This window comes from Lactuca sativa, chromosome 1 (assembly GCF_002870075.4).
Source record: "Lactuca sativa cultivar Salinas chromosome 1, Lsat_Salinas_v11, whole genome shotgun sequence".
Taxonomy (NCBI): Eukaryota; Viridiplantae; Streptophyta; class Magnoliopsida; order Asterales; family Asteraceae; genus Lactuca; species Lactuca sativa.
Window position 1 is genome coordinate 4,147,919 of NC_056623.2, and position 72,089 is coordinate 4,220,007.

Consider the following 72,089-nt stretch of genomic DNA (forward strand, 5'->3'; position numbering starts at 1 on the left):
TTAGAGGTATACTACTTACTACTTTCTAGTACAATGAAACATACAAAGAGTCAATTCATACATGAGTCAATACATACTATACAATATACAGAGAGAACTTACACTATTACATACAATACATACACACTATACACTATACAAAAGAACATACTAGGATGAGAATCAGAGAGAACATATAATACTCTAGTACATACAATACATATACAAGTATACTATAGCATAAACGTGAACCATTGTTTTAGGGCATGGCATCACCTGACATGGCTCGATTTGTATCCAGAATCTCCTGGAGGGAAATCGTGAATTTGTGTATAGATCTATACTGGATTGACCATCCTACACCTTGCTGCTGGCTACAGTGGGATCTGTAAGTCTTCGGGTGACAAATGGCATCACTGTTCGACGTATTACAACGTCGTGATTATACTAGTCAATAAGTACGGTTACAGTTATATCACATTATACCTTAATTAACAATTGGTTTAAGGTAGTTAGTACAGCGGTAGTTAGTATAATATAATACTACAGTACATCATTATTTTCCCTACTACATCTACTTTGTGATCATTTCACATAAACAGTAATGTAAAAACTATATTTTACTAATGATAGTCACCTTTGGGAGGAATACTCACTTTTACAATGAACAAACATACAACACATTTGATGCCTTGGTAAAAGGCTACTTTTAGTAGAAAATATAGGATTTTCTAGGAGATACAAACATTTACTACAAACATTTACAAACTTATACATTTCAACACTTACAAACATTTTTATATAAACAATGACACTAAAATACTTATGAACTCACCAGCTTTAAAGCTGATCAACTCTTTCAAAATAACTTGTATTCTCAGGTCATCAGTAGACATGTATCGAGACCAGCTTTTGAGAAGATGAAGCACTTTCAAGAATCATCTTTTATTTTGATTCATATTTTAGGTGTCTTATAAACTGTACAGAACTCACTTGTATTAAAATACATTATTAATGCAATCGATGATGTTGTTTGCCTATTTACTATTATTTTGTGTTGTGATACTGTACATGACGTCCTCCGCCCCAAAACGTTTCCGCCATTTCGGTTTTGGGGTGTGACATGCCATTATGCCACGAGCTGCCTCGTGGTCTTCCTTGTCAAGCTGGGGGCCACAACCCTGGGTCTTACAGACAAGTGCAAGGAGCCACCTCCTGGTCTTCCATGCAAGTATCACAAAGACAACTAGCAAACAATCTACATCTACTTAACTAACAATTGCTAGAGTTCAGACTTTGGGCTTGCATACAAATTATCAAGAGCCGCCCCCTGGTATTTCATACAGAATGCCAAGGGTCACCCCTGGGTTTTGCTACAATACATAAACCAAATGGGCCGGCATTGGTGCCTTCAACCCATAGAACAGTGAGGAGACTCACCTCGAATGCAAAAGCTCACTGATATAAATCCATAGTTGCTGCCCTGACGACTTCCTAAGCTATCAATACGAAAAATAACAGCCAATCAGCAACTGGGTTCCAAACTATGATCCATAATCCATACTTGGGGTAAAATGACCCTGACCCAACATGAGCCAGAACTGAGGCCCAAGCCCAAAACCAAAAAGATCCACAAAAGCCCACTAATGGCCCAGTTTTTCAAATTGGGCCCAACCCCCATATGGGCCTTATTCCAAATCCCTTCTCGTTTCAAGCTTCTAAATCTCCAAGTCTCTTCAAGAAATGCACCAAACACACACTTTTAGCATCATACACACACTCATAATAGGTTAGCTTGATTAGGGTTTGCTTTTGGACATGAAAAGGTGGTAAGGAGGCTGGAAGGAGGACTTAAGGTCCTTTAAATAGGGTGTAAACTCTAAAAAAATAGGGTTTTCATGCACAGCCTCTACTCGTCGAGTTAGGGTCCACCAACTCGTCGAGTAGGTTCCATAAACCACGCGACCTGATCAGTCTCTACACGATGAGTTAGGGCAGCCAACTCGTCGAGTAGGTCTATAATTATGAATAATAAGCTTTAAAATTTATACTTGGGAGTCATGATGTTACCACAACACTTTTCATGTCTCCTAGCTGCGGAAGTGCTTAGTGGATGATTCCGCATATGTGCCTTTAGAGGATATCCAGGTGGATGACATCCTGAACTACATTGAGAGGCCAGTGACGATTCTGGATCGCAAGACGAAAACCTTAAGGAACAAGGTTGTACAGTTAGTGGAGGTGTAGTGGATGCATCGGGCTCCCAAGTCCACTTTACAGAGAAACTATACGAGTTGGAAGCCCCAAACTCGTTGAGTAGAGATTATCAGGACCACATGATTTAAGTAACATACTCGACGAGTTGAGAGGCCTCAACTCGATGAGTAGACCGGCCGGTAGGAAACCCTAATTTCCAGGGTTTTGCACCCTATTTAAAGGACTTAATCTCTTCCTACTAGCCCTCATCAGCCTCCTTAAAACCCTAAATCGTATTGTGAGCTCCTTGTTGAGAAACTTGAGGTTTTGAGTCGATTTTTGTATGCTCTTGTTGTAACAACGTAAATTTTCAAAACAAAATTTTCATTTTCACAACCATCATTTTTCACAAAATAACATAAACACATTGTTTTAAATGTATTTATTACAAAACATCTCCCCAGAATCCATAACATAAACTCCACAAGTGTGTACGGATCATGTCGGCGCCTTCCCGCACTCATCACTGGTACGTGAAACACATCACACAACAACTGTAAGCATAAATGCTTAGTGAGTTCCCCAAAATACCACATACAACACATACGCCACTCAAGGCTATAATATGACCCTCCGGTCGATGTGTCTCAGCGGGACCCTCCAGTCCCGTAGCTCGTTGGACCCTCTGGTCCGGTTATAGCTCGTTGGGCCCTCCGGCCCGGTCTGTATCGTTGGACCGTTCGGTCCGGTTTATATCAACATACAACATACACATAGCACATAGCACATAATCTCATACATAACGCATAAGACCCTCCGGTCTACACAATATACCACTCTAGGTAAGTATAGTGAGAAGACTCACATCGATGTCTCGGCAAATATCCGTCTCGGAATAAATGTGATCTAGCCTCCGCCTAATCACAAAAGGTAATACACTCATAAATACAACTACACTCAACCCTAAAGGTCAACGGTCTACTTTGACTGGACTCGGCGAGTGCACTAGGGCGACTCGGCGAGTCTATACGTGTCCACTGACTCTCTTGGATCCTCTCTTGACACACCGAGTACTTCTCTGACTCGACGAGTTCCACCTGGCATGAATCACGGGACCACCTCGACTCAACTCGCCGAGTCTCAAGAACAACTCGGCGAGTTCCGGATTGACTCAGTCCCCCCTGACTCTCCCTGACTCACTGAGTCGACCCCTCAACTCGATAAGACCACTCGCTGAGTGGTTACGGGCAAACTTCATGCTACTCGCTGAGTCTGTTCTTCAGACTCGGCGAGTCCATGCCATGCATAAACTCAAACTCACTTCTGAGGCCAGATCTGTTCCATACAATCATAGATATGGCCTCCCCAAGCATGATAATCACGTAAAGTCCAAACCTTGGTGCTCAAACAACAACTGTTTGCTCATAAATGTTGTTTTAGCCCCATATCTCATAACCCTTGGTCAAAACTCCCATGAATCCTAGTAAAGCTTAAGGAATAAAGCTTCTATGGACCTCTATGGATCCCATTTCAAGCCTCGTCACAAATAGGGACGAAATGGACATCAAATCTAACCAACAAAGGGGGCAAGAAACCCTAAACCCCTATGATCATCATAATAACAGAAAAGGGAGCCAAAATATACCTCCAAATTGCTCTCGACTCCAAAATCGAAGGATGTCCACTTCTCTTGCATCCTCTTGGCTAGAAACTCCTTTTCCTTGCAAAACAAAGCTTCAAAGGTCAACAATGGCCTCCTCTCTATCCCAAAACGCTCAAAATCTCCTTAGGGTTTCTCTCTGGGGTTGGTGGCCGCAAATGATGTAAGCCCCTTTAAATAGGTCTCAAACCCTGGAAATTAGGGTTTCATTAAACCAAGTGGACTCGCCGAGTCCAGACACGAACCTGCGTGCCAAACCGCGATCCTACTCGGTGAGTTTAGACTTCAACTCGCCGAGTCTCCTCACATCATTCAAAAATTAAAAGAATAAAAATAATACCTGGGAATCCGAGTGTTACAATTCTCCCCCACTAGAATCAGACTTCGCCCTCGAAGTCTCACTCTGCAAATAACTCCGGATGCTGCTCACGCATCTCACGCTCCGGCTCCCAAGTTAACTCTGACCCTTTCCGATGCTGCCACTGGACCTGCACCAGTGGCACCTCTTTATTCCTCAGGACCTTGATCTTCCGATCTCTGATCGCCACTGGTCTCTCCGCGTAATTCAGGCTCGCATCCACCTGAATATCTTCTAGTGGTACTACTGCCGACTCGTCGGCCACGCACTTTCGCAACTGCGACACGTGGAAAGTGTCGTGAATCTGACCCAACTCTGCAGGCAACTCCAATCGATAGGCTACCCTGCCTACCCTCGCGACCACTCTGAAAGGACCAATATATCGGGGCCCCAACTTGCCCCTCTTCCTGAATCGAATCACTCCTTTCTAAGGAGAGACCTTCAGGAGCACAAAATCGCCGACCTGAAACTCAAGCTCGGACTGGCGTCTGTCCGCATAACTTTTCTGACGACTCTGAGCGGCCAACAACCTCTGTCTGACCTGCTGGATCTGCTCTGTCGTCTGAAGTACGATCTCGGTACTACCCATCACGTGCTGCCCTACTTATCCCCAACAGATAGGGGTCCGACACCTCCTCCCATACAACAACTCAAAGGGCAGCATACCAATGCTCGAATGATGGCTGTTGTTGTAAGAGAACTCTGCCAAGGTCAAATACGTGTCCCAACTTCCGTTGAAATACAACACACATGCTCGGAGCATGTCCTCGAGCGTCTGAATCGTCCGCTCACTCTGCCCGTCGGTCTGGGGGTGGTACGCAGTACTAAAATGCAGTTTCGTTCCCAATTCCTCATGAAACTTCTTCCAGAATCTGGAAGTGAAACGTACATCTCGATCTGAGACAATCTAAATCGGCACTCCATGCCGCGATACCACCTCTCTCACATACATCTCCGCCAACTTCTCCGCAGAAGAGCTCTCACTGATGGCAAGGAAGTGAGCACTCTTTGTCAACCTATCCACAATCACCCAAATTGCATCGACACCCCTCACGGTTCTTGGCAATTTGGTGATGAAGTCCATGGTAATCTGTTCCCATTTCCACTCGGGAATCTCTAATGGCTGCAACTTACCATGTGGACGCTGATGCTCGGCCTTAACCCTGCGACAGGTCAAGCATCTCTCTATGAACCATGCGACATCCTTCTTCATACAGGACCACCAATAATCCTTTTTCATGTCCAAAAACATCTTAGTGGCCTCGGGATGGATCGAGAATTTCGATCGATGAGCCTCCTCCATCAAAATGGTACGCATCCCGCCCACGGACGGTACCCAAATCCGACCCTGAAATGTCATAAGTCCCCGGCTATCGGTAACAAACTCCGATACCAGCCCGACAAATCGTTCCCTCTTCTGGATCTCAGGCTGCACAGCCTCAGCCTGGGCCCCTCGAATAGCATCCAAAACTGGGGTCATCACCGTCAATCTCAAACATACATCTCGCAATGGGGCGCTCTCCGCCCTACGGATCAGTGCATCAGCTACAACATTAGCTTTGCCCGGGTGGTACAGGATTTCACAATCATAATCCTTGACCACGTCCAACCACCTCCTCTGACGCATATTTAGGTTGGGCTGATCCATAAAATACTTCAAGCCCTTGTGGTCCGTGTATATCGTACATCGAACCCCGTACAAGTAGTGTCGCCAGATCTTGAGAGCGAACACTACCGTTCCCAGCTCCAAATCGTGCGTGGGATATCTCGACTTGTGAGGCTTGAGCTGCCACGAAGCATATGCTATCACATGCCCCCTCTGCATAAGCACCGCTCCCAATCCAGATATCGATGCGTCACAATAAAGCACAAAATCCTCCATCCCTTCCGGAAGGGCTAACACTGGGGCTTCACATAACTTCGTGCGAAGTGTCTCGAACGAGGTCTGCTGCTCCGGACCACAAGAAAATGCAACACCCTTCCAGGTCAACTTGGTGAGGGGCACAGCGATCTTGGAGAAATCCTTGATAAATCTCCGATAATAGCCGGCCAATCCCAGAAAACTCCTGATCTCGGTGGGTGATCTCGGCACCTCCCACCTCATAACTGCCTCAATCTTGGTCGGGTCGGCTAAAATCCCCTTCTGGTTAACAAGATGCCCCAAGAACCGAACCTCTCGTAACCAGAACTCACATTTGGAGAACTTGGCGTAAAGCCTCTCCGATCTCAAAACTCCGAGGATCTCCCTCAAATGCTCCTCATGCTGCTCTCTGGATCTCGAATACACCAGAATGTCGTTGATGAACACGATCACCGAGCGATCCAACATTGGTCTGCACACCCTGTTCATGAGATCCATGAACACCGTTGGTGCGTTGGTGAGTCCGAAAGGCATCACCACGAATTCGTAATGCCCATAACAAGTCCGGAAGGCTGTCTTCTGCATGTCCTCCTCCCGCACCCTCACCTGATGATACCCAGACCTCAAATCGATCTTGGAAAACCAAGATGCTCCCTGCAGCTGATCAAACAAATCATCGATCCTTGACAACGGGTAACGGTTCTTGACCGTTAGCTTATTCAGCTCACGATAATCGATGCACATCCGAAGCGAGCCATCCTTCTTCTTGACAAAAAGGATAGGCGCTCCCCAAGGCGAACTGCTCGGTCTGATAAACCCCTTCCCCAGCAGTTCTTGAAGTTGCGAGGACAACTCCTGCATCTTCGGAGGCGCAAGGCGATTCGGCGCCTTAGCGATAGGCGCATCTCCTGGAACCAACTCAATACCGAACTCTACCTGCCTCTCCGGAGGCACACCCGACAAGTCCTCTGGAAACACATCCGGAAACTCACACACTATCGGAACCTCATCAACTGACCTCGGTCTCTCAATATCAGCCCTCACATCTATCACATATGCCACAAAACCCCTACAACCCTGCTGTAGACTCTGTCTCGCTCTGGCGGCCGAACAAAATGCTGACCCTGAATGTGTACCCTCGCCGTACACCGAAAGAACTCCCCCACTAGGGTCTCAAATCGACACCAATTAACGCTTACAGTCTATCACAGCTCCATAACGGCTCAGCCAATCCATACCCACTATACACACACGTCCCCCATCGCGATCGGGACCAGATCTATCGGAAACTCCATACCGAAGATCTCAAGGACACATCCCCTAATCACATTCGAAGCATACACAGCTCGCTCATCAGCTATGGAAACTCGCAGAGGCCAATCCAATGCCTCTCGATGGGTACTAATATGCTGACTAAATGCTATGGAAACAAACGACCGACTCACACCCGAGTCAAATAACACCAATGCAGGCACAAAATTCACAAGAAAAGTACCTACGCATATGATCATATAAGCATAAAATCTCAACTTAAATAAAAGATGAAAAGAAAATACATACCGGCCACAACATCAGGCGCTGCGCGGACCTCCTCCGCGGTTAACTGAAACGCTCTCCCATGAGCCCTCGGGGCCTCGGCCTTCACTTGAATATTTGTTTTGTCAAGGAATGGTTCTTGACCAGTGAAACTTATATGTTAAGGGGACAGTGGGAGCCTTAAAGATCCTGAAAGAGTTTCAAGATTTAATTAAGAGTAAAACCTGTAATTTATCACTAGCACACGACTTAAGGTTTGCAACCTATCGTGTTGACATAATTCTTATTTCTATACCTACTTCAAATAAGTTGAATTTGCATGTGAGTTATCAGAGTTCAACTTGGAAGCATTGGTGGGCCTTGTGCTACCAAGGTGACAAGAAACTAAGACTGAACAAGTTTAATCCATGTAAGGCTGAATTTGTCACTAACCTTATCTTGTGATTATGGTTTTGACAAATTCACATGGATAGGAACTCATACACTATAAAATCTAAGTGTCATAAGGTTTCTCTCCGATTCATGAAAATGATGGTGAGGAAACGCTTTCACTAAGTAGATTTTACGTAGATATCAATTGTTGCATTTTAAAAAGTCGTTAGTGGAGCGTGTGTGGTTAACCGGCACACTAACATGGACTTGTGAGAAATGGCAAATGCCTAAGCAATTGAGACTATGATTACGGTATCCCTTTTCATAGTTCTGAAAACTGTTTAGACACAAATGTGAGCTATCTAAGAAAGGGTGTATGAATCTAAATTTCAGAAGTCCAACAGATTTCTGGAAATATGTCAGAGCTAGTGGGAGCATAAGTGTTATGCTGATAATCATCATGTTAGTAGGAGCATGATTATTACGTTTAGTGTTGCAAGTTAGCAATGTTAATTATAGAAAACAAAGTTTCAATTCGTTAAGTTGCAGGGGTTGAAAAGTTGTTTTTCTATTATTAAGGGAGAGGAAATTATACTTCGTTTCAATTCTAAAGCTTAGATTGAGATTTTAATCATCTTTAGTCAAGAATATATATATATATATATATATATATATATATATATATATATATATATATATATATATATATATATATATATGAATTTTATGTTGGAATGGTTCAACTTGAAGAAATTCTATATATATTGCGTTTTCAAAATTCGATTATGATTACGGCATCCCTCTTCATAGTTAAATTTTGAAAACATGGCAAATAAAAAATATTGTACCAAAAGACTAGTCTAGTATCATGTCTTTATGTCAAACATCATGAATCGTGTCCCATATGCTTCGGATATAGGATCGATTGCATGTGCTATAATATTCATCTTTTCTAAATTTTCCAAATGCTTAAGGCATTGAGAAGGGAAAAGTCTAGAATTGGATATGACTAAAGTGATTAAACAATTGTCGAGGACAATCTGAGGTTCGCCAAAGATTGGTTGCTCAGGGAAAGTTGGAAGTATGATGTAAGTTGTCGGAAAGGACCATATTGACATATTCTGAAAAGAAGTAACTCTTGTTCGGAAGTGATAGTCAAAATGGGACTATGGAAATGTCTCCATAGGTGGAAGTTATTCAATCTATGTAAGATTAGAAAACCTTAATGCAAGAAGGATGTTCAAAGCAATGTACTTTGAATATGAGACTTCCGTTCCATAGAAGTTGACCTTCTTTGGAATACTCTGTAATGACTGGTGACAAGGTTTTGGTGACTTTGTGCATAATCATTACAAGAGGAACATTGCATAAAAGTTTAAAATCTAACAGATTTTTGGTAAATGATAGGAATCGGGGATTCTCACATTTACAATAAGGATTTGGGATTGTGAAATGAGTATCATTGGAATCATGTTCAATTGATCTATATCACAATGTAAGGATCATAGACAAACATAGTGTGCATACTTGGAGTATGGCATAACTACTGTTTAGAAAAACAAAGTGTACATGCTAGGAGCATGGGACGAATGTTGTTTTTATTCAAGTCTTAAGTTGATTGTTTGAAACATTATACAATGAATAATGTGTAATCAATATGGTGATAAATAAAAGGTGGTTCTATTTATATTCAAAAGGGTTCTGAGACCATATTGGATTCGATTATTATTGTGTTTCACTTTGCATGTTTTGACTTCCAAAATAGCTAGGTTATTCTTTCCGAATGACTAAGTTATTTAAACACTCCACAGTCGTTCATATGTTGGAAGTAGGTATGAATCAAGATTGTCATGAATCGAGTTTGTAGATGGCTAAATGGGTTTAGTCATAGCAATGGTTGCTACAACATTCATGAGTGCTCATAAGTTATGAGTATTGGAATAAACCCACGCTCACTTGTATCACTTCATGGAATTTATCTCGAGTGATCGTGAGACGGTAATATCATATAAATCTTCAAACCTAGAGATATGAGTTGTTACCTATGAGTTGGTTGTGCATTGATTGCACGTAAACGCATCAGTAACTTGATGTTATAACACGTGCCTTTGTGTACAATTCAACAAGTAGTAGAACAAGCATATGAGTCGAAGTTTATCTGTTCCTTCTAGAAATAGAAGCGATATCTGGGCCCCTCGATGATTTTGTTGTGACCTATGTACTGGCCGGTCAGAACTAAATTGATGTGTTCGATTAAGTTCTTTGTCAAACAAATCGAAAATCGGGAAACAAACTGCTGGACAATAAGTACGACGTTGTTCCATGTATTTGTCCGGCTGATATCATGAGAACAGAGGATTATATGATCACTTATCTAAAATGGCGCTTCATAGTTCAACAGAGTTTTCGAGAGCTATAATTGCTGGTTGGTTCCTGAAGTAACATACGCAAATATAGTTATTAGACTTATCCAAGTGGGAGTCTGTTGGATAAGGTGTCTAAGTCCATAACTTATTTGGTACATACTTGACCCGAACCGGCATGGTCCATTTGGGTTGCACTTCACCCGAACTATTTATGGATAATTTTATGAGAGTTATACACATATGTTTATTAATATATTGTAAGTTATAATATATTAATATGAAGTTATTTAATTAGTCTTAGTCTTAAATTAATTATGAATTAATTTAGAGATTAAAAGGAAGACTAATTAAATTGTAGGCTATTGTTTTATATGGTGTGGGCTAACACTCATTTGTTAATGGGCTAGGCTTATATGGAAGTCCATGGATGATCCATGGAGCTTTTAACCCATGGATCCTTGGAAAAGGAAAGGTCATGGGTTATTAGGGTTTCACCCTAACCATGCACACTATATAAGCATGCTTATGTTGCATGAAATAGCCACTAGTGTGGTTTTGTGTGTGTGGCCGATTTTCTATGTGTGTATACACTCTCTCAAAGTTTTCCAAGTGTTTGTGGTGATTTGTGATTCCATTTGAGGCATTCACTCTATTGGTGCTTGGCTCTCAAACTCCAAACAATCAACCATCATCAAAAGGTATGTATTTCTACTAGTAGTTTTATGATTCATAATCCTTATGCTATGCTAGTTAGGAAGAAACCTTGGAAATTATTATTTGCATGTATTTTAGAAGAAAACATAGATCCAAGATTTATTAGGGTTGCATGCACACTTAGGAAGTGTTAGATTGCTCAAAACCCAATAGATGTCTCTGAAATACAACAAAAATTTTCAGAGATTCAATCGAACATGCTCATACTCGATAACGCAACCCTACTTGTCCTCCGTCGTCCAAAAGATTCTTACTTGAAATGTCCACTGCTCCGGTGTCTTCAGTAGTACGAGCCCAATACTACTGACCACACCGCACCAGCATTCACTTCAAGTCCTCTTCCTTGGATCTTGGATTACAAGTACTCTATTCTCATGAGCTCCTAACTGCTATCACTCGCTCTCAAAGCATCCCAGCAGCAAAAAACTCCTAGGCTAAGGCATCACAAATTAGGTCACTCTAGTCCTAATATGTATACTTAGCCTACTCTAGCATTCATAATATAACATATCTCATAACATATAAAGTAAGGGTACTTTTGGGGAATTCGTCGCTTGGGCGCTGGCTGATCGTACACACGGCTCTGCTCTGTTTGTCTCAAAACTCCGATACTCTTTTCAACAATTTTATTTTATTATAAAAATTCTCCTCTTCCTCAGTTTGAGTTCAGATACGCCCGAAGATGCATCCGAATCCCTCAAACCAAGGCTCTGATACCAACTTGTAACAACGTAAGTTTTCAAAACAAAATTTTCATTTTCAAAACCATCATTTTTCACAAAATAACATCAACACATTGTTTTAAATGTATTTATTACAAAACATCTCCCCATAATCCATAACATAAACTCCACAAGTGTGTACAGATCATGCCGGCGCCTTCCCGTGCTCATCATTGGTACCTGAAACACATCACACAACAACTGTAAGCATAAATGCTTAGTGAGTTCCCCAAAATACCACATACAACACATACGCCACTCAAGGCTATAATATGACCCTCCGGTCAATGTGTCTCAGCGGGACCCTCCATTCCCGTAGCTCGTAGGACCCTCTGGTCCGGTCATAGCTCGTTGGGCCCTCCGGCCCGGTCTGTATCGTTGGACCCTTCGGTCCGGTCTATATCAACATACAACATACACATAGCACATAGCATATAATCTCATACATAACACATAAGACCCTCCGGTCTATACAATATACCACTCTAGGTAAGTATAGTGAGAAGACTCACCTCGATGTCTCGGCAAATATCTGTCTCTGAATAAATGTGATCTAGCCTCCGCCTAATCACACAAGGTAATACACTCATAAATACAACTACACTCAACCCTAAAGGTCAACGTTCAACTTTGACCGGACTCGGCGAGTGCACTAGGGCGACTCGGCGAGTCTATACGTGTCCACTGACTCTCTTGGATCCTCTCTTGACACGTCGAGTACTTCTCTGACTCGACGAGTTCCACCTGGCATGAATCGCGGGACCACCTCGACTCAACTCGCCGAGTCTCAAGAACAACTCGGCGAGTTCCGGATTGACTCAGTCCCCCCTGACTCTCCCTGACTCACTGAGTCGACCCCTCAACTCGACAAGACCACTCGCTGAGTGGTTACGGGCAAACTTCATGCTACTCGCTGAGTCTGTTCTTCAGACTCGGCAAGTCGATGCCATGCATAAACTCAAACTCACTTCTGAGGCCAGATCTATTCCATACAATCATAGATATGGCCTCCCCAAGCATGATAATCACGTAAAGTCCAAACCTTGGTGCTCAAACAACAACTATTTGCTCATAAATGTTGTTTTAGCCCCATATCTCATAACCCTTGGTCAAAACTCCCATGAATCCTAGTAAAGCTTAAGGAATAAAGCTTCTCTGGACCTCTATGGATCCCATTTCAAGCCTCGTCACAAATAGGGACGAAATGGACATCAAATCTAACCAACAAAGGGGGCAAGAAACCCTAAACCCCCATGATCATCATAATAACAGAAAAGGGAGCCAAAATATACCTCCAAATTGATGCTCTGGACTCCAAAATCGAAGGATGTCCACTTCTCTTGCCTCTTATTGGTTAGAAACTCCTTTGCCTTGCAAAACAAAGCTTCAAAGGTCAACAATGGCCTCCTCTCTTTCCCAAAACGCTCAAAATATCCTTAGGGTTTCTCTCTGGGATTGGTGGCCGCAAATGACGGCCATAAGCCCCTTTAAATAGGTCTCAAACCCTGGAAATTAGGGTTTCATTAAACAGCGTGTACTCGCCGAGTCCATTTTGGGACTCACCGAGTCCAGACACGAACCTGCGTGCCAAACCGCGATCCTACTCGGCGAGTTTAGACTTCAACTCGCCGAGTCTCCTCACATCATTCAAAAATTAAAAGAATAAAAATAATACCTGGGAATCCGGGTGTTACACTTGTGCTTGGTGAAGGACTTGGAAGAACTAAAAGGTCATTGAGCTTGAGGAGAAGCACTAGATCTGGGATCTCATCCGTCTTTGGCTACTATTTGAGGTAAAAAGTCTCAAAATTGATGCTTAATGGCTTAGATCTCTCTTAGTCTAGTTTTATGTGTCTTTTTGACCCCATTGTTGGAAGCATGATAAACCTTCATAGTCCTGATGCTACAAACTCCCATTCTCAATGTTATTTGGTCCTTAGATCCAAGAAAAGACCATGTCCATAGAAGTAGGTTGCTATATCTCGATATTAGGTCTATTTGAGGCATGCAAATCCTTCAAGTTGTCGACTTTACATAAATATGCCATGGAAACAATGTAGATCTATATTCTAGAACCTTAGATATGAGGAAAGGGCTGAATAGACTAGAAATGCGAGGAACTCGGTGAGTTCATAAAGGAACTTGACGAGTTGGGTCGAACATTCCCGATTCTGTTAATGGAACTCGGAGAGTCCACAAGGGAACTCGACGAGTTGTAATAGGAAAGTCCCATTTCTGTTGAGAATGAGGAACTCGACGAGTTAGATCGCGATTTTATGGTTCTATGATTCATGAGAACTCGACGAGTTGAAGGGTAAACTCGACGATTTGAGTCAACTCGGAGCATTAACTTTGACTTGACTTTGGCTTTGACTTGACTATAGTTGACCATTAAGGTTTATGAGTATGGAATGGTATCTAAGGGGTTGTTTTAGTTCAGGGAGGGAGTAGAGCTGATTCTGGGCAGAGACGCTTAGTTATCATCCGACAGTGAGGTGAGTTTCCTCCTTTATGAATGGGTCGAAGGCACCAATGTCGACCCGTATATGTATGCTAGTATGTTCCGAGCTAAGGTCCGATGTCGGGCAATGCCCGATGTAGATTTATATGTTCTGGGTTTCGATCCGATGTCGGGCGGTGCCCGAGGAATGTTTGTATGCTTGATGTCTTCGTGATTCTTGCATGTGTCTGTTTTGTATGTTCCGGATTACGGTCCGATGTCGGGCAATGCCTGAGGAATGTTTGTATGCTTCCGGATTTTGGTCCAATGTCGGGCGGGGCCCGAAGAATGTTTATATGTTTATGTTATGTGATTATTTATGTGTATTTGTTGATATGTTTATATGTATACCGAGCTTTGCTCAATGCCGAATTTCGATCCGATGTCAGGCGGGGTCTGATGCCGAACATTTTCTGATGTTGGGCGGGGCCCGATGAAGTCGACAAGGCACATGACATGTTATTATGTGATTATGTGTAGATATTTCATCTTCAAGCTACGTAGATATACTCTATTGTGAAAGGCTTGCAAAGCCAAATTAGGAACAACCACTAACATATATATATATATATATATATATATATATATATATATATATATAATTTATTATCTTAATAATTGTAATCAATTAAATTTTATATTTTAAAATGTATAAATTAGTTCTTGATGTGTCAACGAGGTCCATTTTGAAAGGTTGTTATTATTGAAGTGATGTGGATGGTAATTGCAAAACATGTTGTGTATCATATGAAAGACACGTGACATTGCACTGATGTGGGTGACCTTAGTGTAAGTTGAATTTTTTTTGACAAAACTGCAAATTAGTCCCTACAGTTTGCTAAAAACTATGGATAAGGTCCAAAAAAGTTTTCAACTTGCATGGAATGTCCAAAATTAGAAAATCCCCATCATTTTTGTCCCTGGAAAACCTTTCATTTTCTAATATCAATTTTCAATTATTTTATAATTAAAAAATAAAGATACCCCTATGTATGTTTGTAAGCATATATATATATATATATATATATATATATATATATATATATATATATATATATATATATATATATATATACATCCTGTATGTGTTTCTCCTTAGCCCTTGATTCGTTTCCCTCTTCCCATTTTCATCTTGAAATCTATTGCAGATGGTGGAGGTGGTTGTGATATGGCAGCATGAAGACGATAATAAAAAGGGCATGTTATCGGCTATGCACTGTCTTGATTTGTCGACGAAGAGCTTGTAGTCTCCTCATCCCTTGTGTCTTCTCTTATAATCACATTCCCATATGATGAAGGTAAGGCCAACAATTCCATTTCATATATTCATTCCATTGATCATAAAAACGACTCACATCTGTAACTATCATCAGATTCATAATCAGATTCACATTCATCTTCCGGTAGTCATATCCATATCGATGATGATGGTGTTAGTGTTCCTGATTGAGGTTGTTATCTCAATAAAAAAAATAAACCAACTAACCTACGTAGATAGGGTAAGTCGGGTGTCGAATCCACGAGGAGTTCGTGGTGAAACTTTGTGTTATAGTAATCAATGAAAAGAACTAATACTTTTAATTAACACAAAAAAATATTTAAAACAAAGAGTAAACCAAAAAGCTTGAAAATTTATTAATTAAAATGAAACTCTCAATGAGAAAAGTAAGGTACTCTTGGTTCAATTGTTCGGTAATTCATATTCACACACTTTATTCCCTAAAATCCTAGTTCAAATACTTAGATATAATTGGGGTTTATTATCTTGTACCACATAATTTGGGTATGTTCATTCAACTAGTTGTCTTACTCCCTACGTCTAATTGGATTCGAAACAATTAGTGAATTGGCAATAAAGTGTCTTGCAACTACCTATTATAATATTAAGATTTAATATTACAAGTTGGAATAATATATGTGGATTCAACCAAGTGTCATTGTTCCTAAACTACTTGAACTTGGAACAATCGGTGAATTGACAATGTACTATTTTAATTATGAAATCAAACAAGTTCATACAACCCAATTTCAAGTAATAATCAAGTGTGTTCGTCCAAAAGTCCTAAACATCCCTGTAAGTAACCTAATGGTTTAGCCTTCCATTGAGTTCATAAAAACACACAACTTGAATTAAAACAATAAATTGCATATTATAATCCATAAACAAACTTGAAATCATCAAATAAATGTGGCATAATGATTAACAAAGTATGGAACAAAGAAACCTTGGGGAAGAAGTAATCATTTCTGGAAATTGAACGAATTGATAATGTCCACCGAAGGAATGATCTTCAAACGTTAATGGATGATGAAATCGGTGAACTCCTGCCTTGAATCCGTATTGAAATAAAACGAGATTGCATTTTTAAATGTTTCTAAGGGTTTGGAGGCCTAAAAAATGCAAGTAAGAACTCATAAATTCGGCCAAGGGAACCCTAAAAACAAGTGCATATGTCCTTATTAATTTTGTGTGGCTAGAAAATAGTGAAATCAGGCGATTTAGGATGTTAGACGTCTTAGGAGACGTCATTGATGTGATGTATGACGCTTAGGCGTCCTTCAAGCATCTTTTCATGCTCTTTTTCATCCTTGATTTGCACTAGAAAATGACCTAAAACAGGTAGGCGTCCTATAGGACGTCTTTGACACCATGTAGGGCGTCATTCACAAATCCGAGCACTTCTGGAAATCACCGTTTCAACACAAGACGCCCCAATAATGCCCCGACATCCTTGGTGACGTCTTTGACGCCGTGTAGGACGCCAACAGGGTCTTCTTCATTTTCTTGCTCCGCAATCTACTTGGATGTTGACCTTTTTGACCTTGACGTCCTTCACGACGTCATTGACGCATGTGGGCGTCCTTCATCTTCCATGCACATTTTGGCGATGAAAACGGCAGGATCAATGGAAACTCAAAACATGAAAGCTGTAGGAAATTATCTCTAGTTTATGAAAAACTTCTTGCATCATGTCAATCGAAGCTCCAGAGCATGAGATATAACCAAAACTTTAAAGAGTGGTCAATTTTCCCAGCAACATTTTCTTCATTACTTTAGCAATTCGTCTTTGATGTTTGTTAGGTTCCTTTTGCTCGTTTTTCTTGCAGGTTCCACCTACTTTCAGATTATATAGTTACCTTCACATAATGTTCAACATTCTATCAAAGTAGTGCCATTGTTGGAAATTACACATCAATTCAACAGATTTAATATGATTTATTGTGTTATATACATAAATCGTTCGGTTTTAGAAAACGAAATTAAATTGCCATTATCATGGGATTTACCTCTGCCTCAACCTTAGGTTTTTGAATGGGATTTTCTTAATTTCTTTGAAGGGGATTGGGAACGGACAAATATGGTGGTCATCTCCTCCATCAAGTAGATATATATAGTTTTTTAATGAATAATGGTGGTGGTGATATATGGCTTTATATAGAGCATATTCTTAAAAGGGAAAACAATATTTTTTTTTTCAAATTGTTCAGGAACTAAAACCACAAGAATTTCTTGAATTTAGACCTTTCATGCAAGTTAAAATTTTTTTGGACCATATCCACAAGTTTTTGAAAACCACGGTAACCAATTTTGCAGTTTTGTTAAAAAAATATACACCGAATCAAAAGAAACTAGAAACACAAAGATCATCCATTCTAAGGTGTTGTTTGTTTTTTGTCTGCAAATCTTTTTGGCCTCTTTTGTCTACGTCGTGCAGACCACGTGCAGACATTAGCCTTCGCAGACTATTTGTTTTTTTTAAGACTGCAGACCTAAAAATGTATTCACGTTCTCTTCTTGGCACATATGTGGACCAAAGTCTTCTAACATCTTCAAACATCTTCTAGCTTAAAAAAACACATATATCTTTATTTTTTTTAGTTTTTTTTAAATTTATATTTATTCCAACTTTATCAATGATAAACAATTTGGAAATAAGAAAGTTACAGTACTTAAAAAAAAGGTTCAACAACTGATATTTTTGACAAATTTCTAAATAAATATTTATTACAATAATGGTTGTTGAAGTTGTTTATATAAATATGAAAAAAAATCATAATATATTTTTGTATTTTTTTGTGCCAAATTTTATAAAACATTATTTAATACAATATCGTCAATTTATTGGGAAAATATTTGTGATACATTTTTAATTGATTTAATTGAAAAACTCGAAATTTATTTCCATCCATTTATGTATCATTTTTTTTGATTCCTAAGTACAATATTTAGGTATAACTTTATGACAAAAATTGTTGGTTTTTATCAAAATTGTTGGTTTTATTCATGTAACATCCCGAAATTTAGGTAAAGCTATTTAACCCTTCTCTTTTGTCAAGTTGTCAACTTTAGCCCTTGAGTGAGTTTTGTGGCAAATAAGTACGCGGGGCGTACTGGGGAGTACGTTGCGCGTATTAATTTGGACGCGGACTCGCCTAGGTACGTTGGGCGTACCCGGGGTTACGCTGGGCGTAGAGGGCCCATATGCAAACCCTAATATTTGGCTTGTGCACTATATAAAGGATGCTAAGGCTTATTCCTCAACCACCATATCAGAGAGTGAAACCCTAAAGAGAGCCTTCCTTCGTCCTTAAGCTGGTGTGTGAGTGTTTTGAGCTAAAAGTGCCTTGGTGTGTTAGTGAAGAAGAGGGAGAGGAGCTTGTGGAGGCTAGAGCTTGATGTGAAAATTTGGATCTGAGATCTTCAAAGGAAGGAGCTTCATCTAGAGGTATAAAGTTCAAAACTTTCCTCTTTATTTTCGTTTGGTGTTGCATGGACCATTTCTAGGGTTAAAAGTCCCAAAGGTGGAGACTTTATGAGTGTAAGAGACTCCATGAACCTAGATCTGTCCCATTTCAGTGATATTTGTGTTATAGATCCATAAAAATCCCAACTTGGTCGTTGTTATGGGGTCATGCTTGAGTTATGAGCTTTTCTAGGGTTGGAAATGGAATGTTATGGGTGTTAGTGACTTGTCCAGCCATGCAAAGGCTTAAAGTCACCAACTTTATGGATTAAGAGGCTTAGAAATGGTCAGATCTAGAAGTTGGACGTGTCACTTAACTGTTTAAGACCCCATGAGCTAAGGAGTTTGAAACTGGGAGTTACGCGGGGCGTAATCCCAATACGGGCGACTAGGGATGAAAGTGGGTCCAAAACCGGGCCCGGAAAACCCAGAACCGTTTAACGAGATTTTTTAGAACCGGAAACCGGACCGGTATATAGGAACCGGTTCCGGTTCAGTTCCGGATACGGTACGGGTAAAGTGGGCCTAGAACCGAAAAACCCGGAAATAGGAAAGTGGGTAAGGTGAAACCGGGTAAAATGGGTTTAAAACCAGAAAACCCTGATTTTTTTTGTAATTACCTCAATCGCATAATCTTTCAATCGTTATAAAAAAATTAATAAACAAAAATTACATTTAGGTTATTGACGACGTGAATTTAAAAAAAAAAGTAACGTGATATAACAAAGCTGGTTTAAAAAAAATTACATTTAACAAGTATCTGAAGCAAAAAAAAATTATGTATTTGACTATTGGATAATTGTTGGTATCGATTATGTTTCTAAAATCTATATGATCGTTAAAACTAAGCATTGTGAAGTGAGGTGGTCTGTCATTAAAAGAATACTTTGAGGTGGTCTGTCGTTAAAAGAATACTTAGGCTACTCATCAAAAGTTGTCTCGAATCTAAAATCACATTTGTTTAGATACTTATCAACTTTATGGTTGTCTACCAATTCAAAGCAAAATAAAACTTGGCTAAAAGAGAAACACTCATCAAAAGTCGTCTGAAATCTAAAACATTTGTTTCAGATACATGTTAAATATTTTCAAGATATTCAAAACACCGTTACACTTCCATACATTATTAATAATTCAGCTTTGATTTCATACTTCATAATTCATATATACTATTAATTCTTTTGTTTAAGAAATTATGTATTTGACTATTGTCGTCGATCGTCCACAGAGAAAGCTAAAAAAAATGAGTCGCCGAGAAGCACAGAGAAGTCTTATGATGATTGTCGTCGAATCGTTGTCGCCCAAGTACAACACGGGAAAAGAAAACCAGTTGTATTCCGGTTCCACAATAAACTGTTTCCTATACCGGTTCCACATTAAACCTAAACCGGTTCTTTGGCCCACTAAATGCGGACCCGATACATTAAACTCGGTTCCGGTTTTTTAAACAAAACCGGTTCAAAAACCCGGATTAACCGGACCCGTTGGACCCATACCCGAAATACCCGGAATCCGGATAAGAGTAATTTTGAAACCCAATACCCGGACCATTTAAGCATTTTCCGGTTATACCGGTTCCGGTTCCGGTCCGATTCCGATTCCGGTTCCGGTTTTCCGGTTTTATAACTCATCCCTACGCGCGACGTAGGGGGTCGCGTTCCCCGTTTCTGTGAGCTCGCCGGGTACGCACAACGTACATGTCTGGTACGCACAACGTAACCCAGAGAGTTGACTTTTGTTGACTTTTAGGGTTTGGTCAACTTTAGGGTCTTTGAGCCATGTGAGGGGTAAAATGGTCTTTTACCCTTCTGAGAGTACTAAGAGAGGGAATAGTCTAGCCTTGAGAGTTGTATTGATTAAGAGTGTTTATTTCCTTTGATTAGGTGGAGGCTAGACCAGATTTTTACCGAGTTCGAGATTACCGAGTTACCCGAGGTGAGTTTTCTCACTATACTTTACCAAAGAGTGGTAATTAGAGTTATGTGACAGAGTATCTTGTATGCTTTTGTATGATGTTATTTCTATGTGATTTGTGCTATGTATGATTCAGAGTTTACAGAGTTAGGACTGGAGGGTCCATAGAGTTATGACCAGAGGGTCCACAGAGATATGGGACTGGAGGGTCCCACTGAGACACATTGACCAGAGGGTCAAATAGAGTTATAGCCTCGAGTGGCTAATATGTGTTGTATGTGGTATTTTGGGGAACTCACTAAACATTTATGCTTACAGTGTTGTGTTATGTGTTTCAGGTAATAATGAGGATCGCGGGAAGGTGCCGACATGATCAGTACACATATGAGGAGTTTTTATATATATTATGATCTTGGATGTGTTACTATGGATTGTTATGTGATATAATGACATTTTTATAACATTTATGAATGAAAGTATGTTTTTGAAATTTGAAAAATTGTTTGAAAAATTTGGGTGTTACAATTCCTAAGGAGTGAAAGATTAGTGAAATCTCAGTAACCCATTTTTCTATAACTCTTTCTCTGAGTTTTAAGTCCTGGATACAATCAATATTGAGTACATTGATCGTATTGGTTCCTTTACCACTATTTGGAATACCATTGTGGACATGCATTTTGAACTCATACTTCTTTCTCTCGCCTCTGTTTGTGGCCATATATGAAGATTCTGCTTCCATTTCTTCGTTGCTACCTGAGTATTCGAACTTGACAGCGTTTATGTTAGGATTGTCTTCCTGTTCTGATTCGGTATCAGGTTCATTTACTTTGGCTACTTTAAAGTATTGATAAAAAAGTTGTGGCTCTTTTTGATATAGTTCTTCGCATTCTTCAGTTTCCAAGGATAAAAGCTGAATGAGTTTTTGGTCAGGTTTATCATAGTCTTCATACTGAAGATTAAAGAAATATTTCTCGAGTTGCTCGGAGACTTTTTCTTTCATTTTTTCTCCTTCCTAAAGATATCAATCTTCTGGGAGTCTTTTGAGCTACCTAAGTCTGGGTTTCCAATACTAGGATTGGGAGGTGAGTATTTCTTAAGACCTGAATATTTTCCAGGTTTGGTTTTTTGCTCTATGATGGAAATATTCTTGATGTGTTCAAGAATGTCTTTATGACAAGGGCAAGAATCAATCTTTTCAGATAACTCTTTAGTAATGTCTGCAATAATTTTTGCAGATGCAACTTCTAACTGGGTAGTGGTTACGTAATTATTGACTGTTAAGTCAAAGTTTATGATCAGACCAACTATTTTTTCTTCAAGGAGGTTGATCGATCTATTGAGCTTGGCTAGTGAGGTCATCATATCAGTTGTTTTAACTGGTCTTGTATATTAGTGATCTTAAGGTTGGTTTCCTTAAGAGTGCTTTCAATATTTGCCCTTTTGGCAACTTCTTCCACAAACTGAGTATTTTTTAAAGAGTTTTTTAGGAGGATAGAATGTTTATCAATAGATTGGGTTAATTTATAGTCAACCTATTTTCTTTTTCGATTGTTTCGGATAAATTTTCAAAATCATTTTTAAGGGAAGCTAAATCACTTTTAAATTGATTAAAAGGTTTTTTATTTTTTGAAATATCTATAGAAATATCTTTTGAACACCAAGGTAATGGCTTATTTTTGAAGTCTTTAAAAGACGTCTTGCAATGATTTACATTTGTTTGAATACCAGCTTTTCCAGAAGTAGAGAAAACGTATTCTTTCTTTTCAGTATTGTCGTCAAGAGTTTTAATTTTGACTATTTTACCTTTTTTATAAAAATGAGGAAAATCTATTTTATTACTCATTTATGATCTCAATGATTTGTTTGATATTCTGACGTAGACTATCAATTTTTAAAGACATGTTTCTTATTAAGTTACTATCTTTTCTTTCTGAGCTTTCTCCTACGTGGAGTGAATCCATAGAAATTCTTGGTCTAAGAGTTTCTCCTAGAACTTTTTTTTATTTCTAGCTATGTTTAAAACCCAATAGTTTTCTTGAGGATTTATGTCGCATAATTGCTTATCTTTGACATGACCAATTTCTGAGAAGATGTCGTTTAGTTCGATGTACTCGTCTTTCTTGTAGTCTATGCTATGGTGACTATTGGTTAGGGCATATCCTATGAGATAGGTTATAGTAAATGGTTTTTCACCTGGACTCATAAGGTCACTTCTCTCAAAGTGATGTATAAAAGATAAAGTTTTATCTATATTTGCGGATTTCAAATCCAGAGCAAACTTTGAATAGACTGAAAACATAAACTTTTGGTAAGCAAGGTTTCCTTTAGCAGAACCTAAGATGCAGTCCTGTCAGTCAGTCTGTTGTCAATTAAGGCCATTTTTATGGGATAATTTATTCCTACTTGGAATTGGGATTTTATCAAGATTTTTATAGCTCCGATATGGACCATTCTTATTTTTGATCTAATCTCAACTGGAATACTTTTCAAGTTATTGTTTATTTGCTCCTTAGTCAAAAGGGGTAGAAAAACAGCTCCTATTGTGTCTTTTATGTCTACATACATTTCTTTAGTACTAACAAAGTAGAAAATTTCATTTTTCCTCTTTAGAGGGTTTAAAATACTAAGTTTAGAAGGAACATTTTTGAAAATGTTTTCTTTCTTTATTTTTAAATCTGTTTTCTTAACTCGAGAGAGAAGGTCTTGTTTTATTAGAAGGTTTGCATGAAAGCCGTCTTCATCTTCAACATAAGTTAAGATTTGTTTTTCTTCTGAATTATTTTCTTCATAATTGTTGAAATTTTTATTATTCATTTTAAGAATTGTTAACAAGTTAAAATTCTTTTTCTGAGTTCTGAAACTGAGTTTAAAGCTCTATCAAGGTGTTCTTGATGTATTTTTTTGCTTATGAAGGAGATACTTACATATAGTAACCATGGTTGCTATATATTCGTGAGTATGCTTATTTTGTGCTTGTAGAATTCTGAAATTTATATGCACTAAATTTTTCTTATTATTGAAAATTATTTCTTTATGATGAGAAATTTCAACCTCGATATTATGAATTCCTTCAAAAACTTCACTGTAAAGTGTTTTATTATAACGTAATGCCATTTTTAACAAGGTTCTGATACCAGTTTACATCAAAAAGATAAAGAAAATTTTAATCAATTTTCCAAAGCTTTATCTTCCGAACATTGAAGATAGTTTAATTATTGAAACTGATGCTTTTGATGAATTTTGGGGAGGAGTTTTAAAAGCCAAAAATTCCAAAAACGAAGAACAAATGTGCAGGTACACCTCTGGTAGTTTTAAAGCAGCCGAGAAAAACTATCATAGCAATGAAAAAGAATTACTCGCAGTAAAAAGAGTTATTACAAAATTCTCTGTATATTTAACACCGGTAAAATTACTGGTCCGTACAGATAATAAAAAATTTACTTATTTTTTCCGAACTAAAATTGGAGGAGACAACAAATTAGGCCGACTAATACGTTGGAAAGAGTGGTTCTCTCGATATACTTGATATACTTTTACTATAGAATATCTTGCAGGAGATAAAAATATGCTGGCAGACTGTCTCACCCATGACTTCAGGTATGTCTTACATCATCCATGATCTTACTTGATCCACTCGAGCCCTATAAAAGGATATGATCCCCACGCATATTCCTTACAAACTTCACTCACAGAAAAGAGAGGGGGAGGATAAAAGAGTTTAAAACATTTACAAAATGGAAGACCTCAAATCCTTGAGGATGAAGAAACAAATGCTCCTCATAGAGCTATCAGCAATCGAACAAAAAAATCAACTTGTATGAACAAGTAGCAACGGTCACCAATGTACCGGAAAGCGAAAGCTTAGAAACAAAGGCTATTCCAGTGCAAACGACACCTGGTAAAGAAACAACAAATCCGTTGAAAGCTGATGCTTTGCTAAAAAGCATAATAAAGGAGACAGCTACTCCTCTTCTATATGGAAAAACTAACTTGTTGGTTAATTCCAACCCTTGTACTGAAGGAATGAGTAAAATGACAATTTTGTCACCTACTAACAAATCTGTGCAAGAGCTCAAACCAGATTACAAAAAGGCTCCAAACAAAGATAATGAAAGATTCTATGTAATCTACAAAGGGCCACACGCTGGAATACATACAAAATGGGGAATTATAGAGACCTTCTGCAAGGTCGATAAAGTAACATGCAAGAAGTTCAAAAATGAAACAAGTGCACGACTTAGTTTTGCCACCTTCAATGACGAAGCCAATCAAACCAAAAAACCTCTTCTAAAGCCGAAAGTCCAGAAGATCAAAGAAGAGCACAGAGATCAAACAATAACTTGTAAAGAGAAGGGAATAGATGCAAAATTAGATCCAAGAAGAGCACATTGTATCAGTTGAGATTAGATCAAAACCAACAATTTTTATCATAAAGTTATATCGGAGCAAATAAACAATAACTTGAAAAGTATTTTTGCTCCTTGTTACAAACAAACCCAGATGAATTTGGAAATGCAAAAAATGTTCTCCTACTTTTAGAACATAAGACTGATGAAATTGTGCAAAAATTCCTTAGAAATAATAATTGGAATGAGGAATTACATGGATTAGACCTTTTTGATAGTCTTATAAATGTCATTTACACTACCTTCTTATGACTAGATTATGTCTCCAATAAAGACTTCACTATAAATAAGAAAGTCGACATAGCAAGAGTCTCAATGACAAAACTCTAGTTACATGATATTTGTCTCCTTGACAAATACACATGTAGATATGAATCATATCTTTATGATATTCCACAGAGAAGTGAATATTCACAATGAATATCTGCTTATCTTATGAAAATACCAATCATTGGAGAAATCTGTACTGAAAGATGGAAAAAAGAAGCCATTGGAGAAATTCAGCAAACCAGTCTTTTTTATGCAACAAAAATTGCAAAAGAAGAAATTGACAGAATATGTCAAGACAAATATAAACAACAAAAACTTAAAACTATAAGCAAAGATTGTTGTAACATTCTGTCTGATTTCAAAGATTTTGATATCAGAAGGAAAACCTATACTAAGAAGAAGTATAAAGATAAAAACAAAAAGAAATACAAATCTTTTTGGAAGAAGAAAAAGAGAAGATTTTCTCCGGGAAAATACTTCAAAAAATCTTCGAAAGAAACACCTAAAAAGAATACTTCCTGCCCACAAGGAAAGAAAAAATGCAGATGTTGGATCTGCAATGAAGAAGGACACTACGCTAATGAATGTCCAAATAGGAAAAAAATACCCTGACAAGGTCAAGGTATTACAAACTGCTAATAACGAAGGCTATGAAGCTCTTGAAGAAGAATACGTTGGTATACAACATGTTTTCATTTTACATGTTGATACTAATTCCTCGTCATCCTCAGAAGAAGATGAATCAACTACTGATGACTCAGAATAGCCTTAAACAGACTCCACCTTTTAAGAAGGGAGAGGTTAACCATTTTTTTGCAAACCTCCATAAAAATAATGATTCTCTCATGAATCTCACTAATCCAAACTCTATTTATGTTTCTGATTTCCTTAACTTCAAAGGATATAAGAAATTTAGGGTACACTGCTTTGTAGACACATGTGCATCCTTATGTCTTGCAAGCAAGTTTATCATTCCAGACGAACTATGGAAAAATGCTCCCAAAGGAATTATCGCCATACGTTAATTCGTGCCACTTTTATTTTAAGTTTTTATATAATAATACATAAAAGTTGATATAGATCTGTTAATTATTTATAACAAATTTATAAAAATATTAAAAAAAAACAGTTTATTTAGATTCCAGTTTATTTTAGTAGCTTGTAAATGTTAAAAAACAAACAATTTTTTTTTTCAGACTGCAGACGTTTGGTCTACATTTTCTACTACAGAGGTCTACAGACGTGATCCACAGACTGTAGATATTTTATTTCAAAGAAAACAAACATCACCTAAGAGTGATGGAGAGAAGATGATGATGTGGGAGTTTTGTGGGTGTATATGAGTGTGACCCATACACACCAACTTAAAGGGTTGAAAGTTCAAATTTCAGATAAATATATGTTTAGTAGTAACATTTAAAATTGTATATGTGAGATGTTTAAAAAAAAGAAAGTGGGCGATAGGCCCTATTTTAATTTCTAAAAATTTAAAATATTCAACAAATGAAGAATCAAAAAACAAATAAAAAATACATAATAATTATTTGGGACCAAAGTCAAATTCTAAACTGTTAGTGTAAGTTGAAATTATTTTATATTGAATAAAAAATACAAGAAACCACAAGTATCATTGGAGTTTTCTCTATTTTTATTTAAAGAAACAATAAATAAAAAATATATCCTTTATATATATATAATTTTATTAAATTAAAACGATGCTATTATTTCCATATTGTTTTATTTGTTGTACACCATTTTGATTTAATAATAACATCAAATTAATAGTGTATAAAAATTAATTAAGAATATATATTTCATAAAATAAATATTAACATCTTAAAATAAAAATTTATAGTAGTATTTAATAATGGAATATATGAATAGCATAACTCAATTAAAATAGAAACAAAACAAAATATTGGAGATGAAACTAAATCCTCACATAAGAATCCAAAATTGCACCGAATTTTCTGTTTTCCTATTTAAATTAGCACATAGTCATCCTCATAATAAATGTACAAAATTCTTTGCTGAAAACTTACCAAGCCCTACTTGAAAAGGGCCAGAAGCATTAGACGTCGACGAAAGTATAAAAAAACAACACATATATATACAACGTGTAGATATAGAGAGAGAAAGAAAGAACGGAACCCATCTGGCAAAATCATTCTTTTTGAAGATCTTGATCGACAAAAAAAGAGGAGTGTGTGTTCTTGGTGCTGTGTGTGTAACTGGTCTCTTCATTGATTTCAGCAAAGTAAAAAAGAAATATTATAGAGATGCAAAAAAAGAGATGGAGGAAGTTAGGGTTAATGCGGCGACTGCTAACGTGCGCAATAGCTTCAATTTCATTGGTGGCTTTGCTTTCTGCTCATTTGCATCTGTTCTTCCCTCCTTCACAAGTTTCTATGCTTCCTGATCCTTACAAGCTCCCAACGGTGATTTTTCTTTACCTCTTTCTGAATACGGGTTTTAAATCTTGAACTAGGGTTTTAGTTTTCGTGTTATATTTGTTGTTATATAAATTAGTTTACTCTTCTTGAATTGATTCTAATTTAGTGGTAAGAATGTGATTATTTTTTTTCAATAGTTTACTGTTCTAAACCAAGATTTAAAGATTCATCTTCTAAAAATTCATGTTTGAAGGTTTCTTATGCTAGCAAATCTTTATTTTTCAAAACTTCAATCACTAAAAGTTTCGAAATTGGGCAAATCATTGCTAACTTTATAGGTATTTGGTTAATTTTTTCTTGTGATCAAATGGGGATTTTAAGGGTTTTCCGTAACTTTTTTAAATCTCTGTTTTTTGTTCTTTTTTTTTTGTGGGTATTCTCAAATTGTTGAATGCGATTTTCACCGATCGTGGTTCGTTTATAAATCTGTTGCAACATGAATCTGGACACTAAAAAGTTATATTTCTTGATTTTTTTTTTCTGGTTTTACTTCTTAATGATCTTTTGTCGTCTTATGATCACCGAAAGTACTGTTTCTTGTAACTTTATGTGTTTTTTTTAATCGGATTTCAACTTAAAAATGTCTGATTTTGTTTGTAGCAACATGAAATTCGATACCAAAAGTTGAGCAAAGAGCGAAGCTGGATTCAACCACATTTCTCAAAAGCTTCTCTCCCTGCTCTCAAGGTTAATGTGATTCACTCAACAGATAACTTTTATGATTTCCAGTTTCTACTTTTTTTTTATCTTTTAAATCCAATTAAAATCTTTCATCTAACATTTCACAAATGATCTCTCTCGAAATCCTTGTGCCCGAGTCATTAAGGAAGAGTCAATGCGTTTTTCAAGCCACTCTAACTTGATCATTATTGAAAAATATAAAAAAAAAACATAAAAAAATACTATAAGTTTGAAAAAATGATCTTTCATGTTTTCACTCCTTTAGACTTGACAGTTGGATGGTGCCAACAGCTCATTGGACTCCCACAAGTTATGGAAGCCTCCACCAAACCGTGACTTTGCCCCTTGTGTTGATCCAAGTTCATCTTATATAGGTTAGCAGTTCATGATTTTGCTTCTTAAATTTATAAAAAAAAATGATTTATTTGTTATCATTTTATGATGTTACCTTAATGATCTTACTTAGTTCCACAAGAAACTCGAGGCTACTTGCTTGTTCATACAAATGGTGGGCTCAATCAAATGCGTGCTGGGGTATGTTTCTCTTACATAACAACATACTTTCAGTTTTTTCCTTATCAAATCATTGTACTTTTGAAATTTTCTTGTTTATATTTGTAAACAAATCAATGAAAGTACATTAAACGTGACTTGTTTCCACAGATATGTGATATGGTAGCAGTTGCACGTATTATAAATGCAACTCTTGTGGTTCCAGAGCTTGATAAACGCTCATTTTGGCAGGACACAAGGTACCATTTTTATTTAAATGAATAAAATAATTGAAATTTGAAGTTTTGGGTTTCTTGATATAATAAAGTTTATACATGTTTGAATATGCAGCAACTTCTCTGATGTATTTGATGAGGATTATTTCATTACTTCATTGGCTGATGATGTGAAAATAATCAGAAAGCTTCCAAAAGAATTGATGAGTGCTACTAGAGCTGTGAAGCACTTTAGAAGCTGGTCTGGGATTGATTACTATGAGCAAGAAATAGCAAGCTTGTGGGATGATTATCAGGTACAAAATTTTATATCATTTTGCAAAAAAGATGATTAATTTGAAAATTGAATTAACCACTGTTTTTGTTTGTAATTGTGACAATTTTGATCCCTATTTTTTTTTAGGTTATTCGGGCAGCTAAATCTGATTCAAGACTAGCCAATAATAACCTTCCACCTGATATTCAGAAGCTACGTTGTCGTGCATGTTACAAAGCCTTACGTTTTTCACCTCGTATAGAAGCAATGGGAAAAGTAATTAAAATAATTTATATATATATATTTTTTTAAAATTGAATTGTGGGTTTTCCTTAAAGTAAATAATTTGTTGTTTGTAGCTGTTGGTGGATAGGATGCGGGCTTATGGACCTTACATTGCATTGCATTTGAGATATGAAAAGGACATGCTTGCTTTTAGTGGATGCACACATGATTTATCCATTGAAGAAGCTAATGAGCTTACTTCCATTAGGTAAAAAAAAAACAAAACATATTTTACAACAATAAATAATACTATTTATCAGGCACATTTGTTGACATTAAATGTAATGGTTTTATTTTTTTGGTAGAGAGAATACGTCGTATTGGAAAGTGAAAGACATTGATTCAATGGAACAAAGAGCAAAAGGGTATTGTCCGTTGACTCCAAAAGAAGTTGGAATCTTCCTAAGAGCCCTTGGATTCCCTTCAACAACTCCTATATATATTGCAGCTGGAGAAATCTATGGTGGTGATTCACGTATGGAGGCTCTTCAATCTCGCTTTCCCACGTTAATGAGAAAGGTGTGTAGTTTGTAATAGTTTTGGCAATTTGAATTTGAAGCAAATCCAAATTTTTTTCATATATATGTGTGTGTGTGTGTGTGTGTTTGTGAAGGAAAAATTGGCGAGTGTTGAGGAGCTTGATCCGTTTGTTGAGCATGCATCTCAAATGGCAGCTTTGGATTATATTGTATCAGTGGAGAGTGATATTTTCATTCCCTCTTATTCTGGGAACATGGCAAGGGCAGTTGAAGGTCATAGGCGGTTTTTAGGCCACAGAAAAACTATTTCTCCTGACAGGTAAATCATTTAAATACTGACTCACATCCTTACCTTTTGCTACTAATGTTGTTTTACTAGCTTGTAATTGTTATTTATTTATTTTTATTGGTTGTTGTGGATCAGGAAACTTCTTGTTCGTATTTTTGATAAAATTAGTAATGGCACAATGAAAGAAGGCAAGAAACTTTCGAGCCGGATAATTGAGATCCATAAAAGACGGTATGCTCCTTGTCTCTCCAACGCTATCTGTCAGTGATCAAAAAGACCTCACAAGGGTTAAAATGGTCATCTAGTGATGGGATATTAATGTTTTTTGATTTGATTTGGTTTTATCTTTATTAATGGCAGGCAAGGGTCACCACGGAAGAGAAAAGGTCCAATCACAGGGACAAAAGGAACGGATAGATTTCGTTCAGAAGAGGCCTTTTATGTCAACCCTTTGCCTGACTGCTTGTGTCAAATGGAAATGGAATCAACAGAGAATGAAATCATCAAAAAGTCGTAAACATTGTTGTTTTTGAGAAGCAGAGACTTTTTGGGTAAAATCACAGGCATTGTAGATAGGTTTTTAGATGAAAACTGGTGGAGAGATGGTTTATTGGGTGGGAGAAACAAAAGAAAGGGATACATTACTTGATATAGAATTAGTACTAGTACTGGTGTCCTTAGAGTAGAGTTTTGTGTATTCTTCAATCCATTCTTAGACAATGTTATTAATAGAGCAATAAAAATTGAGAAAGATAGAAGAAGAAAGTTTTTCTTTTTTGAACAGCTGAAAGAAGAAGAAAGTTATTAGTATCCTACACAATATTACATACAATCTTTCTTATATGCAACATTTCACAAACCCCCTAGGTTTCCAATTTAATCCGACTAATTACTTATTAATTTATTCAGACTGCAATTGGAGTATGAAGACATTCATGTATGTCTTTCACACGGACAAGAGGATCAAGAAGAAGTCGTGAATCATGATGTCTCATCTTAGACTTATATTTTTGATGCCTCTCGTCCACTTCAATGCTAATCGAATGCAATACAAGACAAAGACAACATTACCCCACTTCTATACTAAATAGGGTAAAGGGGATGTAGAGAAGGAAACCACTTCCATAAAAGACCTTCGGCTAGAAAAAAGAATTTTGTAATCACAGATGTCCTAGAGATCCCTTTGGCTAGAAAAAGAAAATATAAAAATAACAATTTTGCAACCCTATGAAAGATCACTACATACAAAGTGTTAGTTTGTGATGAATAAAATGCGGTGAGAGTCGGGGAAATAAATTGAAAAAACATAATAAATCTGTACAAGAGGGGTGAGGGTAAGCAAGAGAGCATGCATAAATACCTAAGTGGTAGAAACATTCACCCAAAGAAAACCTTTAACAGATACTAGCTACACATGCTGAAAGTGAATAGGGAAACAAAACTAGTTAAGACCGAAGAGTGTAGTGATGTTTTTACCTACCAAAATTTGGTGTTATATAGGGGTCACATAAGTTTTGCAATTCTTACCATTTTTTGTTTACCAGTGGGTGTGGTGTCATCCTTGCCTATCGATTTTTTTTTTTAATTAAAAAATATAATGCTTAAATCCCATGTAATGTATTTTATGTGATGCTAATTGTAAAAGCCTCTTAATGCATATCATAACTCTTCAACGACAATAATGAAATGTCATCGACAAAAACCCCATGACATCGTGTAGCCTAAGAGAGTATCCAAGAGGCATAAACAAAGAAGAGGAATCTATGACCTAAGCTACATCAATAATACTCCATAACCCAAATTCTAAGCCTCTCCAATCACCTATATTATGTCATGTCGTCAATAAGTCTTAACCTCTTTATGTCTGATCTAACATTATCTTTCCATTTCCTTCTCGACCTACATCTCCTCGCATCGGACACTATAGTAGCCTCAACTGTCTTAACAATTGTTATCACCAAACCACAAGAATTCCTAATTTTCGTGTTTGGTATCATGTCCAACAAATGGCTTGCCACATGTCCACCACAACATTCTCATTTCTACAACCTTTATCTTCTTTTAATGTTCTTTCTTGATCGGCCAACATTCAGATCCATACAATAAAGCCTACCTAATGAACACCCTATAAAATTTTCCCTTAAGTTTCAATAATACCTTCTTGTCACACATAACTCCTATTGTTGCCCTCCACTCTAACCAATCACCTTTCTACTGTGTGCAACGTCATCCTCCACCCCATTCCTTGCATCATAAACCATAATTACTTGAAACTCTCATTTTGGGCCTAAAACACACACTTTTATTCCATCATTGTTTTGCTCCTTGCTAAAATTGTACCATAGACATAACCCTAAACCCTAAAGGTCTCAATAACCCCTTTGAAAATGCACATTTAGATGTCCCCTTGCTTTGCTTGAAGCCCTAATAACCAACATTTTAGTTATTGTACACAAAAAAACGAACATGATAGAAAAATCAATAAACACCACAATACTAAACAAACGATTAATCTCATCCAACAACATGAATCTCAAGAACAATAGAACTTGATACTAGCACTAAGGAGGTACAAACTAGAAAGCTTAATATCAAACATAACATAACATCTAGATTTAGATTTAAGCAACACAAACATAAATGGGATGACAAATCAAGCCCTCTCCCCTCTGATACGCCTAGCAAGCTGAATGTCTTTGGGCATGATGGTAACACGCTTGGCATGAATTGCACACAGATTGGTGTCCTCAAACAGCCCCACAAGGTAAGCTTCTGCTGCCTCTTGGAGTGCCAGCACTGCATGGCTTTGGAAACGCAGATCTGTCTGCAAATCCCAAAAATAGCAACACACTTTAAGAATCAATCACCACCAATTTTATTATCTTTAAGATTGTTTTGTGATGATACAATATGATCTACCGACCTTGAAATCCTGAGCAATCTCACGAACAAGCCTCTGGAAAGGCAGTTTCCTGATTAAAAGTTCAGTACTTTTCTGATACTTACGGATTTCACTGCATCATATTAATTAATACCATCAAAACATCATCAATCAACAGTATATAAGATTGAGTGAAATGAACTTAAAAAGGTACAAACCGAAGGGCAACAGTTCCAGGTCTGTATCGATGAGGCTTCTTCACACCTCCAGTTGTTGGAGCGGACTTGCGAGCAGCCTAACATGCCACATCATCAAAATCAGAACTTTGTTTAAGAACTAATTAAGATCTCTGTTTCTCAATTCTCATCAAACAACTGGGACCCACAATGTAGAAATTTCAAATGGTAAAAAAGGGTGGATTAGGAAAATAAAGAGAATGATACCTTGGTTGCGAGTTGCTTCCTAGGGGCCTTTCCTCCAGTAGACTTACGAGCAGTTTGCTTAGTACGAGCCATCTACAATAATTGAAATAGCTGTTTAAAAGACAATAAAGATTTGCACTACATATCAAATCAGAATCCAAATACACTAGAAAATCAAGATCAGAATAAGAGCATAGGTTGATTGAAGGTGATGATAGCTTGGTAATTTCATATTTCTGTTCTTGAAATCTGAATTTTTTGATCCTAAGTAATCATCTAATCGAAATTACAGTAAATTCTTTAACTAACCCTAAAAAAACTGAAGTCGCAATAATATGTTTAAAGGCACATCCAAGCACCCCTTACCCATTAATCTGTTCGTCATATTTTGCCCCAATTTCGGCTATTTGAAGATTTTTAAAATCTTTTACAAGCTGCTGACAATTACATTATAATCATTCCATAGGATAACACCCCCAAAAGGTATATGCAAACACAGAAAAATTGGGAACGAAGGGGATGAGCAACATAAATTCAATTAGGGTTTTACAAGGTGTACGACTACACAAAGCAAACTAATTCGAGCTTAAATTAAACAATATGTCCACACGCGAATTACTTTCTCCAACCATTACCAGCCTAATATCAAAATTGATCAAGGAAAGATTTGGGGAACCCCTAATCAAAACACAAGAGCGAAATAAACAGAAACATGGAAAATCGTTATATCCTAAACCCTAATTTGTAAGACAAGCAGATCGAAGATGATACGAGAAATATAGAGAGATGCATACCTTTCACCAATTATTATCCCCAAAAGCTTCACAATATTTGGTACAATTTCTCTATTCCCTGCAAGATCCTTGTATTTATAGAGCTTTTCCTTGGAGGGGACTGGATAGACCCGATTCGGAAATATTATTGGGTTTGGATCTTTTTTAAATACGAAACCAAACGAATTATTGTGTGTATTTATTTTTGGATCTTTTTGCCCCCTCTTTTTTTTTTTTTTTTTTTTTTTTTTTTTTTTTTTTTTTAAATGTTATTATTACTGCCCTTTCAATATTTTGTAGTTTTTGTTTTTTTTCCCTGTGTTTTTCTCTTTTGGTAGTGGTTTGCTTTTATAAAATTTCTGACGAAAAAGATATTGTTTAAAACATATTATTTTAATAAACTACAGTAGATTTATAGATTATCTTATATTTAGATTTTTCTTTGAAGTTTCTAATAATTACGACCTGAAATTTGTCAATCGTTAAAAAAAATTCTAAGTTCTAGCTTTAAATAAAAAAGAAATTTCTAAGTGCTAGCTTTAAATATCTTTTAAAAAAATCCCTACAATTTAAAATAAATAAAAATATAATCTATGATAATTAAAAAAAAATAAAAAATGTAATTTAAAATTAGTGAACTTGAAAAAAAATAGTATCCATAGGATTAAAGTTATCAAGATCGGGATCTTACGTAAGATCGTTTTTGATTTTGCAAAATCAGGATTGAGATTCTAAGATCCCACAAAATAAAACATAATTTTAATTTATTATTTTAAAACATAAAAATATTTCAAATATCCAGTTTTTTGTTCAAAAGTTATAAAAACTTCAAAACATTAGTTATAGCCCACAACACAAAATGATAAGTGATCAACTAGTAAAAAGATAAAAGATATAAAATGGTAAATTCATTTTTTTTTCAAAATAAATAAATAAATAAATAAAGGGAAGATAGGATCAAATCGGATCCTGATTCAATGATCCTACCTATGATCCTTCGACCCTACTCCAAATGTGATCCGTATACGACCCAACTTGTTTTTCTTACCTATGATCGTAGTACGATCAAATCGCGATTTTGACCTTACATAGGATTGTAATTTTAGATTTGTGAAATTCTTTTTAAAACAAACCAATTTTGTAAGGTCATTCGGAGTATCCACCACTAACCACTAATGTGGTGGGTGTCGCTTCATCACCACACACAACCACTAAAATGTTAATATACCACCATTATAGCCGTCTTATTTCTTTAATTATTATATAAAAACATATAATTTTAATTACTTAAAATATAGAGAGAGGTAGAGAGAGTTAGAGAGAGAGAGAAAAAAAAGAAGCTCATTGGTTTTGATGGTTCGTCCTCCCCACCACAATTAATAATGACCATTAGTCATCACTAACCATTGAGATGATGTTCACATTTGTGGTTCGTGGCCAGCTAGACCACACTCGCCTTCGTTATATGTATACCAGTTGGTCTAAAATCAATTTTGAGGGGCACTTTAAAAAATGATAAATAAAGGCTAACTTATAAAGATGTAAAACTTTTCGGTATTTTCCCCATGCTATCCATGTCAAAGGACGTGGAAAGCTTCCATGTCGGCAAACAACACCGCTACAAAACCACCAATGTGGTGGCCGATATACTCTCATTGTCAAGAAGAGAAAAAAAAAAGAACAAAAAGAAGAATAAAGGTGATTGGGTGTGGTCTGCCATGATGTTTACGACGACTCGTAACAATTGTTGCACAACAATGTGGGTGGTTTGCACGTTCAAAATGGCCTTGTCACTTGGCCAAGAGCCCAGGGCGTGAATGGTATACCCTCTGATATAATATTTTGTATTAATATGTTATTATTAACATTAAAACATAATAAAAATCTATAAAAGTTATTCAATATTTTAAATAACTTTGATAGATAATTAATTTCTTAGGCGTTAAATGATAAAATAAATATTTTATGTTAATATGTTATTTGTTAACATTAAAACAGAATCAAAATCTTGTTTTTTAAATTAATATAATTAATCATGTAGACAAATACATACTAGTATATGTTATCATTTTGTAAGTTTTTAGTTTATTATAGAAAGAAAAGTATATTGTTATTAATAGTAAAACATTATGTATTACAGTTTACAATAAAAAAATGGAAGTTACTATATTATGTAATTTCCATAGAGTAAATTACAAATTTCACAAAAGATATATATATATTTTTTAATGTGTAGGTCTATTCTATACGTCTTATTTACAACAACCGATGTATTTTTTTATGAAAGTGTTTATCAATTATATGATATTAAGATGAAGTTTTAAAAAAATGTTTGAATAAACCTATGTGATATTAAATCGATAAATTGTTTTTGAACGGGTAGCAAATTTTGTTTATATACTATACATAAATGACTTAGTGACATAAGTGAAAGAGTAATTAACATGTGTGTATGCACTTGTCATGAAAAATAAATGAGGTCTCGATCCATAAACTTTTTAGGATTGTAACAAACTAACAATGGTAAAATGGTAAATTAGTTTCTATGCATAACAAATAATTTCTAATAGTAGGAAACAGCTTATCAAATAACAGTTAAAAAAACAATATGCCATTTTTATTTTATATAATCCAAAAAACTTAGATATTTGATGTACCAAATCATAACACCTCTACTATAAATCTTTATTATCTTTAATTTAATATTAATAAATTTAATTTCAAAAAGACGTGTGTTTGACTTTTATAAGATCAAATTTGTTTAACATGGTTGGAAATCGCAACAATAAAATTATCATAATGACGGTCGCAAAAATAAAATAAAATTGTTAATGTAATTTCAATAATTTACTTTTATTACAAATTGGTCCACGTGGATTCGGGTCGGATAAATTCTGTTAATGATCCGGGACATGTCACTAATAAGATCACAGAGCCACAGAGGTAGGACTAGAAAATTCCCGATGGATAGGATAAAATCCACGCACACCCATCCACTTGGATTGCGCATAATAATCTCAAATTCAAACAGACCACGAGCTCGAAGAAGAAATCAGCAACAATGGGGTTGATTTCCTTCCTCTCAACAGTCCCAACTTTGCTTCCAATAGCTCCATTACCCTCCTACAGTTCCTCCAGATGCCCAATTCATTCTGTAAGTACATTTACTTGAATAATCATCACTTTCATTATTGTGTGTTGATATGATGGTTTCCTGAGTTAATTCCATGAACAGGGTACCATTAGTTGTAAAATTGACGATGCTGGTAGCCATGAGATTAATGGTGTTCGAAGGAGGGACGTTCTTAACTGCTTTGGGGCTGCCATTAGCATGGTGATTATGCTTCTCTTTTACTCCCCTTTCGGTTTTTACTTTCCATTATCGATCAACCCTCGATTTCACTAATTCTAATAATCTTAGCAACTGATTACACAAAATCAATGTACCTTAACGCAATAACTACAGTAATCATAAAAGTAATTCCAACCTTCTTAATCTCATAACTCAAAGCTACAATAATACAATGGGAAAAATACGATGTTAATTAAGATATGAAGAAACTTAAAACTTATAGTTCTGTGATGAATTTGAGTGATGTGATCATTGAGTTTCCGCCAGTTGTTCTCTCTTCATAGGAATTGGTGGCAAGCTGCAGCCCAATCTCGAGCCCATTCATTGAGACAGCTAATGCTGCTGATTTGATACAAAGAAGACAACGTTCAGACTTTCAATGTAAGCTCTTCAATTGCTTTTATTTTAACTCATGCTATATAATATGATTTTTTTTAAACTTTGCTGATGTGGATGCTAAGTCACAATTACATATCAACTACATCAGTTTATGTGAATTACAGTTTACAAACACTAGTAATTATATTTACAGATACTTGAACTTGAACTTTTTCTTTTTTTATTTGGCAGCAAGTATAAAGATGACCCTCTATAAAGCCATTAAGGTAAACCATGCAGTTTATATGTCTGTTATAAGATATTTAGATAAAGAAATGTAAGCACATTGCGTATTGATATTTCCTGCAATTTACCCTTTAGAATTTCCCTTTTTGGAGAAATCTGAATTGTTATTTGAATTTCAGGCAAATCCAGAGCTGATTTCACCCCTATTAACATTAGCACTTAATGATTCTATGACATATGATAAGGTCTGAATCATAACATATAATTGTTACACTTTAGCTTACTTAGTGAGAGTTGTTTTATTAGTTAAAATTAATTTCGTTATTGTTAAGCTTTTAGCCTACAAAAACTGGTGGCCCTAATGGATCCATACGCTTCAGGTACTTCCCATCTTCCACATGTTACAAAGCTCTTAAAATGTTTGAATTTATATATATATATATATATATATATATATATATATATATATATATATATATATATATATATATATATATATATATATATATATATTTTTGTGTGTGTGTGAAGCTCTGAGATTGAGAGACCAGAAAACAAAGGACTTTCTGCTGCTTTATCAATGGTGGAAGAAGCAAAAAAAGAGATCGATTCTTACTCTAAAGGTGGACCAATTTCATACTCCGATCTCATCCAATTAGCAGGTTTGGTGTTTGTCCGATGTTTATTAGGAAAAATGAACGAGGGCAAAACTGTAAAATATAAAGTCTTGATTAAGTAATAACAACACTTAATTTGGGATTTGAATTTAATGTAGCTCAAAGTGCTGTTAAATCAACATTTTTGGCATCGGCCATTAGAAAATGTGGTGGTAATGAAGAAAAAGGGAACTTGTTATACTCAGCTTACGGATCAAACGGACAGGTTTTTCTTTTTCCCTACATTTATAAATAAATAAATCTAATCTATTCTTTATTAGTATTATTTTATTCAAAAAATATATATTTTTAAATTTTATAGTGGGGATTATTCGATAGAAATTTTGGAAGGTCAGATGCTCAAGAACCCGACCCTGAGGGAAGAGTACCCAATTGGGCAACCGCAAGTGTTCAAGAAATGAAAGACAAATTCATAGCCATTGGTTTAGGTCCTCGACAGGTGGGTGAATTTTTTTTATATTCTTTTTAAAGGATGATTTTTTTTTTTACTAAAAAAAAAAAGTGTTAATTACAAAAACTATATTACAGCTAGCAGTGATGTCAGCATTCTTGGGTCCTGACCAATTAGCAACGGAAGCTAAATTAGCAACGGATCCAGACGTTGTTAAATGGGTTGAGAAATATCAACGAAGCAGAGAGACAGTCTCAGAGACCGACTATGAGGTTAATTAGCACAAAATATTAAAATTAAAATGCATAAGTTTGAAAAACGAAAAATCATTTATTATAAAAATGGGTAAATTATCAAATACGGTGGAAATGGAATCATTGATTTTTTTTTTTTTTACAGGTGGATTTGATTACGGCTCTTACGAAAATGAGTGGTTTGGGTCAAAACATCAATTATGAGGCTTATTCGTATGCTGTTCCGAAGATTGATTTCAAAAAACTTAAGTTGTGAAAAGTTTGATATGAATTATGGTATCATGAAATGAGCAATAAAATCGGTTTTTGTTATCGGCATAACATACATTGCTGTTTTGTGCATGTAACACTATTCTTTATACTTTCATACTTTCATATTCGTACATAGAATTTTATGAGTTGTAAACTTATATTGCCACAATGATGTAAAATACATTATGTATTTCTGTTTTGATTTTTCAAGTAACATGAATGATCAGTTTTTTTAAGATGATTTGTTTATTCAGTTTTTATTAATTTAATTATCATCGTACAACGAGTGAAATTGAGATGACAAATGGGCAACAAGCTGCGCCGCTAAGCCTTTTTGTATGGTAAAACTAATTATTTTAAAAACTATATCTATAGATCTAGGGATATAACATTGCTATGCATGATCCGTTGTACTCTATTAAAAAGCTCTACTGCATCTGACGCGAGAAAACTAAACGTATCAAATGCAAATGGTATGAACACGCGTTGATTTTCTATGTAGCAGCTTTTAAAGCAGCCTGTTCTGCCATGAAACTCCTAGCACTCAAGCCCACGAGAGGAGATACCCTTGTAAGGTCCACATATGCGTCTTTCCCTCCGACCCATCCAAAAATAAAAATCTCAGTCGGTCTAAGGGTTGACCTTCCTTTTGCCAGGTCAGTCAAGAAATTTATAGGTGTCTCTTTCTTGGCGGAAACCCCGACACGCTTAAATATGTCAAACAAAACATCCCTAACCATTTCGTGCCTATATTTGAACTCCGGGAGTTCTTTACAGTGAACTGCATGCTCTCCAAAAGAGTCTAAACATGTCTTGCGACACACCAGACATATCTCATCAACTCAGAATATTGGAATCATGAGTCGATATTTGAGGATAGTACAGTACTCCACAAGAGACATGTTGGCTAAGCCCATCTATAGGGATAGCTAGAAGAAAATCTTGAGCATGTGGTGCACATAAGCACAGGAAAACCGCTTCGTGTCGAGCCGTCATGTCGAGATGCACTTTCATATCTTGGAGAATTTTACGAAAAAGGGAAGTCGCCAATGTGGTCTTGTTACGAAGACAAGCCAATGCATACTCATAATCAGAATCCATACCATATATGTCTCTATCCCGTAAGATGTGGTCTTGCAATACCCAAGATTGGGCTCTTGAGGCAACAAAAACATATGAGGTAGCCTCTACTGCCGAGTATAAACCCAAACCACCAAACCTAATGGGTAAGGAAACAATTCGCCACTATATGTTGCTAAAGAAAGGGCCACCACAATTTCCTCAATCGCCCCACGCAACCCATTGTTAAAGAATATTGCCGCCTCCTCCATGTGAACGGGTTGACACGTCCTCAACCCAAAGAAAATTTTAGCAATCCCAATACAAGACCGAAGCAGAAGGAGCTCACTCTGGAAGTCAGACAATTGTGGAAGAAGACACATCAAATTCACAACGTTTTTGGCTCTGTTTATGGCCACGTGTTGCTTCCATTCATCCTATGTATGGTTTGTTTGTAAGTATTATGGAATAATGCTCCCAAGTACATTGGGTCAACACATGAGTCATCAAGAGTATTGTTTAAGTTTGCTAATGTAGCTATGTAATGAACACACCCGTTGATGGGTTTTACATACAATAACGCGGATAAATTCTTATATACGTAAGGGTACATGCAACCTATTAGATCTACTCACAACTCTATTGAAGTAGCATTCTATTGAACAACAAGAACCCTATAAACCTAGGCGATTTCAAAATTCATAGAAGAAAACATACCTCTTGATTGTTGTAATAAGCAATCAAACAATCCCTCTTGTAGTTGCTTGGAAACTAGCACCAGATTTCTCGTGCCTTTCACACCCAACCCTAACAACAAGAAGGCTTAAGAGAGAGGAAAGGGGATGATTGAATTTTCGGCTATCTTTTGTAAAGGAGGAGTGGCCGGAAATCCAAGGCCAAGGGTCCTTTATATAGTGTAACTTGGAAACCCTAGATAACCTTAATTTGAATAAAATAATATTAATTCAAATTGATAAGTATCTAACTTCTTATTTATCTGTAAAGAATATTCCAGATGTCCTGGAATACCCTAAAAACCGTCCATCCCTTCCAAAGAAGGTTCTGGAACCTCTCTTGTTCAACTATTGAACAATTACACTTTAACCCTTGTACTTTTAATTAATCCCAAAATTAATTCTAGTTAATTTCTGATTAATTCTTAATTAAATAATTGTAACAACGTAAATTTCAAAACAATTTTTCACTTTTAAAAATGTAATTTCATTCATAAAGATTCTCAATTCTCAATGTATCACATAACAAATCCATAAAATCACATCCCAAGATCAAAATGTATGAAACTCCAATAGTGTGTACTGATCATGCCGGCGCCTTCCCACGATCCTCACTGGTACCTGAAACACACAACACAAACACTGTAAGCACAAAGGCTTAGTGAGTTCCCCAAAATACCACATATAACACATATTAGCCACTCAAGGCTATAACTCTGTGGACCCTCCAGTCCTAACTCTATGGACCTTCTGGTCCTAACTCTGTGAACCTTCCGGTTCTAAGTTTACATACACGACATGAATCACATAGAAATAATGCAGTGCATCACAATCACATAAATAGCATACAAGATATTCTGTCATATAACTCTAATTACCACTCTAGGTAAAGTATATAGTGAGAAGACTCACCTCGGGTAGCTCGGTAAATCTCGAACTCGGTAAAGATCTGGTTTAGCCTCCGCCTAATCACACGGAATAAGTACTCTAATCAATGCAACTCTCAAGGCTAGACTGATCCCTCTCTTAGCACTCTCAGAAGGGTAAAAGACCATTTTACCCCTCTCATGGCTCAAAGACCCAAACTTTAACCAAACCCTAAAAGTCAACAAAAGTCAAATCTCCAGGTTACACTGCATGTACCAAACCTGTACCCTGGGCGTACCCGACAACCTCACAGAATCGGGGAACGCGACCCCCTACGCTGCACGTACTGGGATTACGCCCTGCGTAAGTCCCAGTTTCATGCTCCTTTGCTTTTGGGGTCTTAAACGGTTAAGACACACGTCCAACTCCCTGATCTGACTACCTCTAAGCCTCTTAATCCATAAAGTTGGCGACTTTAAGCCTTTGCATGGCTGTGAGAGTCACCAACACTCAAATCATTCCACTTCCAAACGCTTTAAAGCCCATAACTCCAACACGACTTCCTAATGACGACCAAGATGGGATTTTTATGGATCAACAACACACATAACACTGAAATGGGATAGATCTAGGTCCATGGAGCACCTTTTGCACATAAAGTCTCCACCTTTGGGACTTAAACCCTAGAAATGGACCATAAAACACCAAACCAAAATAAAGAGGAAAGTTCTGAGCTTTTTACCTCTAAGTGAAGCTCCTCCCTCAGAAGAACTCAGATCCAAGCTTGAACTCCAAGCCTTAGCCTCCACAAGCACCTCCCTTCTTCTTCACTAACACACAAAGACACTTTTAGCTCAAGACACTCACACACAAGCTTTAGGACGAAGGAAATGCTCTCTTAGGGTTTCACTCTCTGAAATGGTGGCTGAGGATAAGGCCTTAGCATTCCTTTTATAGTGCACAAGCCATAAATTAGGGTTTGCACTTGGGCCCGCTACGCCCAGCGTAACCTTGGGTACGCCCAACGTACCTAGGCGAGTCCGCGTCCAAAGAGTACGCGCATCGTACTCTTCAGTATGCCCAGCGTACTCATTTGCCTAAATATATCACTTAAGGGCTTAACTTGACAATGTTGGAAAAAGAGAAGGGTTTAGGAGACGCACCTGAAATTCGGGATGTTACAATAATACTATTTCTAATTAATATATTTGAAACGACTCGAAAATACGACCCAAAAATTTCATTTTTCAACATAACCAAAAACCATAATCTGAGTGTCATATCATAAAACCATACATGATGTATCTCAAAATAATAATAAAACACTGTGCGGAAAACTGTTTCATGTCCATGTCTGTAGCACCTGGTTTCCGGTATGTGAATTTTATTTGAGCATTGCCCTAATTTAGCCTTGGACTCGGCGAGTCATAGGGTCCGACTCGCCGAGTAGGGACGAGACTCAGGACGCGTTTTAAGTAGGCGACTCGACGAGTCCATATCCTGGACTCGGCGAGTCACCGCTGCGGGATGAAACCCTAAGTTTCAAGGGTTTGCACCCTATTTAAACTCTCATTCCGCCCCAACTCGTCCCCATTCACCCCCAGAACTCCCCCTACATCGTTTTCCCTTGTTTCCTTGAGAGTTTGAAGTATTCTTGGTGTGTTCTTGAAGGTTTTGAAGAGTAAGAGGAGTAGATCAAGAAGAGGAGAAGGAGATCAGCCATCTTTGTGTCATTTCAACATTTCCCTTGAGGTATAACCCGTTTTCCCCTTGATTCTATGCTTAAAACTTCATTTGGGTCCTTCTTGGTCAAATCCCCAAGTTTGCATGTTCATTATATGTTGTAATAAGGCGTTTGGCCTTTGGATCTATGTAAGATTGAGCTCCAGGAGCTCAGATCTGTTAGCTTTTTGGCCTCATAAGGCTTGTTAGCCCTAGATCTACCATTTTGAGACATTTTGAGCCTTATAATCCATATTGGTGAATATCCACACGTAAAGTTGGAAACTTTACGTGTGATTCGTGTCCTAGAAGTCCAGATCTATGAATGGCATGGTCTGGAACCGAGCAAATTGGTATATTTAAGGAGTGCATGGAGGCGACTCGGCGAGTCGCATAGGTGACTCGACGAGTCTGGTCGCGAGTCACCGAATTGGTCCCTTCTTCATGTGTCGAGTTGAGCCTTGAGTCACTGGGGGTGACTCGGTGAGTTGGGAGCTGAACTCACCCATGATAGGACTCGGCGAGTCAATGCCCTGACTCGGCGAGTCCAAGGCAATCTTCATAGCTCAAGAACAGACTCGGCGAGTTGTTCATACAACTCGGCGAGTCTTAGCATAAAGTGTTCATCGGATGAAGATGAACTCGACGAGTTGTTCATACAACTCGGCGAGTAGGATGAAGGTGTTGAATTGGCAGATAGAAGGTGAACTCGTCGAGTCATAGCCCGACTCGACGAGTAGAACCAGGGACCCAGGACATTGGTTTGCTAGGGACTCGGCGAGTGGTGATCCACTCGGCGAGTCGGGTCAACTGAAAGTTGACTCCAGCTTTGGCTTAGAGTTAATCCAGGGGTAAAATGGTCATTTTACCTAAAGGACAGTGAGCAGTGTTTGATTGGGTATATTGTGGAAATTGCAGCCGGAGGACTCCCGGAGCAGCAGCAGTCAGTTAGTTCCCGATCAGTTCAGCAGCTACGTTGAGGTGAGTTACCTTCCAGTAGAGGTGGGTCTAAGGCCACAATGCCGACCCACCAGTAGGAGATGTATGGTAGATGATTGTCTTTGTGATATCATCTAAGTTTGCCATTACCTGATATGTTATATGCTAGCATGATACGTCGTCTGTGATAGTAGTAAAGTTCGGTTGTTGGGACCGAAGGGTAGTCAGACGCCCCAGATACGTCTGACAGTATGTGATGATATGTTTGCATGCTGGCTTGTTATGTTATATGTGATCATAGTAGTAGGGGTGAAATAGTCCCCGAGGATCGGTTGTCAGGACCGATGGGTAGACGGCACCCCAGAATGGCCGTATGGGTAGGTCAGCACCCCAGAATGGCTTGACACGGGTAGGTCGGCACCCCAGAATGGCCGTACCGGGTAGTCAGGCACCCCAGAATAGCCTGGCAGTATATATGTTATGTGTTAGTATGGTATGTGGTACGTTGGGGGAACTCACTAAGCTTTGTGCTTACGTTTACAGTTTTGTTTTCAGGTACCTCTGCATCGAAGGGGAAGGAGCCGGCGCGGTAGCGGCACGTCATACACACTCTCTTCGGTTTCCGCATTTATGAGACTTACTGGGATTGTACTCTGATATTTCGATGGGATGTATGGTGTGGCTTTTTAGAACATGATTGCAATGTGTTATGGTGTGAACAAACAACGTTTCTTTTATTTAGACAATGTTTTTATTTATTAATGTTTTCTAAAGTAATATTTTGAAATAAAATTTTCGGACGTAAAAATTGGGTCGTTACAAGTTGGTATCAGAGCCCTGGTTTGAGGGATTCGGACACGCCTTCGGGAGTGTTCGGACTCAAACCGAGGGATTGAAAGATTTTTTCAAAAGAAATTATTCTTTAAAACCCGGAAAAGAGTCACGAGAAAGAGTAAAGTGTGTGACGTGCGCGACCGGCCGAGCTCAAGTAAGTATTCCCCATAGTACCCATACAAGTTTATGTTATGTTTATCAGCTTTGTGAATATTGCATGCTAGAATAGGCTAAGGATCTAGGAGTGATGCCTTATGTGCCTGTTATTTGTGCTTTTTAGCTGCATGATAGTGCTGATTAGACAGTAGTAGGATGGCCTGTTTAGGTTATGCCTGAGTTTATGAGTTTGTGTTGCATGCTAGTTCAGATTCTTGCTTTGTGGATATGATTGTTTGAGTATGTTGTGGTTAGATTTTTCCCCTTGTCCGAATGCTGCTTGCTTTGTGCTTTGTGGGACTCTGAGTGGTGGGAGTTAGCCATTAGGTGAAAACGTCACATCACATGTGAGCAGGGTTGAATAATCTCAGAGTGCTGGATTTGGCCCTACTGCGCAGCTCTCGTTTGAGTCCAACCGTTGTAGGGACGAGACTTTTACTCGAAGGATTATCCGAGCCTCATTACATGTGATGGTATTCAGGTGGTGGCTAATTGGCATTACAATGAGGCCTTCAGCAGCTGAGGACTGGTTTGAGTAGAGTCAGAAGTTACCTAGGGCAAGCCTAGGATGAGAGCAGCAGAGATTAGTAGCAGTAGTAGAGGGGAGTTGGTGGAGTCGAGGAATTCCTCGGAGAAGGTACGGATAGATGTGGAAGGTAGTATGGGCCCGTACTACTGAAAGTAGAGGATCCGTACCCGAGCCGAGGAAGGCCAAGACGAGACCAAGGAACCTGTAAGTAGTTGAGATCCCTCAGAAAGTAGCAGTACCACTAATGATTATTATTGATGTTTTGCAGAATGGTGGTACTTCGACCGAGACCGACAGATGGCGGGTCAGGAGAGGGGTCAGGTTCGGGATCTGGCACCGAGCCGATTGAGGAGAGGCTACGTGAGTTCATCACGTCAGAGATCACTAGGGGCATCCTTGAGTCGACCCCCATCATCTTTGGGTCGATCAAGGAAGGGATCGTGGAGATGATGGAGGATCGCCTACGGGCATTCAGGAGCGACTTGGCCTCTAGCCAGTCAGGATCTCGCACACTGTCCTTCAAGGACTTCAGGAGCAGTGGTGCGCCGGATTTCCATGGGGTGAAGGACCCCATTGTCGCCAGGCGGTGGATTGCGGATATCGAGTCTGCCCAGCTGATCAACTTCTGCCCCGAGGGGTCGAAGGTAAGGTACGCAGCAGGGTGTTTACGGGACCGGGCCCGAGATTGGTGGGAGTCAGTGGGTGACTCGATGGGAGCCTCGGCTATCGAGGCAATGACCTGGTCGGACTTTGTGGCTAGGTTCAGGGCAGAGTATGCGCCGACGGTCGAGCTTCAGCAGCTGGCCAGGGAGTTCTTAGACATGAGGCAGACGACAGAGACCGTGGCGGAGATCACCGCCAAGTTTCGGGAGAGGGCTTTATTGGTGCCCCAGTATGCAGGTGACGAGGATATGAGGAGGACTCGTTACCATGATATGCTTCGAGCTGACATTCGGGAGCATGTTAGTTTTTCGGCTTGCCCTACCCTGGACTCCATGATTGCCAGGGCTAGGGAGAGAGAGATAGATTTGGAGCACATCCGGAAACGGAAACTTGAGGATGGTCAGTCATCGGGGGCTTCGGGGAAGAAGCCCAAGGGATCAGATGGGAGGCCGAAAGGCCAGTCGGGACCGAGCCGCTGCAGGAGGTGCGGCAGGCCGCACGAGGGGGCGTGCAGGATGGGTTCGTCAGGCTGCTACAAGTGCGGCAAGGTTGGGCATATCAGCAGAGATTGCACTGCTCCTGCGACCGTTATTCAGACATCGGAGTTGCTGTGTTTCCACTGCAACCAGAGGGGCCACAAGAAGGCCAATTGCCCCATGTTGACAGCTTCAGCGCCAGTGAAGGCGCCAGCTCCAGCGACCCTGCGGATCACGGATGGCCGTCAGGGCAAGGCAGAGGCTCCAGTGGTGAGGAGTCGGGCATTTCAGTTGACTGCCGAGGAGGCACGCGCCGCGCCCGATGTGGTGACGGGTATGATTCCTTCCTTCTATCTTTTATTTTACGTTGTTATGATGTTGATATGTGCTCCGTGTGTGTATATGTGTATTAGGATCGTTCCATGTGAACGGCATCCCGGTTCAGGTATTGTTCGACTCGGGTGCATCCCGATCGTTCGTTTCTCTTGCTCTTAGCAAGAGATTTCATGAGACTTCAGGCGAGTTAGATTGCCCGTTAGAGGTAGAGATTGCCGATGATCGATCGGTGCGAGCATCGATGGTGTTTCGAGATTGTGTCCTGCGACTGTTTGAGGAGTGTTACCTGGTAGACTTGGTTCCCATTCCATTGCGTGGGAACAAGGTGATTATTGGTATAGATTGGTTGAGCCCTAATGGGGCAGTGATAGATTGCGCACAGCAGCTTGTGCGAGTCAAGACCCCAAGCGGGGGAGAGTTAGAGATTCATGGAGAGCGGCCGCAGTGTGGACCCACTATATGTTCAGCAGCGAGGGCTAGGCGCTACCTTCAGCAGGGATGCGCGGGTTATGTCGCGTACGTGATGGACACCCGGGAGGCGGGTAAGGCGACCGTGAGCGAGGTCCCGGTAGTTCGAGATTTTGCTGATGTTTTTCCGGAGGAACTACCTGGGATACCTCCGGAGCGACAGGTGGAGTTCAGGATTGACCTCGTTCCCGGTGCGGCTCCGATAGCCAAAGCACCGTATCGGTTGGCTCCTCCCGAGATGCAGGAGTTGTCTATGCAGCTGCAGGAGCTGCTGGACAAGGGATTTATTCGGCCAAGCAGTTCGCCCTGGGGAGCCCCGATTCTGTTTGTGAAAAAGAAGGATGGGTCGCATCGGATGTGTATAGATTATCGGGAGCTGAACAAGGTAACGGTGAAGAACCGTTACCCGCTTCCGAGGATTGATGACCTCTTTGACCAGCTTCAGGGCGCATCTTGGTTTTCCAAGATTGATTTGCGTTCAGGTTATCATCAGATGAGGGTCAGGGAGGAGGATATGCAGAAGACCGCGTTTCGGACGCGCTATGGCCATTACGAGTTTGTGGTGATGCCGTTTGGGCTCACCAATGCTCCTGCCGCGTTCATGGACCTCATGAACCGTGTATGCAGACCGATGCTGGACCGGTCTGTGATAGTCTTTATCGATGATATCTTGGTTTATTCCAAGACCCGGGAGGATCATGAGGAGCATCTGAGAGAGGTGTTAGAGACCCTGAGGAGGGAGAGCTTGTACGCCAAGTTCTCCAAGTGTGAGTTTTGGTTGCGCGAGGTGCAATTTCTGGGGCACCTCGTCAACCAGAACGGGATTCTGGTCGATCCGGCCAAGGTCGAGGCCGTGATGAGGTGGGAGGTTCCGAAGTCCCCATCTGAGATTCGGAGCTTCCTAGGATTGGCAGGCTACTATCGGAGATTTATCCAGGATTTCTCCAAGATAGCCGTGCCCCTGACGCGGCTGACGAAGAAAGCCGTGGTCTTTCGGTGGGGACCCGAGCAGCAGGCTGCATTTGAGACGCTGAGACAGAGATTGTGTGAGGCGCCGATCTTAACCCTGCCAGAGGGCGTAGAGGATTTCGTGGTTTATTGCGATGCGTCCATTTCTGGGTTGGGCGCGGTGTTGATGCAAAGGGGGCATGTCATTGCCTACGCTTCGAGGCAGCTCAAGCCTCACGAGGCGAACTACCCGACGCACGATTTGGAGTTGGGGGCGGTGGTATTTGCCCTCAAGATTTGGCGACATTACCTCTATGGGGTTCGGTGTACCATCTACACGGACCACAAGAGCTTGAGGTACCTCATGGACCAGCCGAATCTGAACATGAGGCAGCGTCGGTGGTTGGATGTGGTGAAGGATTATGATTGCGAGATCCTTTACCACCCGGGAAAGGCCAATGTGGTGGCCGATGCGCTTAGCCGCAAAGCAGCGCCGATCAGGGACGCCTGTTTGAGGATGACTGTGGTGACTCCCCTGTTGGAGCAGATTCGGGAAGCTCAACAGGAGGCTATCAAGGAGGAGCATCGGAAGAGCGAGCGCGTAGTAGGTCAGGTTTCCTCCTTCGATTATGATAGCCGAGGGTTATTGACACTACACCGTAGAGTGTGGGTGCCGTATCACGGGGGCGTGCGCCAGATTTTGATGGAGGAGGCGCACAAGTCCCGATTCTCCATTCATCCCGGGGTGACGAAGATGTATAGGGATCTTCGTCTAGACTATTGGTGGCCCTGCATGAAGCGGGATGTGGCATGGTACGTCGAGCGGTGCTTGACCTGCAGGAAGGTCAAGGCCGAACATCAGAGGCCGCATGGCAAGATGCAGCCGTTGGACATTCCACTGTGGAAGTGGGAAGATATCACGATGGATTTTATCACAAAGCTTCCCAGGACCGCACGTGGAGTGGATTCGATTTGGGTCATCGTGGATAGATTGACCAAGAGTGCTCACTTCATTCCGATTCCGGAGAGCATATCGGCCGAGAAATTGGCCGACATCTATATCAGGGAGATTGTGGCACGGCATGGGGTGCCGGTATCGGTGATCTCGGACAGGGATGTGCGTTTTACTTCTAGGTTTTGGAAGAGATTCCATGACGAGTTGGGCACTCGTCTGCATTTCAGCACCGCCTTTCACCCGCAGACAGATGGACAGAGTGAGCGGACCATCCAGACTTTGGAGGACATGTTGCGGGCGTGTGTTCTGGATTTCGGTGGTAGCTGGGATACCTATCTTCCTTTGGCTGAGTTCTCCTACAACAACAGCTATCACGCGAGTATCGACCGCCCTCCCTTCGAGATGTTGTACGGACGGAGGTGTAGGACCCCGATATGCTGGGGTGAGGTTGGCCAGAGAATTATAGGGAGCACCGAAGTGGTGCTCAAGACGACTGAGAGGATACAGCAGGTCCGGAGCAGGCTTCAGACTGCTCAGAGTCGACAGAAAAGTTATGCCGACAAGCGTCGATCCGATTTAGAGTTCCAGGTCGGGGATATGGTCCTCCTGAAGGTGTCACCGTGGAAAGGCGTCATCCGATTCAGGAAGCGGGGCAAGTTGGGCCCGCGATTCATCGGACCGTTCAGGGTTTTAGCCCGGGTGGGCAAGGTAGCATATAGGCTGGATCTGCCAGCCGAGCTTAGCCAGATCCACAGCACTTTCCATGTTTCGCAGTTGCGGAAGTGCCTAGTGGACGATTCTGCAGTAGTACCTTTGGAGGATATTCAGGTTGATGACAGCCTGAACTACATCGAGCGCCCAGTCGCAATCCTCGACAGGAAGTCGAAGGATTTAAGGAACAAGAGGGTGGAGCTAGTGAAGGTGCAATGGCAGCACCGAAAGGGTTCAGAGTGGACTTGGGAGCCGGTAGACGAGATGATGGAGCACTACCCCGAGATGTTTCAGGATCAGGCAGCAGACTTCGAGGACGAAGTCTAAAATAAGTGGGGGAGATTTGTAGCACCTGGTTTCCGGTATGTGAATTTTATTTGAGCATTGCCCTAATTTAGCCTTGGACTCGGCGAGTCATAGGGTCCGACTCGCCGAGTAGGGACGAGACTCAGGACGCGTTTTAAGTAGGCGACTCGACGAGTCCATATCCTGGACTCGGCGAGTCACCGCTGCGGGATGAAACCCTAAGTTTCAAGGGTTTGCACCCTATTTAAACTCTCATTCCGCCCCAACTCGTCCCCATTCACCCCCAGAACTCCCCCTACATCGTTTTCCCTTGTTTCCTTGAGAGTTTGAAGTATTCTTGGTGTGTTCTTGAAGGTTTTGAAGAGTAAGAGGAGTAGATCAAGAAGAGGAGAAGGAGATCAGCCATCTTTGTGTCATTTCAACATTTCCCTTGAGGTATAACCCGTTTTCCCCTTGATTCTATGCTTAAAACTTCATTTGGGTCCTTCTTGGTCAAATCCCCAAGTTTGCATGTTCATTATATGTTGTAATAAGGCGTTTGGCCTTTGGATCTATGTAAGATTGAGCTCCAGGAGCTCAGATCTGTTAGCTTTTTGGCCTCATAAGGCTTGTTAGCCCTAGATCTACCATTTTGAGACATTTTGAGCCTTATAATCCATATTGGTGAATATCCACACGTAAAGTTGGAAACTTTACGTGTGATTCGTGTCCTAGAAGTCCAGATCTATGAATGGCATGGTCTGGAACCGAGCAAATTGGTATATTTAAGGAGTGCATGGAGGCGACTCGGCGAGTCGCATAGGTGACTCGGCGAGTCTGGTCGCGAGTCACCGAATTGGTCCCTTCTTCATGTGTCGAGTTGAGCCTTGAGTCACTGGGGGTGACTCGGTGAGTTGGGAGCTGAACTCACCCATGATAGGACTCGGCGAGTCAATGCCCTGACTCGGCGAGTCCAAGGCAATCTTCATAGCTCAAGAACAGACTCGGCGAGTTGTTCATACAACTCGGCGAGTCTTAGCATAAAGTGTTCATCGGATGAAGATGAACTCGACGAGTTGTTCATACAACTCGGCGAGTAGGATGAAGGTGTTGAATTGGCAGATAGAAGGTGAACTCGTCGAGTCATAGCCCGACTCGACGAGTAGAACCAGGGACCCAGGACATTGGTTTGCTAGGGACTCGGCGAGTGGTGATCCACTCGGCGAGTCGGGTCAACTGAAAGTTGACTCCAGCTTTGGCTTAGAGTTAATCCAGGGGTAAAATGGTCATTTTACCTAAAGGACAGTGAGCAGTGTTTGATTGGGTATATTGTGGAAATTGCAGCCGGAGGACTCCCGGAGCAGCAGCAGTCAGTTAGTTCCCGATCAGTTCAGCAGCTACGTTGAGGTGAGTTACCTTCCAGTAGAGGTGGGTCTAAGGCCACAATGCCGACCCACCAGTAGGAGATGTATGGTAGATGATTGTCTTTGTGATATCATCTAAGTTTGCCATTACCTGATATGTTATATGCTAGCATGATACGTCGTCTGTGATAGTAGTAAAGTTCGGTTGTTGGGACCGAAGGGTAGTCAGACGCCCCAGATACGTCTGACAGTATGTGATGATATGTTTGCATGCTGGCTTGTTATGTTATATGTGATCATAGTAGTAGGGGTGAAATAGTCCCCGAGGATCGGTTGTCAGGACCGATGGGTAGACGGCACCCCAGAATGGCCGTATGGGTAGGTCAGCACCCCAGAATGGCTTGACACGGGTAGGTCGGCACCCCAGAATGGCCGTACCGGGTAGTCAGGCACCCCAGAATAGTCTGGCAGTATATATGTTATGTGTTAGTATGGTATGTGGTACGTTGGGGGAACTCACTAAGCTTTGTGCTTACGTTTACAGTTTTGTTTTCAGGTACCTCTGCATCGAAGGGGAAGGAGCCGGCGCGGTAGCGGCACGTCATACACACTCTCTTCGGTTTCCGCATTTATGAGACTTACTGGGATTGTACTCTGATATTTCGATGGGATGTATGGTGTGGCTTTTTAGAACATGATTGCAATGTGTTATGGTGTGAACAAACAACGTTTCTTTTATTTAGACAATGTTTTTATTTATTAATGTTTTCTAAAGTAATATTTTGAAATAAAATTTTCGGACGTAAAAATTGGGTCGTTACAATGTCATATAAGTATCAAGAACTAAATCGACTCCCAGGATAAAAGCTGAAGCTGTGGTGTGTGCGATGCCATCATCCCGAGCTCTTCCCTCTACTGGCGGAAGTACCTGAAACCAAAACTGAAACTGTAAGCACGAAGCTTAGTGAGCTCCCCTAAATTACCACATCCCATACAATAATATATCAAGCACATACTGGGGCCTTGCCCCCTCCATCGGACCGAAGTCCGAAGCTGACTGACTGGGACCTTGTCCCCTACATCGAACCGGAGACCGAAGCTGACATCGGACCGAAGTCCGAAGCTGACTGGGACCTTGTCCCCTACATCGAACCGAAGTCCGAAGCTGACATCGGACCGAAGTCCGAAGCTGTCTGGGACCTTGTCCCCTACATCGAACCGAAGTCCGAAGCTAACATCGGACCGAAGTCCGAAGCTGACTGATCATAACATAAACGTATCACTTATCATGAACACACATAATCCTGTCTGAGCCACGAAGGCATCAAACACGCTAACTACTGCATCGGATAAAAATCCGGATACTACTGCTAGCTAAACGGGCCGACATTGTGGCCTTAGACCCGTTCCTACTAAAAGGGAACTCACCTCGTGAACTGGCTGCTGAGTGAATAGTTCTGAGGGCTAACTGTTGCTGCTCCGGTACCTCCCCAGCTACAAGTCCATAAACACACTCAATCAAATGCTAAACACTGCACTGGGTAAAATGACTCTTTTACCCTTGGTCAAAGTCAACTCTCGGTCAAAGTCAACCCACGGTTGACCTGACTCGCCGAGTTGGGCCGCCAACTCGCCGAGTCCCTATCCTCACTCCTCGACCCTACTCGCTGCTATTCGTCGAGTATGACATCGACTCGACGAGTACTCATTCGATCCAAGAATTCAGACAATCTTCATCCGGCTCGCCGAGTCATATGAACAACTCGACGAGTTGTTCTTGAGCATAAGAAGATTGCCTTGGACTCGTCGAGTTGTATGAACAACTCGCTGAGTCCCTCCATTACTGAGTCTACCCTCAACTCGTTGAGTCCACTCCACAACTCACTGGGCCTACTCGACATCGCTCAAAAGGAAGAAATCAGGGACTCGCGACTCGACTCGCCGAGTCGTTCTTCCGACTCGCCGAGTCACCGCCATGCAGCTATTCTACACTCGATTCTGCTCGAATCCAATACATACAAATGATAGATCTAGGTCCAATAAGCTGATTTACCACGTAAAGTTTCCAACTTTACGTGTACAAACACATGAACAAGGGAATAAAGGCTAAAAAGGCACTTAAAAGGGTAGATCTAGGGTTATGATGCACAATGGCTCCATAAAGACAATAGATTTGGGCTCTACAACCCCTAAATGAACAGATCTAAGGATATCTCGACATAAAATGGCTTCCATATCAACATAAGGCTTGAGAAAAGCATCAACTAGATCTAAAGGGGATTTTAAAGCATAAAAGGGAAGGAGATCCGAAGAATACCTCAAAGAACTCTTGCTTTCCCTTGGATCTTCGCTCTACAATTCTTCTCCTTGCTCCTTTCTTCTTCTCCTTCTTCAATCCTTCACAAAATGCACACAAGATCACTTAAAACACTCAAGAACGAATTAGGGTTTTCTCACAACTTTAGAGGGTGAAGGAGGCGAGATTGGGTGCTATAAGGTGGCTTAAATAGTGGGCAACCCGGGGGTTTAGGGTTTCTCCCAGACGGACAGACTCGCCGAGTCCGGAATATGGACTCGCCGAGTCGCCAGCTAACACGTGCTCGAAATCCCGACCCTACTCGGCGAGTCAGGCTATGAACTCGCCGAGTTCCTCTTGTAAAACTTCCAAAATAAATACCAAGGGAATATCATAACGGGAACGGGTCGTTACAATTCTCCCCCACTTATCTCAGACTTCGTCCTCGAAGTCTGCTTCGGCTGAATCTGCAAATATCTCTGGGTAGTGCTCTCTCATCTCCTCCTCAGCCTCCCACGTCCACTCAGACCCCTTCCGGTGCTGCCATTGCACCTTCACTAACTGAATTACCTTGTTCCTCAAGGTCTTGGTCTTCCGGTCCAGAATCGCGACCGGCCTCTCAATATAAGTCAGGCTACTATCAACCTGAATATCCTCTAGGGAACGACTGCTGATTCATCCACCAAACACTTCCTCAACTGAGACACATGGAAAGTGTTGTGGATCTGACTAAGCTCCTCAGGGAGATCTAACCGATAAGCAACCCGACCCACCCGGGCCAAAACCCTGAAAGGACCAATAAATCTGGGGCCCAACTTGCCCCTCTTCCGGAACCTGATGACACCCTTCCAAGGTGAGACTTTCAGAAGGACCATATCCCCCACCTGGAACTCCAAGTCCAAACGCCTCCTATCGGCGTAGCTCTTCTGCCGACTCTGAGCAGTCTGCAGTCTACTACGGACCTGCTGGATCAACTCAGTCGTCTTGAGCACCACCTCCGTGCTCCCGATGACCCGCTGACCGACCTCGCCCCAACAAATCGGGGTCCTACACTTCCTCCCATACAGCATCTCAAAGGGTGGTCGGTCAATGCTCGCATGATAACTGTTGTTATACGAGAATTCCACTAACGGAAGATACGTATCCCAACTGCCACCGAAATCTAGGACACATGCCCTAAGCATATCCTCGAGAGTCTGAATTGTCCTCTCGCTCTGCCCGTCTGTCTGAGGGTGGAAAGCGGTGCTGAAATGGAGACGAGTACCCATCTCGTCGTGGAACCGCTTCCAGAACCTGGATGTGAAACGGACATCTCGGTCAGACACCACCGATATCGGCACTCCATGACGTGCCACAATCTCTCGCACATAGATATCGGCTAACTTCTCCGCTGATATACTCTCTTGGATCGGGATAAAATGGGCACTCTTCGTCAACCGATCCACTACTACCCATATCGAATCCACTCCTCGTGCGGTCCTGGGGAGCTTGGTGACAAAATCCATGGTGATGTCCTCCCATTTCCACACAGGAATGTCTAACGGCTGCATTCTGCCGTGAGGTCTCTGGTGCTCCGCCTTGACCTTTCGGCAGGTCAGGCATCTCTCGACGTACCAGGCGACGTCCCGCTTCATACAGGGCCACCAATAATCAAGTCGAAGATCTCGATACATCTTCGTCGCCCCTGGGTGGATAGAAAACCGAGACTTATGAGGCTCATCCAATAACACTTGCCGTACTCCACCCCAGTACGGTACCCACACTCTCCCGTGAAGCGTCAGCAAACCACGACTATCATAATTAAACGAGGCTACTCGGCCCACGATCCTCTCACACTTCTGTCTTTCCTCCTTGAGACCCTCCACCTGAGCCTCCTTGATCCGCTCTAACAACGGAGTGATCACTGTCATCCTCAAACATAGATCTCTGATAGGGGCCGCCGACACTTTGCGGCTCAGGGCATCGGCCACCACGTTGGCCTTCCCTGGATGGTAAAGGATCTCACAGTCGTAATCCTTTAGCACATCCAACCACCTTATCTGCCTCATGTTCAGACTCGGCTGATCCATAAGGTACCTCAAACTCTTGTGATCCGTGTAAATAGTACAACGGACCCCATAAAGGTAATGCCTCCAAATCTTGAGGGCAAACACAACTGCCCCCAGCTCCAAATCATGGGTAGGATAATTAGCCTCGTGAGGCTTCAACTGTCTCGAGGCATAAGCTATCACATGGCCTCGCTGCATCAAAACTGCTCCCAAACCTGTGATCGAGGCATCACAATAGACTACAAAGTCCTCTACTCCCTCTGGCAAGGTAAGGATCGGAGCCTCGCACAATCTCTGCCTGAGGGTCTCGAATGCTGTCTGCTGCTCCGGACCCCAACGAAATACCACTGACTTCTTGGTCAGTCGGGTGAGCGGCACTGCTATCTTGGAGAAATCCTGAATAAATCTCCGATAATACCCTGCCAACCCTAGGAAGCTCCGAATCTCAGATGGAGACTTCGGGACCTCCCACTGCATCACGGCCTCTATCTTGGCCGGATCTACCAGAATACCCTTCTGGTTGACGAGGTGACCAAGGAACTGCACCTCGCGCAACCAGAACTCACATTTGGAGAACTTTGCGAAAAGTCTCTCCCTCCTCAAAACCTCCAGCACCTCCCGCAGGTGCTCCTCGTGCTACTCCTGCGTCTTGGAATATACCAAGATGTCATCTATGAACACTATCACTGACCGATCCAGCATCGGCCTACACACGCGGTTCATGAGATCCATGAACGCTGCTGGAGCATTGGTGAGCCCAAATGGCATCACCACAAACTCGTAATGACCATACCTGGTCCTGAAAGCAGTCTTCGGTACATCCTCATCTCTAACTCGCATCTGATGATATCCGGAGCGTAGATCGATCTTGGAGAACCAAGACGCTCCCTGAAGCTGATCAAACAAATCATCTATCCTCGGGAGTGGGTAACGGTTCTTCACCGTTACCTTATTCAACTCCCGGTAATCTATACACATACGATGCGACCCATCTTTCTTCCTCACAAACAGGATCGACGCTCCCCAAGGCGAACTGCTCGGCCGAATGAAACCCTTGTCTAACAGCTCCTGCAGCTGTGTAGACAACTCCTGCATCTCAGGGGGAGCTAGTCGATACGGTGCCTTGGCTATCGGAGTCGCACCAGGAATGAGGTCGATCCTGAACTCAACCTGTCTCTCAGGAGGTATCCCCGGCAAATCCTCGGGAAACACGTCCGGGTAGTCTCGAACAATAGGAACATCATCAACTGTCGACTTGCCCTTCTCCCGGGCATCCAAAACGTAAGCTACAAAACCGGCGCAACCCTGCTGAACATAGCGCCTCGCCCTTGCGGCGGAACAAAATGTTGGTCCTCGCTGTGGCCTCTCGCCCTGAATCACCAACTCTCCCCCACTGGGAGTGCGAACCCTCACTAGTTGAAGCTCACAATCAATCACCGCCCCATTGGGGCTTAGCCAATCCATACCCACAATAACCTTATTCCCTCGCAGGGGAATAGGTACCAGATCCACTGAAAACTGCTCATCAAATAACTGAAGAGAACACCCTCTATGCACTCTGCCGACCCTCACGGTCCTATCATCCGCTATCTCAACCTCTAATGGACAATCCAGCTCCCCTGGAGCTCTACTGAATCTCTTGCTAAGCGCAAGTGATACGAATGATCGGGTAGCCCCCGAATCGAATAATACATAGCAGAAATGCCGTTCACAGAGAACGACCCTGAATAAAACATACAATCATAAGCAATATTCAATCAATAATAATAAAGAGATAAAGGGAAGATACATACCCGTCACCACATCAGGAGTCGCTCGCGCCTCCTCTGCTGTCATCTGAAACGCCCTACTCTTCGCCACTGGCGCATCAGCTCGGCCCTGCCGGCCATCTGTAATCCTCAAAGTAGCAGGGGCAGGTGCAGCCACCTTCCCTGCTGCAGCTAAACCCGGACACTGGGACTTTTTATGTCCCCTCTGATTACACTGAAAGCAAATCAGATCTGATGCTGCAACGGCAGTAGCAGGAGCCGTACAATCCCTACTCAAATGTCCAATCCGTCCGCACTTGAAGCAGCCGGAACTCCCTGCCTTGCACGCTCCTTCGTGCATCTTCCCACACCTACCACATCGACCGTGGCTCGGCTGTCCCCTGGACCTGTGATCTGAAACCCTGGGCTTTTTGCCCGAACCGCCTGAACCCGAAACCGCCTCCGGTTTCCTCTTCTTCTCCATCTCAAGATCAATCTCCCTCTCCCGAGCTCTAGCAATCATATCTTCCAGCGTTTTACAGCTGGACCGGCTCACAAACTGGCGGATATCGCTCCGCAACATCTCATGATAACGGGCCTTCTTCATTTCCTCATCAGCTACATACTGAGGAACGAGAAGAGCCCTCTCCCTGAACTTGGCGGTGATCTCCGCCACTGTCTCTGTAGTCTGGGTGAGGTCCTGAAACTCCCTAGCTAGCTGTTGCACCTCAATGACCGGTGCAAACTCCGCCCTGAACCTGGTAGAGAAATCAGCCCAGGTCATGGCGTCCAATGCTGCATCATCCCCACTTGCATGCCCGACCTCCTCCCACCAATCTCGTGCCCTGTCCTTCAGAAGACAGGACGCCATCTGACCTTGTCCCCCTCGGGACATCTGCTAGTACGGAAAGCGTTGGCCACATCTGCCAACCATCTGGTGCTCGCTATGGGGTCTCGCGCCCCATGATAGTCCGGAGCTCCACATGCCCTGAACTCCCTGAAAGTAAGGGTGCGCGACCCCATCATGGCCGCCACCTCAGCACGGAAGGTGCCCAATCTCTCATCCATCAGCTCTAGAATCCCCTCCTTGATCGAACCGAAGATCACAGGAGTCTGCTCTATAATGATGCGCGTAATCTCCGAAGAAAGAAACTCTCGGGTCTGCTCATCCATGCGCTCATCCCCCGAACCTGAACCTGATCCCTCCCCGGCACCTCCGCTGCCGGCTGCTGGTCTCGAACGCAAAACCACCATTCTGAAACACATCACAACTACATCAGAAAACAGAAATATCTCGAGGGATCATTAATACTACAACTAGCTTCCTGGTCTTGTCTCAGCCTTTCTTGATTCGAGTACGGATCCTCTGCTTCCAGTAGTACGGGCCCATACTACCTTCCACATCTATCCGTACTTTCTTCAAGAACTGCCCTGACTCCACCAAGTCACTTCTACTACTACTGATCTCTGCTACTCTCATCCTAGGCTTGCCCCAGGGAAACCTCAGACTCAACTCAACTAGTCCTCAGCTGCTGCAGGTCTCCTTATAATGCTAATTAACCATCGCCTGAACACCATCACGTGTGACGAAGATCAGATAATCCTTCAAGTAAAAGACCCGTCCCTATAACGGTTGGACTCAAACAAGAGCTGCGCAATAGGGCCAGTTCCAGCACTCTGGGATTATTCAACCTTGATCACATGTGGTGTAACGTGTTCACCTAATGGCTAACTTCCATCACTCAGAACTCCCACAAAGCACGAAGCAAGCAGCATTCGGAATAAGGAAACATACTCAGGCAAAACTATTCTCAAAATGAGAAACTGATCTAGCATACAGTGCTAAGCTCATACTATCAGGCATAACCTAAACAGGCTATCCTACTGCTGTCTACTCAATACTAGCATGCAATACTCATAAAGCTGTAACACATAAAGCAGACACATAAGGCATCCTCCTAGATCCTTAGTCCTATACTAGCATGCTGTTCTACTGAAACTGAAACTGAACAAATAACTTGTATGGGTAATTTGGGAGTACTTACTTGAGCTCGGCTGATCGCATGCACCACACCCTTATCTTGTTTAAAAATTTCTTTATTTCTAAGTGCTTTCAAAATTCTTTTAGAAAACATTTTCCTTTTAAAAATCTTTTTATTTCCCCTTAGTTTGAGTTCAGATACACCCGGAAGTGTATCCGAATCCCTCAAACCAGGGCTCTGATACCAACTTGAAACGACTCGAAAATACGACCCAAAAATTTCATTTTTCAACATAACCAAAAACCATAATCTGAGTGTCATATCATAAAACCATACATGATGTATCTCAAAATAATAATAAAACACTGTGCGGAAAACTGTTTCATGTCCATGTCATATAAGTATCAAGAACTAAATCGACTCCCAAGATAAAAGCTGAAGCTGTGGTGTGTGCGATGCCATCATCCCGAGCTCTTCCCTCTACTGGCGGAAGTACCTGAAACCAAAACTGAAACTGTAAGCACGAAGCTTAGTGAGCTCCCCCAAATTACCACATCCCATACAATAATATATCAAGCACATACTGGGGCCTTGCCCCCTCCATCGGACCGAAGTCCGAAGCTGACTGACTGGGACCTTGTCCCCTACATCGGACCGGAGACCGAAGCTGACATCGGACCGAAGTCCGAAGCTGACTGGGACCTTGTCCCCTACATCGAACCGAAGTCCGAAGCTGACATCGGACCGAAGTCCGAAGCTGACTGGGACCTTGTCCCCTACATCGAACCGAAGTCCGAAGCTGACATCGGACCGAAGTCCGAAGCTGTCTGGGACCTTGTCCCCTACATCGAACCGAAGTCCGAAGCTGACATCGGACCGAAGTCCGAAGCTGACTGATCATAACATAAACGTATCACTTATCATGAACACACATAATCCTGTCTGAGCCACGAAGGCATCAAACACGCTAACTACTGCATCGGATAAAAATCCGGATACTACTGCTAGCTAAACGGGCCGACATTGTGGCCTTAGACCCGTTCCTACTAAAAGGGAACTCACCTCGTGAACTGGCTGCTGAGTGAATAGTTCTAAGGGCTAACTGCTGCTGCTCTGGTACCTCCCCGGCTACAAGTCCATAAACACACTCAATCAAATGCTAAACACTGCACTGGGTAAAATGACTCTTTTACCCTTGGTCAAAGTCAACTCTCGGTCAAAGTCAACCCACGGTTGACCTGACTCGCCGAGTTGGGCCGCCAACTCGCCGAGTCCCTATCCTCACTCCTCGACCCTACTCGCTGCTATTCGTCGAGTATGGCATCGACTCGACGAGTACTCATTCGATCCAAGAATTCAGACAATCTTCATCCGGCTCGCCGAGTCATATGAACAACTCGACGAGTTGTTCTTGAGCATAAGAAGATTGCCTTGGACTCGTCGAGTTGTATGAACAACTCGCCGAGTCCTTCCATTACTGAGTCTACCCTCAACTCGTTGAGTCCACTCCACAACTCACTGGGCCTACTCGACATCGCTCAAAAGGAAGAAATCGGGGACTCGCGACTCGACTCGCCGAGTCGTTCTTCCGACTCGCCGAGTCACCGCCATGCAGCTATTCTACACTCGATTCTGCTCGAATCCAATACATACAAATGATAGATCTAGGTCCAATAAGCTGATTTACCACGTAAAGTTTCCAACTTTACGTGTACAAACACATGAACAAGGGAATAAAGGCTAAAAAGGCACTTAAAAGGGTAGATCTAGGGTTATGATGCACAATGGCTCCATAAAGACAATAGATTTGGGCTCTACAACCCCTAAATGAACAGATCTAAGGATATCTCGACATAAAATGGCTTCCATATCAACATAAGGCTTGAGAAAAGCATCAACTAGATCTAAAGGGGATTTTAAAGCATAAAAGGGAAGGAGATCCGAAGAATACCTCAAAGAACTCTTGCTTTCCCTTGGATCTTCGCTCTACAATTCTTCTCCTTGCTCCTTTCTTCTTCTCCTTCTTCAATCCTTCACAAAATGCACACAAGATCACTTAAAACACTCAAGAACGAATTAGGGTTTTCTCACAGCTTTAGAGGGTGAAGGAGGCGAGATTGGGTGCTATAAGGTGGCTTAAATAGTGGGCAACCCGGGGGTTTAGGGTTTCTCCCAGACGGACAGACTCGCCGAGTCCGGAATATGGACTCGCCGAGTCGCCAGCTAACACGTGCTCGAAATCCCAACCCTACTCGGCGAGTCAGGCTATGAACTCGCCGAGTTCCTCTTGTAAAACTTCCAAAATAAATACCAAGGGAATATCATACCGGGAACGGGTCGTTACAATATTATTGTCATAACATATTAATAAATTCATTTATTGTTATTTCTTAATCATATAATAAATCAATAAATTATTCTCTCTCTCTCTCTCTCTCTCTCTAATAATTCAAGTATATACTATTCATTTATTGGCTTAGACACCTAATCCAACAATCTTCCACTTGGATAATTCTATAACTGTAATTACCAGTATAATTTCTAAATTAGACGACAAAGAGTGCTCCTGTAACGACCCAAAAATCAAGGGTAAAAATTTCATTTTTCTTATAGTCAAAACACAGATATTATTTAATCCAAACATTCCAAAAACATTGCTAATCAAAAACATTTATTAGAGTTCATCCCAAATCACATATTGCGGAAAACACGGGTGTGTACGCTGCGATCAAACCAGACCCTTTCTTTCCAAACTGATGATAACTGAAACCATAAACAAAACTGTAAGCACGAAGGGATGCCATGGGCTCCCCTAGGGTCTTACTCCGGGATGTCGTGGACTCACCCGAGGGTCTTACATCTATGTGTCATGGGCTCCCCCATGGTCTTTACCTGGAATGCCATGGGCACCCCCACATGGTCTAATATCCAAGTGCCATGGGCTCCCCCACATGGTCTAATATCCAAGTGCCATGGGCTCCCCCATGGTCTTTACCTAGATTGCCATGGGCTCCCCCATATGGTCTAATATCCAAGTGCCATGGGCTCCCCTATGGTCTTTACCTGGAATGCCATGGGCTCCCCCACATGGTCTGATATCCAAGTGCCTCCCCCCGGGGTCTTCCATGTAAGTATCACAGAGACAACTAGCATACCACATAACGCATAATCAACCAACATACCACGTATCACATAATGGCTAGCATACCACATAATACATAATCAACTAACATACCACATATCATATAATGGCTAGTGTACCACATAACACATAATCAACTAGCATACCATGTATCACATAATGGCTAATATACCACATAACACATAATGGGCCGGCCTTGGTGCCTTCGACCCATTGGTATGGTGAGGAGACTCACCTCGCACTACGAAAGTCCTACGGATAAAACTCCAGTTGCTGGTTGATAGATTCCCAGACTGTCAACATTAAAACAACACCCAATTAACCATTTGGGTTTTAATGTCTAACCATAAATCCACACTTGGGGTAAAAAGGACCATTTTACCCCCGAACCTAGCTTGGTTCAAACCAAGGCCCAAACTCACACTCTGAAGGCCCAAAAGCCAAGTAATTAACCAAGCCTAACATATGGCCCAATTTTCCAAATTGGGCCCAAACCTTTACATGGTCTTGTTGGATTGGGTGTCTAAACCCATAAATATTTTGGTATGTACTTGACCCGATTATGACCATGGTCCTTTTGGGTTGCCTTCACCATAGCAACTGATAGGATGAATTAAGGAGAAAGAGGATTAATTACGATTTATTAATATATTATTAAAAGAGAAATCATAATGTTTAATTCATATTGATCAATAATTGTTTTAGAATTAATTTTTTGGTCAAAAGAGATTAATTAAATTAAAGGGACTGATTTTGTAATTATAAGATAGTTAAAAAGTTGGGCTTAGGATCCATAAAGAAGCAATGGACGAATTATACATGAGAGTCCATATAGAAATCTGTGACATCCCCATTTTCACGACCAGAAAAGACCGATTTTGTTTATGCTTTATAATGCCTCTTTTAATAAAAATGTTGTGGAATTTGTTACCAGAAAAATACGATAAATACATTATCAAAACATTTTCGAAGAAACGTATTTTATTCATTTTAAAACGTTTGGGATGTCATCGTCAATACAGGAACATAAGCATAAACAGAACTTACATTTATTTAAACTAGTGATCTACATCTCTATAATCTCTCAGTGTAATGTCACTTCATATCGACACCTGTGATATAAATAAACTGAGTGGGTCAGGTTGGGAAACATGGTGAGTACATAGGGTTTTCAACCCACAATAATATAATTATTATGTTTAAACAATCAAACAATCAACCCAATTACCCATCCCCATTATCTTCTTTACTCTTAAGGATTTATCCGAAGGCACTAAATCCATAGCTGCCAATGCTCGTTCGTAAAGCACTAATTCCATAGCTGCTATAGTTTATTCATCGGGTACTAAATCCATAGCTACCAGTGTTTATCTAATAGGTACTAAGTCCATAGCTACCAGTGTTTAACTAATAGGTACTAAGTCTATAGCTACCAATTCCTAACGGGTACTAAATCCATAGCTACCAGTGTTTGTCCAATAGGCACTAAGTCCATAGTTGCCGAGGTTATTTATTAGGCACCAAGTCTATAGCTGCCTATGTTTACTCACATCATCTTTTATCTCTCATCATTCATCTACCCATGTCATACCCAACATATTTGTATATATAAAATACGTATACAGTTTAAATCATTTAAAACATGTATAAAACGTTCATCCAACATAGACAGCAAGTATTCAGATAATATGCACACATAGCACGTAGTTTATATAAAATACTTCATATCTATGTGTAAGATGAAAGTAACTATGCACTCACTTGATAAGGTAGTGAGTCGGCACTCGGACAACACTTCGTTACTCTTAAAACAATTATCCCTTGACGAAACCTAGTATCATTACCACTAGAGTTTAGTCTAACGTTTGACGAGACTAATTTAATAGTCTAGCTATTATTATTATTGTTATATAAGCGTTAAACAATACTTATATAACCCATAATAATATCCCAAACACTCCTTATAAGGTCCTAATAACATTACTATATTGTAACATAATCTATACTAAATATAGGATAGGTACAGCTCACTTACAGCGGGTTTTCTCGAATATCGGGCTTCGCTGGAGCAGCGTTCCCGAGCCGAAAGGCTCTTTTCTTGGAGCCGTCGGGCGCTCCGGGGCTTCCACCTCGTGCTAGGGAGTTACCCTAGGCTTTGGGGGGTTAGGGAGGCTTAGAGAGAGAGAGTTTAGAGAGAGAGAAAAGAGGGTTGAGGGGTGAGGAAATGAGGGAACCCGACACCTCTATTTATAGGGTGAAATCCTGACGGACTCGCCGAGTCAATGCCACGTGTCATCACCTGATGGCTTTCCTTGGGGAGAAAGCCTTGGCCCATATTCAGCCACGTCACCCTTTTTGCAGCAACACCCTGCTGACTTCTAAACCCCGTAACTTTCGCATACGAGCTCCGTTTTTGACGTTCTTTTTTTCCACGCGTAGTTAAAAACAAGATCTACAACTTTCATTTAGACTCCATCGGCTAATTCTCGACCGATCTCAAATTTAACAGTAGGAGGCGTTTAGACTGTTAAATGACCGCGAAGAATTCGTAACTCCTTCATACGGACTCCGTTTTCGTCTATCTTTTTACCGTTGAGTTCCTATTAATGAGATCTTCAACTCTCATTTAGGTCGCGTAAGCCAAAAGCCGCTCGAACTAAAATTCGAGTTTCAGGCCGTGTACTGCTAAGCCGAATCTTAGAAAAATCATAACTTCTTCATACGAAGTCAGATTTGGGCGTTCTTTTTATGGATTTTCTCGGTTTAACATATTCTACGACTTTCGTTTAGATCACTAAGGCTAAAAAGTCCTCCATCGTAAATTCACTATTTGCGTCTCCCGGTGCCGTGCCGGTTTTGCCGTAAAACTTTGGCAGGTCATAACTTCTTCGTTATAACTCGGATTTTGGCGTTGTTTATATGTACGAAAACCTTGAGACATATTCTAAAACTTGGTTAAGACTATTTATTATAAATAATCTTTTGCCGAAAAGTCATTTTCGACACTTATCGCCTCTAAATTGACTAGCCTGGATCTGCGGGCGTTACGAAATCGTCTAAGGGGCCTTCTGTTCCCTTCTCATTAAAAAACTCTGCACACTACCCAAACTGGTATCAAAGCCTTGTTAAAAATGGCATTACATTATAATAAAACACTTTACAGTGAGGTTTTTGAAGGAATTCGTAATATCGAGGTTGAAATTTCTCATCATAAAGAAATAATTTTCAATAATAAGAAAAATTTAGTGCATATAAATTTCAGAATTCTACAAGCACAAAATAAACATACTCACGAATATATACCAACCATGGTTACTATACGTAAGTATCTGCTTCATAAGCAAAAAATACATCAAGAACACCTTGATAGAGCTTTAAACTCAGTTTCAGAACTTAGAAAAAGGATTTTAACTTGTTAACAATTCTTAAAATGAATAAAGAAATTTTCAACAATTCTGAAGAAAATAATTCAGAAGAAAAACAAATCTTAACTTATGTTGAAGATGAAGACGGCTTTCACGCAAACCTTTTAATAAAACAAGACCTTCTCTCTCGAGTTAAGAAAACATATTTAAAAATAAAGAAAGAAAACATTTTAAAAGATGTTCCTTCTAGACTTAGGAGTGGTAATTAGAGTTATGTGACAGAGTATCTTGTATGCTTTTGTATGATGTGATTTCTATGTGATTTGTGCTATGTATGATTCAGAGTCCACAGAGATATGGGACTGGAGGGTCCCACTGAGACACATTGACCGGAGGGTCATATAGAGTTATAGCCTCGAGTGGCTAATATGTGTTGTATGTGGTATTTTGGGGAACTCACTAAGCATTTATGCTTACAGTGTTGTGTTATGTGTTTCAGGTACCAGTAAGGATCGCAGGAAGGCGCCGGCATGATCAGTACACACACGAGGAGTTTTTACACATTATGATCGTGGGTTGTGTTTCTATGGGTTTATATGTGATACAATGACATTTTTATAATATTTATGAATGAAAGTGTGTTTTTAAAATGTGAAAAATTATTTGAAAATTTTGGGTGTTACAAAACCCAGATGAATTTGGAAATGCAAAAAATGTTCTCCTACTTTTAGAACATAAGACTGATGAAATTGTGCAAAAATTTCTTTTTGATAGTCTTATAAATGTCATTTACACTACCTTATTAGGACTAGATTATGTCTCCAATAAAGTCTTCACTATAAATAAGAAAGTCGACATAGCAACAGTCTCAATGACAAAACTCCAGTTACATGATATTTGTCTCCTTGACAAATACACATGTAGATATGAATAATATCTTTATGATATTCCACAGAGAAGTGAATATTCACAACAGATATCTGCTTATCTTATGAAAATACCAATCATTGGAGAAATCTGTACTGAATGATGGAAAAAAGAAGCCATTGGAGAAATTCAGCAAACCAGTCTTTCTTATGCAACAAAAATTGCAAAAGAAGAAATTGACAGAATATTTCAAGATAGATATATAAACAACAAAAACTTAAAACTATAAGCAAAGATTGTTGTAACATTCTGTCTGATTTCAAAGATTTTGATATCGGAAGGAAAACCTATACTAAGAAGTATAAAGATAAAAAGAAAACGAAATACAAATCTTTTTGGAAGAAGAAAAAGAGAAGATTTTCTCCAGGAAAATACTTCAAAAAATCTTTGAAAGAAACACCTAAAAAGAATACTTCCTGCCCACAATGAAAGAAAAAATGAAAATGTTGGATCTGCATATATAAACAAGAAAAACTTAAAACTATAAGCAAAGATTGTTGTAACTTTCTGTCTGATTTCAAAGATTTTGATATCAGAAGGAAAACCTATACTAAGAAGAAGTATAAAGATAGAAACAAAAAGAAATACAAATCTTTTTGGAAGAAGAAAAAGAGAAGATGTTCTCCAGGAAAATACTTCAAAAAATCTTCGAAAGAAACACCTAAAAAGAATACTTCCAGCCCACAAGGAAAGAAAAAAATGCAGATGTTGGATCCGCAACGAAGAAGGATACTACGCTAATAACGGAGGCTATGAAGCTCTTGAAGAAGAATACGATGATGGTATATAACATGTTTTCATTTTACATGTTGATACTAATTCCTCGTCATCCTCAAAAGAAGATGAATCAACTACTGATGACTCAGAATAGCCTTAAGAAGGGAGAAGCTAACCATTTTTTTGCAAACCTCCAGAAAAATAATGATTCTCATGAATCTCACTAATCCAAACTCTATTTATGTTTCTGCTTTATAAGAAATCACACTCCAGACGAACTATGGGAAAATGCTCCCAAAGAAATTATCGCTACTATTGCAAATGGACCATTCATTCAATGGATAGATAGAATTGCCTTTCATCTTAACAACGATATGGTAATTGTAAAAAAGGTTACTGAAGCTTAAAAAGTAAAGGAAAACCAGGTTTTCTTGAAACCCAGAAAAAGGGTTCTAAAGAAAAACAAATTCCGGGTACCAATATAACCCAAGAAGGAATTATTGGAGAAATGATTGTTTCTGTCCAAACCACCATTTTCAAACAGTAGAAGATCTTCTTGAAAAAGTTTGTTCTGAAAATCCTAGTGATCCAGAAAAAAGCAAAGGATGGATGAAGGCTTCAATCAAGCTCATTAATCCTTAAAACAATTGTCAGAGAAAAGCCTATGGTTTATTCTCCACAAGATATAGAAGAATTCTCCAAACAAATCAAAGAATTACTTGATATGAGATTAATCAAAGAATCAAAATCTCCTCATATGTCCCCTCCTTTTCTTCTTAACTCTACTACGGGGAAAAATATTTATTCAAGTTTCGACTGCAAATCTGGGTTCTAGCAAGTCCTACTTGATGAAGAATCGTAGTTACCCTTTGGGCTTAAGCAAGCTCCTAGTATTTTTCAAAGACACATGCAGAACACCCTTCGAGGTCTTGAAAGTTTATGTACTTTATACGTTGATGACGTCATGGTCTTCAGCAAAATTGAACAACAACACTATGTTCATGTTACCCAGGTTCTCAGAACCATTTAAAAAAAATGACATTTAGAAATGGTCAAACATTGATACAAATTACATCAAAAAGATAAAGAAAATTTTAATCAATTTGCAGGTACACCTCTGTCAGTTTCAAAGCAGCCGAGAAAAACTATCATAACAATGAAAAAGAATTACTTGCTGTAAAAAGAGTTATTACAAAATTCTCTGTATGTTTAACACTGGTAAAATTCTTGGTCCGTACAGATAATAAAAATTTTACTTATTTTCGATATACTTTTACTGTAGAATATCTTGCAGGAGATAAAAATGTGCTGGCAGACTGTCTCACCCGTGACTTCAGGTATGTCTTACATCATCCATGATCTTACTTGCTCCTCTCGAGCCTTATAAAAGGATATGATACCCACGACATATTCCTTACCAACTTCACTCACAAAGAAAGAGAGGGGGAGGATAAAAGAGTTCAAAATTTTACAAAATGGAAGACCTCAAATCCTTGAGGATGAAGAAACAAATGCTCCCCATAGAGCTATCAGCAATCGAACAAAATATCAAGTTGTATGAACAAGTAACAACGGTCATCGATGTATCAAAAAGCGAAAGCTTAGAAACAACAAATCCGTTGAAAGCTGATGCTTTGCTAAAAAGCATAATAAAGGAGACAACTACTCCTCTTCCACATGGAAAAACTAGCTTGTTGGTTAATTCCAACCCTTGTACTGAAGGAATCAGTAAAATGACAATTTTGTCACCTACTAACAAATTTGTGCAAGAGCTCAAACCAGATTACAAAAAGCCAGATTACAAAAAGGCTCTTAACAAAGAAGCTGAAAGATTCTATGTAATCTACAAAGGGCCACATGCCGGAAGGTCGATAAAGTAACATGCAAGAAGTTCAGAAATGAAACAAGTGCACGACTTAGTTTTGCCACCTTCAATGACGAAGCCAATCAAACCAAAAAACCTCTTCTAAAGCCGAAAGTCCAGAAGATCAAAGAAGAGCATATAGATCAAAGATTTGACATCCCAAATGACGTCGAATATGAAGTCAAACAACCCTGCAATCTCCTTTGAAGATTTCAGAACAATCTGGAGTAAAGCTAGAGCGGCATGCCCAGAAGATCTTATCCACGAAAGATTTTTCACAACAGATAAGAAAACCAAAAGTCTGTACAACTTCCTAGAAGGAGCAGATCCAAGATTAATCCAAAAAGCCTTTTCGGCAGGATTAATAGACAATATCTATCCAAGCTGCATTTTGCAAGAACTAAAATTCTTCCCAGCCATTAAGAAGTTCCGAAAGAAAGTTCTCAAAGCAAAAGATGGTCCAATTTACATTAGAGTCATCTCTTCTCTTCTAGAATGGATTCAAGAAGCAACACTTGCCCCTTATCACTATCTAGAAATTGGCTTAGCAAAAGCTAAAAAAGACATCGAACAATCTCGACCCACAGAAGACAAAGATCTCGCGTTTGAAGAAATCCT

At 40.2% G+C, this 72,089-nt stretch overlaps 3 protein-coding genes across 7 annotated transcripts; 2 read left to right on the plus strand and 1 right to left on the minus strand.

Moving 5' to 3' along the window:
• Positions 1–27,633: 27,633 nt before the first annotated feature.
• Positions 27,634–31,535, plus strand: LOC111910760 (O-fucosyltransferase 7). Of its 5 annotated transcripts, none has more exons than XM_023906580.3 (12): positions 27,635–28,037; positions 28,653–28,739; positions 29,008–29,107; positions 29,200–29,267; positions 29,397–29,485; positions 29,577–29,757; positions 29,865–29,993; positions 30,077–30,210; positions 30,308–30,521; positions 30,616–30,800; positions 30,906–31,001; positions 31,131–31,535. In XM_023906580.3, the coding sequence occupies exons 1-12, from the start codon at positions 27,879–27,881 to the stop codon at positions 31,285–31,287; spliced, it is 1,599 nt and encodes a 532-aa protein (XP_023762348.1). In that variant the 5' UTR covers positions 27,635–27,878; the 3' UTR covers positions 31,288–31,535. The 5 variants fall into 5 exon arrangements, with proteins under 5 accessions (XP_023762349.1, XP_023762348.1, XP_042751621.1 ...); XM_023906582.3 differs by having other exon boundaries at positions 27,984–28,037; positions 28,999–29,107; XM_023906581.3 differs by lacking the exon at positions 28,653–28,739 and having other exon boundaries at positions 27,634–28,037.
• A 1,702-nt stretch (positions 31,536–33,237) lies between these two features.
• LOC111910759 (histone H3.3) lies at positions 33,238–34,996 on the minus strand. Its single transcript, XM_023906579.3, has 5 exons — positions 34,868–34,996; positions 34,095–34,166; positions 33,870–33,946; positions 33,694–33,784; positions 33,238–33,594 (listed from the first exon to the last, which is right to left on the minus strand). The coding sequence occupies exons 2-5, from the start codon at positions 34,164–34,166 to the stop codon at positions 33,424–33,426; spliced, it is 411 nt and encodes a 136-aa protein (XP_023762347.1). The 5' UTR covers positions 34,868–34,996; the 3' UTR covers positions 33,238–33,423.
• Positions 34,997–37,818: 2,822 nt separating this feature from the next.
• On the plus strand, positions 37,819–40,572 carry LOC111910758 (thylakoid lumenal 29 kDa protein, chloroplastic). The gene is made up of 11 exons (XM_023906578.3): positions 37,819–38,000; positions 38,082–38,180; positions 38,483–38,579; positions 38,769–38,803; positions 38,942–39,007; positions 39,102–39,142; positions 39,294–39,424; positions 39,538–39,644; positions 39,741–39,878; positions 39,968–40,102; positions 40,230–40,572. The coding sequence occupies exons 1-11, from the start codon at positions 37,908–37,910 to the stop codon at positions 40,338–40,340; spliced, it is 1,053 nt and encodes a 350-aa protein (XP_023762346.1). The 5' UTR covers positions 37,819–37,907; the 3' UTR covers positions 40,341–40,572.
• Positions 40,573–72,089: the final 31,517 nt, after the last annotated feature.

What these genes read in the sequence shown, in the direction of transcription:
- LOC111910760 (XM_023906580.3), top strand. Translation starts at nt 27,879, where the DNA reads ATGCAAAAAAAGAGATGGAGGAAGTTAGGGTTAATGCGGCGACTGCTA. An exon ending in ATCCTTACAAGCTCCCAACG is followed by an intron (nt 28,038 to 28,652) that starts GTGATTTTTCTT and finishes TTTTGTTTGTAG; the next exon opens with CAACATGAAATTCGATACCA. An exon ending in GTATAGAAGCAATGGGAAAA is followed by an intron (nt 29,994 to 30,076) that starts GTAATTAAAATA and finishes TGTTGTTTGTAG; the next exon opens with CTGTTGGTGGATAGGATGCG.
- LOC111910759 (XM_023906579.3), bottom strand. Translation starts at nt 34,166, where the DNA reads ATGGCTCGTACTAAGCAAACTGCTCGTAAGTCTACTGGAGGAAAGGCC. An exon ending in GGAAGCAACTCGCAACCAAG is followed by an intron (nt 33,947 to 34,094) that starts GTATCATTCTCT and finishes GTGGCATGTTAG; the next exon opens with GCTGCTCGCAAGTCCGCTCC. An exon ending in CCTGGAACTGTTGCCCTTCG is followed by an intron (nt 33,785 to 33,869) that starts GTTTGTACCTTT and finishes AATATGATGCAG; the next exon opens with TGAAATCCGTAAGTATCAGA.
- LOC111910758 (XM_023906578.3), top strand. Translation starts at nt 37,908, where the DNA reads ATGGGGTTGATTTCCTTCCTCTCAACAGTCCCAACTTTGCTTCCAATA. An exon ending in CCAGATGCCCAATTCATTCT is followed by an intron (nt 38,001 to 38,081) that starts GTAAGTACATTT and finishes TTCCATGAACAG; the next exon opens with GGTACCATTAGTTGTAAAAT. An exon ending in TTGGTTTAGGTCCTCGACAG is followed by an intron (nt 39,879 to 39,967) that starts GTGGGTGAATTT and finishes ACTATATTACAG; the next exon opens with CTAGCAGTGATGTCAGCATT.